Source organism: Schistocerca gregaria, chromosome 8 (genome assembly GCF_023897955.1).
Source record: "Schistocerca gregaria isolate iqSchGreg1 chromosome 8, iqSchGreg1.2, whole genome shotgun sequence".
Taxonomy (NCBI): domain Eukaryota; kingdom Metazoa; phylum Arthropoda; class Insecta; order Orthoptera; family Acrididae; genus Schistocerca; species Schistocerca gregaria.
The window spans coordinates 283,040,452-283,112,540 of record NC_064927.1 but is presented as its reverse complement, the minus strand read 5'-3'; the positions used below and the strand labels follow the sequence as shown (position 1 = coordinate 283,112,540).

General features: G+C 42.8%; 2 protein-coding genes across 2 annotated transcripts in view; one reads left to right on the top strand and one right to left on the bottom strand.

Annotated features, from left to right (window-relative positions):
• LOC126284780 (uncharacterized) overlaps positions 1 to 357 on the top strand; it is a 13,339-nt gene extending 12,982 nt beyond the window's left edge. The window contains exon 3 of the mRNA XM_049983940.1: positions 1 to 357. This exon is cut by the window's left edge and continues 750 nt beyond it. The gene's annotated coding sequence lies outside the window, so the exon portion shown is untranslated.
• A 16,583-nt stretch (positions 358 to 16,940) lies between these two features.
• On the bottom strand, positions 16,941 to 51,122 carry LOC126284779 (uncharacterized). Its single transcript, XM_049983939.1, has 5 exons — positions 51,098 to 51,122; positions 43,723 to 43,984; positions 30,127 to 30,349; positions 22,539 to 22,642; positions 16,941 to 18,780 (listed from the first exon to the last, which is right to left on the bottom strand). Exons 1-5 carry the CDS (start codon positions 51,104 to 51,106, stop codon positions 18,569 to 18,571), a joined length of 810 nt encoding a protein of 269 aa, XP_049839896.1. The 5' UTR covers positions 51,107 to 51,122; the 3' UTR covers positions 16,941 to 18,568.
• Positions 51,123 to 72,089: the final 20,967 nt, after the last annotated feature.

Below are 72,089 nucleotides of genomic sequence, written 5' to 3'. Positions count from 1 at the left end.
GTTTCCTGAATGTCTTTTATATCTGAAGACTGCATACTGAAAATTCGAAATGGTATGCTTTCTCCTCTCTTCATATATTTCAGCTGCTGAATTAATTATCTCCTTTCTGCGTTCCAGAAATGGGAATACAAAAGTTTTATGTATATAACATAGCCTATACTTGCGGCTGTAACAGCTTCCATCTGTTTACCTTATTGCTTTTGCCCTTCTATTTGTTTTATTGCTCTAAGCAATTCGTTATTACGTTGGAAAGTTGTATATTTAATGTTATTATTAAAACTTGATATGAGTTAATAAGTTTTATTTTGTGATGTGCTGATTTCGTTTGACTTATAAATATAATTTGATACATTAGAAGTATTTTTTTCTAACAAATCACCCCAAATTAAATCCTCTATCTTCTTTTCGTATACCACCCTACACTGTACATTATTCTCGCACAAACCATCAGCTGTCGACGGTTCACTGACTGACTGGTGAGCATTTTCCTAGTGTTTGAACTTGTTTACTGTCGACTACTGTAAGGATACGAGTTACGAGACCTCGGGCACTTGAACTGTGCCCTAGCACATGAGAGTCAAAGTTAGTTTTATGTTACATTCTTATGTGAATGATGCACTGCGATACGTTTCTGAACAGGTATTGAAGAGACGAAGTGGACTGTTGAAAAAAGATGGAACGTTGTTTAAAATATATATGATGCTGCTTGTACCTTCGTAACAAATAAATTTACAAGAAAGGTCACCGCGCGGGATTAGCCGAGCGGTCTTAGACGCAGCAGTCGTGGACTGTGCGGCTGGTCCCGGCGGAGGTTCGACTCCTCCCTCGGGCATGGGTGTGTGTGTTTGTCCTTAGGATAATTTAGGTTAAATAGTGTGTAAGCTTAGGGACTGACGATCTTAGCAGTTAAGTCCCATATGATTTCACACTTTTTTCTTTACAAGAAAGTCAATCATGATGGTTCATGGCCCTCTGGTACCTAACAAGATTTGTTTGGGGCGTTCTTTATTCTGCTTGTGGACAAAAAGTTATATGATGCGATCAAGATTAACGGGATACGGTGTATAGATTCTGTTTATCTTTTGTGTGTTAACTTTTTATTGTCCTCTTGCATTTTGTTTGTAGTACATGCGTGGATTAAGGTTCTTCAGTTACGTTTTCCATCCTTTGATGATACCATGGGTACTGGTCACTTTCGTCTGGAGTAATATACGCGTTCAAAATGTTCCAGTTCCTGGACATTCCTATACAGCTCATCGAAAAGTTCACACTGTAACGGGGGGAGATAGCACTGTGCTTAACACAGTGGATTCGCATTCGGGAGAACGATGGTTCAAATCCCAGTCCAACTATCCAGATTTAAGTTATCAGCGGTTTCCCTAAATCGCTTAAGGGAAATATCAGGGTGGTTCCATTGAAAAAGGCACTGTCGATTTCCTTCCCCTCTTTTCGAAATCCGAGCTTGTGCTCCGTCTGTAAAGACCTCGCTGTCGACAGAATGGTAAAGTCTAATCTTTATTCCTTTGTCCTTCGAACTGTGTCGTTTAAAGGATGTGGTAAAACCAACATCTAAATGCTTCACCATTCGTTAGTAACACTGGCAGAATTCTGCCAGTGTCTGATAAAATCTTACAATAATTACAAGTAGCAATATTTTCTATGTGCTACATCAGTTTTTATTAATGCACTAACCGTATCTACAACAACTGACTGTCCAAACTGGAAATAAAATATCGCGGAACAGTCAGAAGCTTTTACATTTAAAATTGTGACGTTGATCTTAACTACAGAATTCACACAATCAATAGTTACAAACACCTTCCGGAATGGCCTTGAACCATTGGACCAATGGTACCGACCGATGGCGGTGTCATCCTCAGCCCCAAGGCGTCACCGGACGTGGATGCGGGGAGACACGTGGTCAGCACACCGCTCTCCCAGCCGTTGTCAGTTTTCGGGACGGGTGCCGCTACTTCTCAATCAGGTAGCTCCTTAATTGGGCCCACAAGGGCTGGGTGCAGTCCAAGTGCTAGCCAAGCCCGACAGCGGGTAACTTCGGTGGTACCACAGCGGCAAGGCCGTTGGCAATCCATAATTACATTTTAAAAATGAATTCGAATTTACTGCTGTGATTTTCCAGTTTTCTTTCATATATTGGTAAATGGAACTTAATTCACCAGAGAACAAAATGATATCGTGGACGTTTACCTGTAAAATGGTGCTAATGTTTTGTATATTCTGCTAATAGATTTCGAGTATTGTCTTACTACCTTTCTTTTTTGCTTGTAGAATGTCATTGTTGCTCATGCTGCTGCTTTTCTACTACAACATGCCAAGAAAAGGTTGAAATTCTCTCTTGTGTAACCTCAGCTTAGCAGAGCATGAAACTCTCGATAGTGGTCTTTTACTGAAAGATTTCAGATGTAACAATTGCATGTTAAAACAGACTGGGTTTCCAACCCGGATGTTTGCCTTCTGCTGGCACATATCTACCAATTTCTCGATCCGAGCCTGCTTCCCTGACTGAGCCAAAGCTTTAATTTGTCATAGGATCCTCCTCAATCCTTCCAAACTGTGATAATGCTCTCCTGATAAGTGAGACTGACATCTCCGAGAGGAAGGGGCTACAGGGATTCCGTTTACCCATACTCTCCAAGTAGATGCCGCGAATTAATCACTTTACTATAATAAAGTGTCTGCTGCTTTGATTGTACGTGACAAATTACAACTCTGTGACAGGCTTGCAATGATCAGATAGCACATCTGCATGTTGATACACTGACTGCAGTTTCTTTTATACAGACGTCATTAAATAAAGACTTTGATAGAGCGGCTAATAATTTGTTGAGAAGTAGCTTGGTTAGCCAATAAAATTTTGCTATCCTTTTCACACATTTCAGCGCCTAGATAATAATCAGAAGAGGCCACTTCACATTCTAAGCTCTGACAACAATGTTAGCAGTTAAATTCAGCTCAACTGTGAAATTGGTGGTAAGTGATACTATGAGCCGAAGAGAATGGTACAGGGGAAAAATCGAATTTTTCAGCGCAAGCTTCTTACTATCGCAAGATGTGTGTGTGTGTGTGTGTGTGTGTGTGCGTGTGTGTGTGTGTGTGTGTGTGTGTCAGTAACGTACATATTTGCTTACTTTTTTACAATTAATCAACGTATATGGAACTGCTCTGTGCCAACAATCCGAGCCTTCATAGCCTGAATGAAATTCTTTTGAAAAAACAATAGTTGAGGGTCGCTGCATCGCAGTGGAAACGCTGAATGTGATCGAGGAAAATACCTTTAGAGGCAGAAACGACGGCTTGTTATCAACACTATTAAATTTCTTGCCGACGAGAAGGAGAATCAAATAAAAATAACAACGCTGAAGGAAAAGTGTCAAAAAAATATTAAAGTTGTGTAAGCCAATGATGTGCAAATACGGAAGGAGCGACACAATCCCAAGGACAGTGACTTGTCTCCAGGAAGAAGAAGAAGTAGCAAACTTCAATCTTGTGTTTACAATATTATAAACCTAAATCCATCCACTTACAAGACAGACGTTGAATAACAAGCAATACCTCGTGGTCACAGATTAACCAGTCTGAAGGGAACTATCACTGTCGTATATAAAGCTATACTTGCATGCTGTCACTTCATGTTACAATTTCAAAAGAAATTTGATCGATGTGAAACATCTGTAGTGTTAAACAAGCACTCAATATGTACTACTTAAGTAACTGATACATAATATATGTCAAAGAATTATAAGACGTTAATGAGGGTTTCCTAGGTTTATAAATTTAATTTTTTATGTAAGGAAAAAATCTTAATAAGCTTTTAAAAATTTACCTTTATTCCCTCCATTAGACGAAAGTAGACGGAGCTGCAGAGGTGCCAGACCGAGAGCAGCGCTATACAGAAGTTTTCTCCGTTGTGTCAAACTCGACTCTGAACTGGGCGGCTGGCTACCGCAGATTGGGCGTCCCATCCCAATGCGATGACCTGATACAGGTTACAACACGTCTTTAAAAATTCAAAATAATTACTACGCGCGAAATAACGCCATTCGTTCCATTCTTGGTACAAATGGCCCTAAGCACTATAGGACTTAACATCTGAGGTCATCAGTCCCCTAGACTTAGAACTACTTAAACCTAACTAAGTTAAGGACAGCAAACACATCCATGCCCGAGGCAGGATTCGAACCTCCGACCGAAGCAGCAGCGCGGTTCCGGACTGAAAAGCGTAGAACCGCTCGGCCACAGTGGCCGGCCGTTGCATTCTCCTGGGGTTTGTAGCCACCCAGCACAGTCAAGTAATGTTGGGGCCCTATGTAGTATCCCTACCTGTTCTCCTATCGTACGAAATTCATGCTTACTGTTTTCTACTTGCACCGTAAATGCTGTCCTCTTATTATGGCCGCAATGTTCTTTATGTTCGATCTAAAAGTTTCGCCACGTTTGGTTACTTCACTCCTCACATTTGACCACGTACACCCAGAATAATTATATTAGTTCTTTCCTGCCACGCCGGATGTCTGCCTTAATCTGTGCGCAGTCTACCGTTCATTCCGACGTGCTTCGGATATACACGGTGATTCTTACTGACGTTTAAAAACACCCGAAGCGAGGTAGATGACGCTAAGATAAATAAGACAAATGGAGTCGCAAAACTCGTGAAATATCTCAAAATTGGATGGCAAATGTTGAACATGTGGCGTCACCAGATGGTGTAACTCTCCGCACCCTTCTGCTGCTGAACATGTGACGTCACCAGATGGCGTAACTCTCCGCACATACTGCGGCTATGCTTGGGGTGAAGGGATGAGTGAGTGGTACAATACTTGCATTCAAGCAAGCGCTGTGAATTTCGAACACTTTTTGCAAATTTGATCCGTTGTAAACGTCGTAGTCAAAAAATTACTGTCCTCGCAGTAGTCAAGTAAAGGGTATTCTTATTTTATGTTTCTTTCTTTTGTCCTTTTTGTTTAGAGGCATTATTTAGAAAAGAAAATGTAGATCATTTACTGTTAACGACGCAATTCGGAAGTTCATATTCATGTATTTGTGACGCAATATGGCAGGTTTTTGTTGTACTGCATATTACAATAAGCCAGTGGAGACTGTGAGACCAGTAAAGAAAATTATAGATCCTGTCTCAATGTAAACACATAACTGTTTAACTCGGCGAAAGAAATACTGCCTACCAGACGCACGGATTGAACAGGGCCGCAAGAACTAAAGTCTCACACGTGGACCCTGAGCCACACCGACGTGGGTACTCGAGTATATGGCCGTAGGTCAGGAGGTGATATACAGATAGGCTCAACCGCTGCACATGCTGCGAGCTACGTCACATGGTGACGTCACATATTCAATATCTGCCACCCACTATGGGGGTATTTCCCGAGATCTGCAATCCTGTGCGTCTTATATAAAATCACTAGCCTCAGCGTCATTTACATCGCTTTGGAGGTTTTCAAACGTTTATAACAATCACCCTATATTGTCTGTAAAAAATCTCGACTTCTCTTTTGACACTCTTCCTTTATATGACAAAGTAAAATCGGTAAGTGGGTCAAAATCATCTACTCATTCTCTCAGCGACCACACCGGCACCGAAACGGAAAATAACAGATAGAAGACCGAAATACTGAATTCGATCTTCCGAAGTTGTTTCACCGCGGAAGATCGTAACACTGTCCCTCTTTTCAATCGACGTGCGAATGTCGAAATGGCAGATATTGAGATAACCAAGTGCGGAAATGAAAAGCAGTTACAATCGCTTAGTAGTGGAAAGGCTTCAGGACCAGATGAGATACCTTTAAGGTTCTATAAAGATTATGCGAAAGAAGTTGCTCCCCTTGTAGCACTTATTTATCGTATATCACTTGAGCAATGAAAGGCATCTAACAAGTATCTAACAACTAGAAGAAAGCGCAGGTCATTCCCGTTTTTAAGAAAGACCGTAAGACAGGTCCACACAATTATAGACCTATATCCTTGACTTCAGTCTGTTGTAGAATTGTGGAACATGTTTATGGTCAAGAATTGTTCTTGGAAAATGGACAGCTCCTCAATAAAAATCAACATGGATTCCGCAGAGATCCTGCAAAACTCAGCTCGCTCTGTTCCTCCATGAGATCCATAGCGCAATGAACAACGGCGCTCAGGTTGATGCCATGTTTTTTGATTTCAGTAAGGCATTTGACACCGTCCCGCACTGCCGTTTAATGAAAAAAATACGAGCTTAGGGAGTATCGGAGCAGACCTGCGATTGGATTCAAGACTTCCTTGCAGATAGAACTCAACACGTCTCTCTTAACGGAACTAAATCGATAGATTTAAAAGTAAGATCCGGAGTACCACAGGGAAGTGTGATAGGACCTTTGCTGTACACAGTATATAGAAAGGATCAAGTAGAAAGCGTCGGATGCTCTTTAAGCCTGTTCGCAGATGATGCAGTTCTTTACACCAAAGTAGCAACGCCAGAAGATAGTAAGAATTTGCAGAACGACCTGCAGAGAACTCATGAATGGTGCAGACCCTGAACGTAAATAAATGTAACATATAGCGAGCACATAGGGCAAGAAATCCACTACTGTATAGCTACACTATTGATGGCAAACAGCTGGAGACAGTGTCTGCCGTAAAATATCTAGGCGTAACTACCCAGAGCTACCTTAAGTGGAATGACGGTACAAAACAGAATGGGAAAAGCAGACAAAATTCATCGGTTGAATCTTCAGGAAGTGTAACTGATCCACGAAAGAAGTGGCTTATAAGGCGCTTGTTCGCCCGATTCTTGAGTATTGTTCATCCATCTGGGGTCCCTATCAAACAGGACTGAAAGAGGAGATAGTGTTCTCCACTTATAAAATGTTTTCCTGTACGAAGAGCGGCGCGTTTCGTCACGGAATCGTTTACCTGGCGAGAGAGCGTTACCAAGATGCTAAACGGACTCCACTATCAGACGTTACAAGAGTGTCTTTGTACATCACGGAGAGATTTATTATTGAAATTTCGGGACAGCGCTTTTCAGGAAGAGTCAGACAACATATTACTTCCCCCCACATAGATCTCGTGTATTGACCACGAAGATAAAATTCGAGAAATTAGAGCAATACAGAGGCTTACCGACAATCATTCTTCCCACACACTGTTCGGGAGTGGAACAGCGTTGGAGGGATCAGATAGTAGTATTGAAACTACCCTCCACCACACTCTATTAGGTGGCTTGTGGAGTATGACGTAGGTGACGTAGATTTAAAAGTGACAAATTTCATATTACTTTTTCTTACCTTTGACATTCGTGATAGTAACCTCGTTCTTGGTTAAAAAAAAAAAAAATACGTGTGGCATCTTGTGCCTCACTCATTTGTTACTATTGCTGTTTAACAACTCCTAACACTCCTTTCAGTTCACAATCCATCTTCCGTGAGTGGCAGTCTAAGGGCTCTGTTACACATGACATTAACGCATAAGCTCTTATGTTGTGCTGGGTGGCACATGGTGTCTCCTACAATGCTATCTGAAGACGCTGAAAGTATATTTTCTTCCTTCGTTTTGACGACAAGATCTCAAGAGTTGATTGCTTCGTTCTCTTTATTCGCAAACATGATTAATAAGAAATTACATTGAAAATTTTTAAGCGAGAAGACCGATTTGTGAGTGGAACAGACCTAAAATCTCATTCCCGATTGATGATGATTATACTTACATGAAATACTTTCGCTGCTATTTCGGCACCAAGCCTTCGGCGATTTCCTCCAACTCATACTGTCCAACATGTTCTGCAGTAACATACGGTCCTTGACAAAGATATATCTGGTTTTATCTCTTAAGCCTGGATTTCAACATCATCAGCACTTCACGAAGTATGGTATGAAATACACCTACGACGGGACGGCTCTGTGACTGAGAACTACGTTGAAGCCTACGTCACGGGGACACACCATCGCTCACTTAGGAATTAAAGCCGTTACGTGTATACCTCCATGATTTCTCTGTACCGAGCGACTGTAAAGAGAGCAGCCACTGTTCCAACAGCAGCAAATTTAATTTCGTCTCTCTGATTAACTATCGAGTACCACTAGTTACAAATACTTGGGAGAATTTCAGTGATGACAAACGTATTCCTATTTTTAAGTCTGCAGGATTCTGGAGGCTGTCATTGACAATAAAATCTTCCAAGCTGGTAGGTTCCACGGCCTTCCTATTCAGAATTCCGAAATATTCATCGTTTCGATTTCTGTATTGGAATCACCTTCAGGATTTTCTTCGTGTCCACACAGGGCGGCACTAGGTAAGACCTTCAGGCTGCCATTGATGGCCTATAGTCATTATCCTAATATTGAAAGATGTCAGTAACTCGACCGATTAGAGCGATAAGACAGCCTTTTATAGGAGTATCCGACATAGTTTTCCGACATTGCTCACCAGAATCCTGAAGAACATCTCAGCAGAAGGCTAGAAAGATGCAATATTTTGAAAATGATTCAAAGGACTCAGATCTTACCATAAAAAACTTTTCCTTTTTTATTCACCAGTGATTTTTCAAGATTCCCATATTCAGTGTAGCGCTGGCATTTGGCACAGCGTTCTGCAGGCCGGTGTATGGAACGTCGCGCGTAATTATTTGGGATTTTTATTGGACTCATTGATGACTAGACTTCTTTGACTTGAACGCAGTATCTCTTTCATATTTCCACGCAGGAAACGGATGAGATCCGTTTTCACCGAGCAGTCTTACGGTATTCATAAAACATTTGAGATGAAAGCAGCGACGATTCATTCAAAGAGACCTATTTCTTGTCCTCCTTTCTTCAATGGGAAATTCCACTCCGTCTCTGATGATCCTTATGTCGACGAAACGTTCTTCGTCGATAAAAAAAGACCTTGTGGATAATATCGGAAGTTCACTGACGCTTTTTGCGGATGATGCTGTGGTATATCGAGAGGTTGTAACAATGGAAAATTGTACTGACATGCAGAAGGATCTGGAGCGAGTTGACGCATGGTGAGGGGAATAGCAATTGAATTTCAATGTAGACAAGTGTAATGTGCTGCGAATACATAGAAAAAAAGATCCCTTATCATTTAACAACAATATAGCAGGTCAGCAACTGGAAGCAGTTAATTCCATAAATTATCTGGGAGTACGCATTAGGAGTGATTTAAAATGGAATGATCATATAAAGTTGATCATCGGTAAAGCAGATGCCAGACTGAGATTCATTGGAAGAATCCTAAGGAAATGCAATCCGACAACAAAGGAAGTAGGTTACAGTACACTTGTTCGCCCTCTGCTTGAATACTGCTCACCGGTGTGGGATGGGTACCAGATATGGTTGGTAGAAGAAATAGAGAAGATCCAATGTAGAGCAGCGCGCTTCGTTACAGGATCATTTAGTAATTACGATAGCGTTACCGAGATGATAGATAAACTCCAGTAGAAGACTCTGCAGGAGAGACGCTCAGTAGCTCGGTATGGGCTTTTGTTGAAGTTTCGAGAACATACCTTCACCGAGAAGTCAAGCAGTATATTGCTCCCTCCTACGTATATCTCGCGAAGAGACCATGAGGATAAAATCAGAGAGATTAGAGCCCACACAGTGGCATACCGACAATGCTTCTTTCCACGAACAATACGAGACTCGAATAGAAGGGAGAACCGATAGAGGTAGTCAAGGTACCCTCCGACACACAGTGTCAGGTAGCTTGCGGAATATGGATGTAGATTTAGATGTAGAAAGGTGTTAACATTTGTAGCTTTGTGCCGTGAATCAATTCCAAGCAGTTTCCTGCAGTCTCTGCTGTGGAGACAGAAAACCAACCAGGAAGTAATACGTATTAAGCGCCCTAATGATTTGTTTTTCTGATAGTTCCAGATAAAGCAGGGTGCTTTGAGAGATTGCTTCTTCGAAATCGGTAAGTCCTAACTGAAATGTAAGTGGACGAATCATTCCGTGCCATTTGTGTACAAATACCTATTATAACGGCAGGATCTTCCCAGAGAATGTTTCGCTAATTTTTGATGGAAAAATCGAGTTGCTCGCCAAAATAAGTATTACTAGTATCAAACAGCGCTACATCACTGGATGGAAGTAAATCATGGTCTATAGGACAGCCGCAAAAAAATGAAACTCGAAGCGTTTGAGATGAAGAAAGTACTCCGCATATTTGGCAATGACAGAAAAATGCCGAAAACAGTAATTAAAATAAGGGACAAGATTGTAGAACATGACAACCTGGAATTCCTTGCATGAGCAAATTTGTAGTTTGTGAGATTGGAATATATAGAAAAAGAACTGGGGACGTTGAACGCAAGTGTTACTCTGAGATGACATAATCAGACCAGTCAGAATACTGATGAATCAGAAACAGTGGAGCTCGTTCGTTGAAAGCCATTCTGGGCCAACCATTGGAATGTGTTAAAATGTATTAAAACGGCATTGACAGCAATAAAATATTCATTTGCAACGGTTACTGGTTTCGGTCAGCTATGACCATGATGTAGGCGGTGGCAGTGAACGGAGTGTGTGTTGTGACGCCACAAACGTCAACTGTATTCCGACCGAAACACGTAATGATTGCAAATAAATATTTCATTGCGGTCAAGACTGCTTTCAATCCGTTTTAAAGTATTTTAGACAGACAGCTATTTTTCTTCACGAGACACGTTCAAAAAATTGTTGGAATGTGTGCTATCGACAATCCAGTCTTTACTGGGAACGGAAACAATTTACAGACCTTGTTTGACAATTTATTCAACAATTGTGATTCATACATGCTGTCGAAAGGCAATAATGCTGTCAAAAGGCACGCTAAGCTTAATGGAGCCCTTTACATGTTCGAGGTAAATTGGATAGAAACAGCAATAGATTCTATTTTCACAACCTCCAACTGAGAAGCTCATATTTTCAGAGGAAAAAAAAAAATCCATAGAGCAATGAGCTTCTTCGATCGTGCATTTAGGCCTTTCTCGGTCTGTTGGTCCATCTTCCAATGCATCTTTTACATTGCGGATTACATTGCCAAAAGTGTGTTTATATGTTGACTCCTCCATTCGCAACAGATGGAATATCAAAATTTGCGCATTTTATTCAACATTTTCATTTACATCAGTTACTTTCTGTTTCTTCTTAATATCTATGTTCCGGACGAAATTCATTATGTTGGCTTGTAATTTGTTTAATTTTTATTTTTTAATTTTCTATATTTGTCCAAGTTCTCTCCCTTACAGCAATGTTGCTACAGGTATAGCTTACGGAATTTCTGTTCTTATTAGTGCTGCCAGACAAAGACACAAGTATTCTACTGTACCATCAATGCTCTACGAAGAGCGGTGATTAAACGCAATCTACTTGTCGTCTTGCGCATGCGCACGAGTCACTGGACGTGCATACGATTCTACAGTCATTTATTAAATGTTTCTGTTGTTCACGTAACGTGCGACAGACGACATAAAGCGTGGAGACAAATAAGCGAATAATAAGGACAGAGCTCCATAGGGATCTGAATCGATCAAATATGAGGGTCGTTGAGTGTGGAATGCTCCACCTATTTTTTCTCAGAATATATTTATTGTTAAGAATCTGAATTTGGTGACTACACTCCCGGAAATTGAAATAAGAACACCGTGAATTCATTGTCCCAGGAAGGGGAAACTTTATTGACACATTCCTGGGGTCAGATACATCACATGATCGCACTGACAGAACCACAGGCACATAGACACAGGCAACAGAGCATGCACAATGTCGGCACTAGTACAGTGTATATCCACCTTTCGCAGCAATGCAGGCTGCTATTCTCCCATGGGGACGATCGTAGAGATGCTGGATGTAGTCCTGTGGAACGGCTTGCCATGCCATTTCCACCTGGCGCCTCAGCTGGACCAGCGTTCGTGCTGGACGTGCAGACCGCGTGAGACGACGCTTCATCCAGTCCCAAACATGCTCAATGGGGGACAGATCCGGAGATCTTGCTGGCCAGGGTAGTTGACTTACACCTTCTAGAGCACGTTGGGTGGCACAGGATACATGCGGACGTGCATTGTCCTGTTGGAACAGCAAGTTCCCTTGCCGGTCTAGGAATGGTAGAACGATGGGTTCGATGACGGTTTGGATGTACCGTGCACTATTCAGTGTCCCCTCGACGATCACCAGAGGTGTACGGCCAGTGTACGAGATCGCTCCCCACACCATGATGCCGGATGTTGACCCTGTGTGCCTCGGTCGTATGCAGTTCTGATTGTGGCGCTCACCTGCACGGCGCCAAACACGCATACGACCATCATTGGCACCAAGGCAGAAGTGACTCTCATCGCTGAAGACGACACGTCTCCTTTCGTCCCTCCATTCACGCCTGTTGCGACACCACTGGAGGCGGGCTGCACGATGTTGAGGCGTGAGCGGAAGACGGCCTAACAGTGTGCGGGACCGTAGCCCAGCTTCATGGAGACGGTTGCGAATGGTCCTCGCCGATACCCCAGGAGCAACAGTGTCCCTAATTTGCTGGGAAGTGACGGTGCGGTCCCCTACGGCACTGCGTAGGATCCTACGGTCTTGGCGTGCATCCGTGCGTCGCTGCGGTCCGGTCCCAGGTCGACGGGCACGTGCACCTTCCGCCGACCACTGGCGACAACATCGATGTACTGTGGAGACCTCACGCCCCACGTGTTGAGCAATTCGGTGGTACGTCCACCCGGCCTCCCGCATGCCCACTATACACCCTCGCTCCAAGTCCGTCAACTGCACATACGGTTCACGTCCACGCTGTCGCGGCATGCTACCAGTGTTAAAGAGTGCGATGGAGCTCCGTAGGCCACGGCAAACTGGCTGACACTGACGGCGGCGGTGCACAAATTCTGCGCAGCTAGCGCCATTCGACGGCCAACACCGCGGTTCCTGGTGTGTCTGCTGTGCCGTGCGTGTGATCATTGCTTGTACAGCCCTCTCGCAGTGTCCGGAGCAAGTATGGTGGGTCTGACACACCGGTGTCAATGTGTTCTTTTTTCCATTTCCAGGAGTGTATATACATCAACATGTCAACGTAGCCTCCTTCACGCTCGAAAGCTGTACGCCAACGTTGTGGAAGAGTATGTATTCCCTGCTGGTAAAAGCTCTTGTCCAGTGGGCGTAACCATGTTGTCACTACATGACTGACACACTCGTCATCTTCAAAGTATGTTCCCCGTAGAGAATCTTTAAGCGACCCGAAATCTCAGGGTGCCAGGTCTGGACTGCAAGTTGGATGAGGCCGTGATGTCCAACCCAATTTGGCGATGTATTCCCGGTTCTTGGACTTGTGTGTGGGCGTGCATTATCGTGTTGGAGCAAGATTTCTGCTGGATTCTTGTCCGGTCGAACACGTCGGAAACGGTTCTTGACTTTATTCAGAGTCTACGCATATGCTCTGAATTGATGGTTGACCCTCTTGGCATCACATCCATGAGAATGACTCCATCACAAACCCAGAACACTGTCGCCATGCCTTTTCCGGCGGATGGCGTTGTCTTGAATTTCTTCTTTTGTGGTGAATGGGGATGACCATGGACTGTATTTTTGTTTCCGACTCAAAGTGGTGCACCCAGTCTTCGTCTGCCGTAACGATCCATGACAGAAAGGCCTCTCCGTCGGTCTCAAAAAGCTCCAAGAATTCAGATGAAATGGCCTCTCTTTAAATCTTGTGGTCCGCTGTGAGCATTCGTGGAATCCATCTTGATCACCTCTTTGAATATCCTAGAGTCTCGATCATTGCAGACGCACTTCCAATGCTGACTGGCAACTGTAGAGCCAATTGTCGACTTGTGATGCTCCAGTCGGCACGAATAATGGCATCTGCACGATTCGACATGTCTGGAGCAGTGGCTGTGACAGGACGTCCGGAGCGTGGCTGATAATGGAGCAATGTTTCTGCATTTCCTGAGGCTGTAACTTTCTTTACCCATCGTCCAACTGTACTCCTCTGCAGCATCGTCGTACACTGCATACAAACGTTTAGGGATGTTCACCACGGTTTCTTTTTCTGCACACAAGAATACAATAACAACACGCTGCTTGCAACGTGAGTCGCATGTAGACGCCATTTTGAGGCTGTACTACGGCTCTGTCATCTGCCAGAACCGTTCGAAACTTCATCGCCGTACGGAACAAAGACCAAATGTGAAGCACCAACAAGGACGTTTGTCTACGTATATTCATGGCTTTTTTTTAGATATGAGGCATTACTTATTGAACGACCTTGGTATTCCAAATAACCGTAGAATGAAAATACGGCGTTGTGGATCTGTGGCTATAAATGGCAGCAAGTCGGCAACGAGCGAATGTTAAATTTGTCGAATAAGGGCACGTTTTGTCTGCGACGGTAATTTTCAGCGTATCAAGATCATCCATGAGTATTCTTCGATATCTTCTTCGTCGATGCTAACTTCGTGGCGATGTTGTAAGTACAAATTTCTTCAATTTTCTGCAATTAATAGAATTTGACGAAAAATGCTTCTTTAAAGTTAAATTTATATTTTCCTTTTAACCATTCTGTTGCTTCACAATTATATATTATGGTTCTTAAAATAAACGACAGTCAATCTCCCTGCACATTAGGAAAAACGAATACAATTGACTTTTTGAATTCGTTAGTAACAACATTGAATCTTACAATATCACCTGTTTCCTATCTTCCTGTAGCGATTTTTGTGCAGAACATCTTATCGTAACAAATTAATCGAACTGTGGTACTTGTAGCGTAGCAGATTTGATACTCAAGTTTTGTTTCACGTAAAAAGCCTCTACATCCACTGCTACGTGATTACTCTGCTATTTACAATAAAGTGCTTGGCAGAGATTCAATGAACTACCTTCAAGCTGTCTCTCTACCGTTCCACTCTGGAACGGAGCGTGGGGAAAAACGAACACTTAAATTTTTCTCTGCGGGCCCTGATTTCTCTTATTTATCGTGATGATCATTTCTCCCTATGCAGGTGGGTGCCAGCAGAATGTTCTCACGACCGGAGGAGAAAACTGGTGATAAAATTTCATGAGAAGATCCCGCCGCAACGAAAAACGCCTTTGTTTTAATGATTGCCAGTCCAATTCGCGTTTCCCACGTCATGGGCAGGAATTTAAAGTGTGCCTTCGTTTCATTGTTCAACTAATTTGCAACTGCGCTCTTTAACACAGCTGGTATTAGCTGGAGCAAGTTATTTTAAATGGACACACTTTCGCTTATTGGCTCTCGTCTTATGGTCGGAGCTCCACAACGATGCGTTTTCGATCTATGATTAGCTAAATATTTTCCTCGATCTATGATTAGCTAAATATTGCTCTGATATCATTACCCAGGTGACACAGGGGTTGAACAGAAATATGGAGAAACAGAGATAAATGAATGCTTGAAGATAAAAATAGAAAAGGCTAGCCAATCCTGCAGGTTACGTTTTGTATTTGACCATATGTGTACTGTCCAGAATACGTTGCAAGTGTCAATCGATGTCAGAACAGTGTTCTGTGTAGATGTGAGTGCATTATGTCGCAGCTAAGGCAATTCGAACGTGGGCCAATAATTGGTGCTCGTATGGTTGGTGCCTCTGTAACCAAGGTATGCGAAGTGTTTGTTGTTTCAGAAGGCATCCTATCGAATATTTATACTATATATTTGCAGCGCAGAGAAACACCATCCGCTAAGTCATACGCGGACGAAAATGTGTGTTTGGGTATCGTGACAGACTGTTATTGAAGAAATTTGTGACGAAAAATATTATGACGAAAGCTGTAAAAGTGACTGCAGTGTTGAATGTCACACTCGTGAACCCTGTCGATATCAAAACAACACGCAGTGAGCGCCATAAGCAGGAAATTATACTCATCTGTGATGCAAATGGTGCCGAAGCCGTAAATCGTGGACTTAGGCGTAATGGTAGAAAGCCGTTTGGTTGGAAGAGCCGTGTTTCCAGCTTCTGTCCGAGTTTTCATCCCACAGTTCAGTGAACTGGGCATCCATATCGTGGAGTTCCAGGGGTCCATGGTCCACTCTGCACGGTCGCATTATTGCCATTATCGATGATCAGGTCCATCCCATGGTACAATGTTTGTTCTCCAATGACGATGCTGGGTTCCAAGTTGACAGGACCATTGTTCACACACTTCACACCGTCCAGGACTAGTTTTCTGAGCACGACGATGACATGTCACATCGCCCCTAGCCAACAGAATCAACAGATCTCAGTATTATTCAGCGAGAAGTTTGCGTGGTGTCTGTTCAACTCCATCGTCATTATGTGAACTTGCCAGTGTTTTAGGAAGGAATGGTATAAGATTACTTGAGAATCGCACAGGATCTGTCTTTATCCATTCCGAGACGACTGGAACCTGCTTTGAAAATGTTCAATAATGTGTGAATACCTAAGGGACCAAACTGCTGAGGTCATCGGTCCCTAGACTTACACACTACTTAAACTAACTTAACCTAACTTATACTAGGAACAACACACACACACACACACACATACACACACACACACACACACACACACACACACACACACACACACACACACACACACACATCCATGCCCGACGGTCCGGCGGGAGCGGCCGCGCAGTCCGTGACATGGCGCCTCAAACCCTACGGCCACTCCACGAGGCGGCTGTTTTGAATGCCACCATATTAGACATAATAATGTGTAGTGTTTTTCGTGTTTCTATATTTTTATCCGATCCTGTACGTGTGTTTGTGTTTGTGTGTGTGTGTGTGAGCGACGTCTTGTCGAATCGATAAATTGTAAAGACCGTCAAATGATACTACAAAAAAAAAAAAAAAAAATTAAACGACGAGTTCTAATTGCCAATAAATGTCGCATGTGACAACATTCAAGGAAGGCAGAAGATATTTTATTCACAATTTCTTTATTTCTTGAATAAATAAAATAAATACAACATGTTACATTAAATAAAAGACAAGTGATTATCTGAAGAGGCGCACAGCAAGTTAAGCAAACGTGTTCACCTGAAAATGCTGCTTTCCTTTTCGTTCGTGGACGTTAATAAATGATGCCGCGGCTGTCTCTGGTATGACGTATGCGTGTGTTAGCTCAACTCTATTGCTATTCAGTATTACATTAACAATTTATTACGAACTGCGGACTTGATTTTTAATTTCTCCCAAGCACGATTTAGGATACTGCTCTTCCATGTCTTTATAAGGGTGGTATTGCCCTGTACGATTATTGGATCGAAACTGAGAACACAAGGTGCTGTTACACCCGCAGCACTTCTGCCGGAAACTCATTATTAAACGTTCACATTCAACGAGCAGGAAAGTGTAGGTCACTTCAAAATTATATCGACTTATGCGACAACCTTTTGCATTTCCTTTATGTTTTCGTCTTCTTTAAAGGCAAAGAGAGAAGATGAAGCGGTAGCCCACCATAGAGCCCATGCCTATCGTCATTTATTTGTGACGTTCAGTTGTTAAAAAACAGAGGAGTTTTTGTTGTACCAGTATGAGGAAGGGAGGATTCGAGCTCAGCTAGTGAACGAGTGTGAAGAACGCCGTTTTAAGCGAGTAATTGTAGACCGCCATTTTGGAGTCGCTATGAATAAGTGAGGAGTATGTATTTCATATGTGCACCGTTTAGAAAATACAGTATTGTTTTATTAACAGAGAGGTCGTGTGAGTTGTTATTTCAAATAGTACGATAATTACAAGAACTGAAGCCGACCTGTGTACTTTGGAATATTGGGAAGATCCGATAAGCTTAACGGGAACACGCTCAAGACTTCAAAGGTGAACACGGCGACCAAACGTAGCATTATAAAGAGTGGTAAGCACACATCTACAGCGGCGAAAGAAACTACTTCCCCCTGCAAAATAATATGAACTAATACGAACTTATTTCCAGTCATAGCTCAGCTTATTGTGCTTTTCATTCATGCCAACAAATTAATCTCATTAATTCAATACATTTTAAAAAGCTTTGCATTCCAACATTTTAGTATCATCTATTCCATTATTTTATTATATTTAAAGTGGCGACTGTGACGGGACGTTGTTCCAGTTCTTGGTTTATTTAGGGAGACAGTATAGTTACCGACTGAAAAAAACTCGGCAGTGACTATATAATAAGAACTTTTAAAATATCCATGTGCCAGAAAGTGGAATGGACGATTCATTGGTACAGAATTCGCTGCTAGAAAAATTATTCGGTCACTTATGAAAACCTTCATCCTGAAAGAGGTAACTAACATGTGGTCGTATTTGCCATTATGTAACTTCAGTGACTGAGTAACAATTATGTCTTATGATGCGGGGAAAAAATCGAAAAGTGCAACAGCAGCCAATAAGAAGATCGTGTCGTCATTATGAGTGGGATGATGCGATGAGAAAAGGTGAAGCTCATTGAAATGCCCTCGATTACAGCAGTATAACACCACATACTACAATAGACGCAAAAAACAGCAAATGAAGAGGAAAATGTGTCTCGCTGTAATACGAACAGTGCATTTCTGCGCTTTCAGTGAACGTGAATGACGTGCCACTTGACGATCTGAGAGGTTCAGCACCCGACCGCAAGCTATCTCTGGTAGGCATCTCGCAGATCGTTGAGGCGGCTGGCAGCAGGTCTCGCACGAGCGGCCCCAGCCGGCTTCTTGAGTGGTGGCGCTGGTGCCTCGTGCTCGAGGTGGTGGTCGTGGTCGTGGAAGTCCTGCTGGTGAGGCGGCTGGAACGGCTTCAGCGACACAGGGCCCAGGGGCGTCGCCAGTGCTTGCTCACTGTAGTGACCACCTGTGAGAAAGGCACACGTGACTAAAGGGGCCTCACACACGACCGAAGCCAGCGCTGGCGATATCGCAGGCACAGTTTTGACCAATAATTCGAACGTCATTTTGTTGTGAAGTTTTGTTCTGGGAAATGATGTCCTATGTTTACTGCAGTGACAGCTCGTCTCAGCAAGTCCACTAATACCGGCTGATCAAAAAGTCAGTATAAATTTGAAAACTGAAAAAATCACGGAATAATGTAGATAGCCAGGTACAAATTGACACACATGCTTGGAATGACATGGGGTTTTATTAGAACCAAAAAAAATACAAAAATTCAAAAAATGTCCGACAGATGGCGCTTTGTTCGATCGGAATCGCAATAACTAGCATAACAAAGTAAGACAAAGTAAAGATTATGTTCTTTACAGGAAATGCTAAATATCTCCACCATCGTTCCTCAACAATAGCTGTAGTCCAGGAATAATGTTGTGAACAGCACTGTAAGGCATGTCCGGAGTTATGGTAAGGCATTGGCGTCGGATGTTGTCTTTCAGCATCCCTAGAGATGTCGGTCGATCACGATATACTTGCGACTTCAGGTAACCCCAAAGCCAATAATCGCACGTACTGAGGTCTGGGGACCTGGGAGGCCAAGCATGACGAAAGTGGCGGCTGAGCACACGATCATCACCAAACGACGCGCGCAAAAGATCTTTCACGCGTCTAGCAATATAGGGTGCATCGCCATCCTGCATAAACATCGTACGTTCCATCAGGAGTTTATCAGCCAGGCTGGGAATGTAACATATCGGCGTACCTCTCACCCGTCACGGTAGCAGTTACAAAACCAGAATCACGCATTTCCTCGAAGAAAAAAGGCCCGATAACGGTAGATGTGGTAAATCCAACCCATATCGTGACTTTCTCGTCGTGCAATGGAGTGTCCACGATAGTTCTAGGATTTTCGGTAGCCCAAATTCTGCAGTTGTGGACGCTGACAGACCCTCGGAGCGTCAAATGAGCTTCGTCGGTCCACAACACGTTACTCAACCAATCGTCATCTTCCGCCATCTTTTGAAGCGCCCACACCGCAAATGCCCTCTGTTTCACAAAATCGCCAGGTAACAGTTCATGATGCCGATGGATTTTGTACAGATATCATCGGAGGGTACGCCCAAGTGCCAACCAAACAGTAGTGTATGGAATGCCGATGCGACGTGCGACTGCACAAGCGCTGACTTCTCCGTGCATAGATGAACCCGCTAAAGTTTCCATTTCTTCCTGAACTGTCTCAGAAGCTTTATGCCTTGTGCTCGGTCGGCCACTACGAGGTCTATTGTCTAAACAAGCAGTGGCTTCGAACTTCGAAATCATTCTCGCCACAGCTGCATTTGTAAACGGACCATTACCCGTTCGAATCCCCTTCCTATGGTGATAAGATCGTAACACTCCCCATTCTGATAATATAGCTTCACTAAAAGCGCCTTTTCAGGTAACGTCAACATGCTGCGACTACTGGCGCATCTGATTCTCTCTCTCATTACAGCTCCTTTTTATACACGATTCTCATGCGCAGTCACTGACGTTTTGCTGTCCAGCGCCATCTGTCAGACATTTTGTGAACTTTGTATTTTTTTTGTTCTAATAAAACCCCATGTTATTCCAAGCATGTGTGTCACTTTTTACCTCTCCATCTACATTATTCGGTGGTTTATTAAGTTTTAAAATTTATACTGACTTTTTGGTCACCCGGCACTTGCAAAGAGAAACTGAAAGTCAAGAAACTTGCCTGGAAACTCTAGGTCTGGCTACAGAATACATAACTATTTACTAAAAGACAGTTCCGCTTTCCACCTTGCTTGTATTACGATCAAAGTCAGTTTTTTCGCACGATCAGCTGATTCCGGCAATATATTATTTTCAAGTATTTACCCATTACCTTGTAATTTTATACATTCAACCTGTGAGGTTATAAATCTCACCTGTCGGTTATAAATAAAGTGCAGTTACTCACAGATGTCGGGTATGGGCTGTAATTATTGTATGGTAGCAAAACGTGGTAGATATTCTAATAGTTTAGTGCGGAACCGATTAACGCTGGAAAACATTAGTTCCAGTATCTGCCTCCAGATGTAAATCTGGCACTGTGAATGCAAGAAAGACGCACAGAAGTGTTTCCATGTGTAATGGATTAGGAAAGGGACGCGAACAGAGTAGGTCACACGAGTGAGAAAGGCAAAAAAATTATTTTATTACTGACCATCGCTTTGACAATTTGTTCAATATGAGCGCAGAAGAGGTCACCGAAATACTGTAGGGCACCAGATCTGCACCTGGTTGCTAAAATTGGAATTAACTTTTAACGCGTTAGCGTGTCTATCAAGTATCGATGCCTTACGATAATTGCATCTCACTATGGACTCTGCACTTTAATTATAGCTGCCTGGTATATAATGTACGTCTCTCATTTAAATATACAGCTGCTGCCGTACTGGCCGGGACACGAGTTAATACCTAAAAGGGACACATTGCCGAAAGCAGCTGCTCGTGTGAAAGAAATTATTGAGAACGTAATGCAGTAAAAGCGGACAGTATTTTTGTTTTTGATTGATACATTTGTGGCTGTGGTACCTGATATGATTAAAAAAAACTTATTAGAATACATTTCATATTTCAATAGTTTGTTTATGATGTAACCTTCGCACTACCAGCCTCGATTGTCTTTTTATTATTCCCATTATTTCCCGAAAAGCGTCCTAGTGGAGAATGAATCGAAACAGGATTGTAGCCCAACCCAAATTTTGTTTGTTCTGTCCATTGAGCAAGAAATAAAAGAAACACAGAAGAAATTTGGAAAGGGAGTAAAATTTCAAAGAGAAGAAATAAAACTGTGGAATTTTGCCAACGATTTTGTTGTTACTGTCAAGAAGTCGAGATCAATTAAGCGGAATGGATGGTGTCTTGAAAATACTTTACAATGAGCAAAAATAAAAGTAAAATAAGGGTGGCAGAGTGTAGACAAATTAAATCAAGCGATATTGAGGAAATCAGATTATGAAAAAAGGATCTTCCATATGAGTTTTGCTATTTGGTCAGCAAAATAACTGACAAAGGCAGTACTACTGAGTATATAAAATGCAGACTGTGAAAAACAAGAAAAGCTTTTATGAAAAAGATAAATTTGCTAATATCTAATACTAATTTAAGCGTTAGGAAGTCATTTCCAGAAGTTTTTGGAATAGAACCTTACATGGAAGTCAAGTTTTAACTATAACTAGAAAAGGCAAGAAGAGAAAAAATTGTTGAATTGTGGTACAACTAGGAAATGTTAAGGATTAAATGAGCAGATTGGCTAGGTTGCTGTTGGGGTGAGTTTGGAAGGATAGAGATGTTTGGCAAAATTTGACAAAAATTGGGAACATGTTGATGGATCGCATCATGAGGAATCAAGAATAGTTATGGGGTAGGGGGGGGGGGGGTGGTTGGGGTGAGTTTGGAAGGATAGAGATTTTTGACAAAATTTGACAAAAATTGGGAATACGTTGATGGATCGATCATGAGGAATCAAGAATAGTTACGGGGTAGGGGGGGGGGGGGGGGGTTGGAGGGATGAGTTGTGTAAAATATGTAAAGGGAGACCAAGGCCGCAGTATTGCGTGCTGCACAAGATGGGCTAGCGTGGAGGGATGCACCAACCCTGTCTTCATACTTGTTACAACAACACAGTCTGTGAAACATAGGTAACTGGTAAGGGTGGTTAGTGTGGGCACAGCTACGCACCTGACGTCTGTTGCTGAGGAGCCAGGACAATGCAGGGTCCTAATCCTGGAACCTGTACCAGGTACGCCTCATAGTGTAGGGCGTGCTCTTGCTCATCCTCGTTCCTGCAACACCACGAAACACAAATCAAATTCCGCAACGCACTGCCAGGCACATAAATATCTATAACCGCATGAAAGTCTTCTTGCAACTCATTTATCTAGGTCCAACGCAAACAAGTGCGCCTATTGGTTACTTTTGTATGCCTGCTGAGGCTCGTTTTGAATCTCCATGTCAATTCTCGCTAGTTCTGAATTTGCTACGTTTCTTCGACCGGCCTACTGCTTTTGAGCCTGGAAGATTAATTGTTCTATCTAGTTCTGGGATAGGCTATACGCTGCAGTGGTTGCCGTTTATAACACAACATTTCTTGCCAGTGCCTGTGTCAGGTGGCTATTGGGCCCGTCAGAGCCAGAAGAGGGGACGGAGGTGTCCTGCAGCCTGGGAGGGATCCATAATTCTCCTAAACGGGCTGTGGCCGGAACCTATATGGATGCTTTACGGGTTAGTGATTTCCCATAACGGCCGGTATTTTCAGACAGTGGCTGCAGAGAAAGTTTAAAAGTTACTGCCAGAAAGCAGCACGTTACAAAAGCTCTATTAGAGAGAGCAGAAAATGGTCAGTCAAAATATCTACATTCTGCTACTGATTGCGAAATTCGTGGAGCGTTTTGGGAGCTCGAGGAGTCCCTCCTGGACCATCGAGGGATGTACAAGTCGTTTATTTCCAGGGCGGAACTGGTGTTGCTACATCTACATCGGCATCTACGTACAGACCCCGTAAGACACCGTACCGCGAGTGGCGGAGGTTACCTTCTACCCTTATTAATCATTCCCTTACTGCTTCAGCCGCAAATAGACCGTGGGAAAACCTTAATTACCTTTATCGTATCTTAAGTGAAATGTACGTTGGCTGCAACAGAATCTTCCGGTAGCCAACAGCAAATGCCGGTTCCACACATTTTCTCAATAGCGTGTCGCGACAAGAACGTCACCTTCACTCGAGGGATTCCCATTTGAGTTCACGAAGCCTCTCTATAATTGATCGAACCTACTGGTAACCCGCCTGCTTCGATATCTTTTTTTTAATCCGACCTGACGGGGATTGTCAACGCTCAAGCAGCACTCAATAATAGGTTCAAAAATGGTTCTGTGCACTATGGGACTTAACATCTGAGGTCATCAGCCCTCTAGAACTTAGAACTACTGAAACTTTACTAACCTAAGGACATCACACAGATCCATGCCCGAGGCAGGATTCGAACCTGCGACCGTAGCGGTCGTGCGATTCCAGACTAAAGGGCCTAGAACCACAAGGCCACACCGACCGGCCAACAATAGGTCGCACTACAGTTCTAAACACAGTCTCCTTTACATATGAACCACAGTTTCCTAAAGTTTTCACAATAAACCGAAGTCGACCATTCGCCTTCTCTACTACCGTCCTTAGGTGATCGTTCCATTTCATAAAGTTTTGCAGCGTTACGTCCAGATGTTTGATCGGTGTGACTGAGTTAAGCAGCACACTGCTAATGCTGAGTTAGAACGTTAAGGGATTGTTTTCCCAATTCAAATGCATTAATTTACGTTTTCTTACAATTTGAGGAAGCTGCCATTCCTCACACCAACGAGAAACTTTTTCTAAGTCCTTTTGTATCCACATAAAGTCATTCGAAGACGATACCTTCTCGTACACTTTAGCGTCATCAGAAAATAGCCACAGATTGCTGCTCACCCTGCCCCGTCAGATAATTTGTGTATACAGAGAATAACGGTGGTCTTGCTGTCACACTTCCCTGGGGCACTGCTGACGATACCCTTGTCCCTGCTGAAAACTCGCCGTTGAGGACAACATACTGGGTTCTGATACTTAAGAAGTCTTCAAGTGATATATCTCGGAACACAACCCGTATACCTGCTTGCAGTGGATCACTATGTCAAACTCTTTCCGGAAATCTAGGAAGTCTGCCTGTTGCCCTTCATCCGTGGTTAGCAGGATATCGATCGAGAATAGGAGGAGCGATGCTTTCCAAATCCGTGCTGACATGAGGGCAGAAGTTACCTGTTGAATTTCGGAAGCAGCGAGAAGGTGATCCTACCTTATCAAACGATTTATTTCAGTTGCTTCCATCCAGGCATGGGAGCGGTCTTTTTGTGCGACTTTTTCCATGTTAACTTTTAACTCTACCGTGTTCCCACTATACGCCAGAAATTTGCTAGTAGCCAGTTTGAGGCGGTGTCTTGGACACATTCGAATCCAGTAGTCGAATCCCGAAATCCTCTTCAAAGCAGTTAGTTAACTACACGGCATTTAATTACTGAATTTTGATTAGTGAGAAGTTTTAACCGTGTTTCGCGAGCGAAAGAGAGTCTGCCGACCCTTATTCAAATCAAATTTATCCAAGCACTATGGGACTTAACATCTGAGCTCATAAATCCCCTAGACTAAGAACTACTTCAACCTAACCAACCTAAGGACATCACACACATCCATGCTCGGGGCGGGATTTGAACCTGTGACCGTGGCAGCAGCGCAGTTCCGAATTGAAGCGCCTAGAACCGCTCTGTCACAACGGCCGGCGTTCCCTTATTCAGACTGGCATTACATGTGTAGCAGTGCAGAGAACTAGTCCGGGCCCGCCAGTATACGTTTCAAATTAAATCTGTGGAAGAGTACGTCACGTAATTTATTTCGCGCGTCACACATAGTGTGGAATGAGTGGATACTGAGAACGGCCGAGACTGAGAATTCGCGCGGCGCTACGGAAGTTGAGAGGTACGGACGAAGAGAAATCACAATATATTTTCAGTGCCCAATTAGCCTTAGTGTAGTTAGTGAGCTGTGAGTTGCCAGTCCGCTTCTGTTAATAAGAACAACAGTCTGTCAGTGGATTTGGCGAGAGAAACTGGATTTAGACATCATGAAGGATAATTACTATTCAATTAGGAAAGACGTAATTGTGACAAACATAACATGTAATGAACGTAAATAGAATTGGATACAGAAGACACGCATTTTTGAGAAAAAAGTACATTGTTCATTACACACAGAAGTAAATTAGTACCTCCCAGTGTCACACACTTCGGTATAAAACTACAGTGAAAGGAAGTGCTAAACATTACATTACAGGGCTGTGCTTTTGGAAGTGTAATGCGTGGATGTTACAGCCGCATATTTCATATGGCTCTATCGTGCAATAAATTTATTTCAAAAAATTGCTTTTTTTAGTGTCGCTTTCTAGTTTATTGCGGGATCGGCACTTGCTGATCGTGTCATTCTAGGTCATATTTCTTGACCGAAGGCCCTGCCGTTACAGCGTCCTTTTAGTTCTACAATTAGGTAAGAAATGGTGTCTGCCATCCATCAACAAAAGATGTAAATAGCGTTCCCTTTTGTTTGTCTAATCTGTTTGTCAAAACGGTTTCTTTTTTTATTTATTTCCTGACTTGTGGCAATTCCACACTGTTTCCCGCTGTAATTTTCACACACTATCCTTAGTTGCATAGCATATTTCAATAATCCCTCACACGCAGTTTTGATTATGTGTGGTAATTATCAGAGCCACGTGTGAGAAACACATTCCCTTGCGCAGGAGGCCGTCGAATCGATTCCTGGTCGTCGAGGAAGTACAGTACTTTACCGGCAAGAGGAGGAGAGTTGGGGGTGTAAGCTTCGTGGGCAGGTTACACACCCCGAGTTAACTTCTGTGCCAGGTCTCACAGAGGGAGGACATACGACTCCATTCACAAATTTCTCAAACCATGCGGCTAGTGCCGTGAGAGTATGGGCATTCTGTTACGTACCCGTTGTTCAGATTGCCAACAAACAACTTACTCCAGATGTCATGGTCGCGACAAAGAAGTTTACACAAGATCTGCTGAATTATCAGGATGTGGATATTTCAGTTTATTCTATACTTTGCAGTGAACACATGGTGTGTCGTGGAGTGATGACTCTGTTTTTAAATAATTGAAAAGTCACGTTCGCTTCAATATCGTTTGCTAGATGACCGGTTTCAGCACTCTGAAGATGCGATCATCGGATCTGAAACCTGAATTAACATTTATAAAACCATATGGACATCATGGCACATGAGGCAGACCATCTGATTCTGTATTTGAAAAGTGCACTTGACGTGCATGTGAGGGTGCCAAAATAAGAGAACAGTAACATTCAAGGCACTCAGCACCAGCTAAAAGAAATACGAGGGTAATTTTACGAAAGAAGTAAACGATACGTGTTAAACTCGAGACATGGCAAAGATGAGAGAATTCCCTGAAAACAGGTACGATTTCAACTTTAAAAAACGGGAGACTGTTTTAAACTATTTTTAGAAGTTTATTCGGCTATGTTTATAGGACGATGACTCTTCAAGCATCCTAGAAAACAGTTTTGACATCCATAAACTCACTGGTCTCTTAAGCTATATAAGAAACATGAGAGAATCTTGATTGCTAGGTTGCACCAAGACAGTACAGTCATTTATTTCCAGAATTTTCGGTCTTAATGCATTGCACAACAAATCCAAAACTTTATTGTAAACAAAGAACAGGAAGCTCGTTGTAACACTCACCAGAGATGCGTTCGCTCTCCTTTTGTCTAATGGTGCTATAGATATTGAACAGATAATTCAGCTCTTGTCACCATAACTATTGACGTTTAAACAAAGTCAGAAGACTCTACTCCACATAACACGCTTTCCCTTCATAAGTAAACATTGAATCTGCCTTGATGTGTAACCCAGTGGCAGAACAGCCGATACGCCATTACTGTCTTGAGTTCCATTTTTACATCTGTAAGACGTGACATTTGAGTTAGATATTAGACTTAACTTTATCGTTACTGGTTGTTCCTGACACCCTCATTTTATTTTTCAGTTATTAATGTGACCGAATCCGGATTACATTCAGTTCCTGTTCCATGAGCCACGTTGTTGCAGTAGGCGGCAGCAGAGCTACGCCTACTCTTATTTGTTTTACCGGCAGTTCAGTTTTCACTCGAATGACAGCAATGTCAACATAAACGTCGGCACTACCCGTACACGAAACCATTACTACTGTACTTGGAGACAACAGGGAATTCCAGGGAATCCTGGCTTATTTTCACACGGGAAGCTGGAACTCTATCTCTCCCCCCCCCCCCCCCCCCCACCAAATCTTCTACGACCCGTGTGTGTAGTATAAAGGGCAGTCAAAAAAAAGAGACGAATGAGAAAAAAGTAAATTAACTATTTATTATTTCAAAATAAGCGCTGTAACTGTTAATACATTAATCCCACTGTGAGACAAGTAGGCATTGTAACTTGGAAACTCTTCTGTTATTCGCGTTTGCATAAAAACAGTATGGAAGTATGAGCCCGCTTGATGAAAAACACTTTTGTTAAGGTTCTTTCAATAACGAGTTTCAGTAAAAATATCTGCATCATCATAGGGTTTTTCTTTATTGTGAAACATGCATAATTAGCACGGTTACAAAATATTATCAAATGTTATTACATGTGTACTATTTTTACGGGTTTAAGAGAACTAGCGCAGTTACAGGACAAAGAAAGAAAAATACATAGACACATATACAAACACACAGACACACGTAAAGAAACAGAAGTCTCAGAACTCCTGCTAGAGTTTTCGAAACTCCCACTACAGGTTTGAAAACCTTGCGCTAGGAGATACATCTCGCGACACACTCGAACAGCAAGATGGCGTAACTATCTGAATTACTGCCAAGGTGTAAAGTTAAGTTTTTGTGTGTGTTTTAAAGCAATTTCAAGCCGAGCAACGAACGTGAGTACATGATGGATTACTTGACAACCTAATGCCCACCAAAATTTTTATTCAATACGCTGCCGCATTTCCCAGTAGTATAACAGTGACGTGTGTAAGTCCAAGTTTTCATATTGGGTTATAACAGTCGCCTGTACTGTTGCGGATGACAAGCTCTACGCCGAAAAAAAGACAACAAAATTAAAAATATGCCGAAATATTGCTGCACATATAGAATAAATGGACTCAAAAGTAAAAAGATATTACAAAAGTATTCGCACAATACATTATCTGGAACCAAACGGTACACATGTAACAACGTTTTGTATTGTTTTGTAACAGTGCTAATTTTGCTTGTTTGAGAATAACCCACTGATGATGACGATATTGTTGCTGCAACTACTTTGGGAAGAAAGGAAACGAAAGTGTTTTGCACTGTTTTACATCAAAGTGGGACTCCAACCCCTTACTGTGAGACGAGTCAGAGAAAGCCTTCATGGGAAAATGTTTTCGTTCTCTTACGGGACGATGACTGTACCCAGGCTGAAGCTCCTCGTCCGAAGAAAATCTACGGCTCCGACTGTCTTCCTTCAGGGCTCCAAAAACTTGCAAATTGCAAGGTGAGAAATAGGGACTGTGTGGAGGACATATAAGGGCTGCCATGTGGAATTTCTGGACGTTGCCATGGTTGCTTCGAGTACGCTACAGGCATTTCCCTGGGAAGCCCTTACACATCCGCCATACAGTTCGGCCTTCACCCCATCCAGTTTCCATACAGAGTTCTGAAGAAAGAAATTCGTGGTTGTTGATTTTCTTCGGACGAAGAGGGTGCACGCCTGGGTACACTCCTCTTTCCGTGGGCAAATGCAAACATTTTTCCATGAAGGTACTGACCACCATGGCTAACACTGGGATAAGTAATTTCCAAGAATGATTGCCTCTCGAAGTCACTGGGTCCAAACGATACATATCGAACCTGCGATCGTAATTCGATCATGCAACTCCGGTGACGGCCGTTGTGATCAGTTATTTGTGATCGTCATTTTTATCTTTCTCCGGTTTTTCCCGTAGTTGCTCTAAATTACATACTTCCGCTAACTATTTGTGAGTTTCTTGGGAAACCCAGATGATTTATGCCGTTAGTGAGTGGGACGTCTGATGTTCCTGATGTTTCTATGGAGGATTCTCTCACATGAAAGGATCTAATTCCATGTTTATCCAGCATTTTTGTCGCAAATACGGAGTACTACCGGAGGAGGAAACAAGGAACTGTGTAGACTGTTGTGGTGCGAAGTGTGTAAAACTTCGTTATAACAGTTTCGATGGTGAAATACCGTTAGAATTTCATTGCGGACAGTATGGAAAACGAACGAGTAACAGGAAGAATAGAGGGTTCGACTCTTACATATTATCCAACCAGACAACCGTAATGGACTTTAACATGACGAAAGCACCGACGACGAGTAAGGTAAGTCGTCTCCTTTGCAGTTGCAAGTATTGTTGTAACGGTCTTCTTTTGTCGTTGCTGTAGCGACCACCGTTTACATACTCATAACGCCTTCCACCGGGGTTGCATGATCAATTTACGATCGCACGTTCGGTATGTATGGTTTGGCCCAGTGACTTCCATAGGCAATCATTCTAGGAAATTACCCTGGAATAAAAGTATTAGGAGATTCCTATCGAAATAATAATCATCTAACAAACTTTTTTTTCCTATCAGTCTCGTGTTCATTTGATTATTATATAAGGAACTGCTCTTACTGAGAATGATATGTGCACTCACCCCGGCAGATGGTGGTTTGCGGGGCGGCTCTGCGGCTTCTCGGCGAGCCTGGTGGCGATCACGGTGGAGAAGTCCTGCTGCAAGGGCGCAGGGCGTCGGCCGCCGGCCGCTCCGCCCAGGCCGAGGCTCGAAGCCAGGGCCCCCAGCCCGGAGCCCAGAGAAGATCCGAGCAGCCCGCCCACCGTCTGGCCCAGCAGCGGGGTCAGCAGGCCGCCCAGTCCAGCTGCAGAAGACAAACAACGCGGTTCTGGACGGCCGTCTGCTGGTCTCCATGGAAACTATCACTGAAGGAATAGGTGTTCGCCAGATGGCAACGTTAGTGGGACACGGTCTGTGGTGAACGTGCGTGTGCTATTCTGTCATTCTGCGCAACGGATTAATCTGAGATGTACCCTTTACCCTGTGGCTCCTGCAAGATGCAATTTCCACCCCCCACACTACTACAGAAGTCAGACTGACGCTCTTAACGTTCTAAAAAGAACTTTCAGCAATAAATATCTTCTGGAGTCGTCCGCTGTAAAGAAATGACACTAAAATTCACAAAATTTCTTACGTAACTAGTGGAAAACTTGGGTACTGGAGTAGTGCTAGTTAGTGTAAGAAAAACATGAAACTAACGAAATTATTATATATTTTGCAAAAATTCTGAGAAACCACAATGGCACTTTTAGTTATGAACTGAACAAGTTATTTCCGGGCTATTTTCGGAATGTGAAGTTACCTCTTAAGGATAGGATTCGCTAATGAAATTTCTATACAAAGTTTAAGATTGTTATTGACTTGGCAGAATGGCTGAGAGCCGTGCCTGCTCAACTTGAATAATTATCCGTTACAATGTTGCTAGGTACGGTCGAGGCTGTCGCGTGTGAAATGCAGAGGAAACAAGGGGCTAGCAAGAGCTGTAGCTCACAATACTGTAAGCTGCGATAACTGCTGTTTGCGCCTCTCGCTGCTGACAAATAACATAACTCTCGTTCTATCTGGATTGATCATCGCCAGTCAAACTCTCCCTACACCTTGATGAATTCAAGGACTCCTATTCGACCCTAATCTAACTATTGGGTTGGTACACCGGCAGATAACCAGTCCACTGCGATGCCACTCAAAAATTCGCTCACTGGCATCTAACTATAACTCTGTCCGTTCACATTGCACAATAAGTGTGGCGGCCAACACAGTGAACAATGCTTAATCTCAAGGGCTCAATATAGAGACGCTCTCCGATTCACTCTCAACAGAGGTGCTCTCTCAGTGAGGTACTGAGGAGAGACTTGTTCCTCGCTATTTGAGTACACGTACGAGTGCACACACTCTCGTTACGTGTTTTCGCTCCAAGAGCGACAACAGAATGGCCCCTCTCCACGCCAGACATGAAGGGGTATATCTTTCAGTCTCTTCCATTACTCCTTCAGCTCAAGGCGTCAGGAATATCGTCTGCCAATAAGCATTGCTCTTCTAAAACGGGAGAATGAAGACCAATCCGGAAATCTGTAGCATCGGCGTTTAGCGTTTGCTGTGTCCCTGTGAAAAACTCTGAAACTGTGTGCTATGTTTGTAAAGAATGCTTAGGGTCGGCGCTCCCACACAATGTAGCGGAATTTGCTTTTAAGCCGAACATGGGGTCGTTCTCCCTTTCACTCGGGCAAACGCTGTCTGTTCTACGGGCGGTCGCCAGCTGACATAGATAGGTTGATTCGTTCTCTGAATGGACCGGCCTCCTGGCGTGTGGTTTGCCTCTCCTGAACTAAAAGCTTTTGTGACCGTCATGTCTTGAATGTGTGTGTGTACGCCAGCCTCGAGTATTTCAACCACGGCGCGCACTTGCGATTTACTTGTTATTTGAAAATTATTAAATGAATTCATACAACATTGACTTTATCTTATCGAGTTTGGGTTTGAATGAAGCGCCTTAATGCGCAGAATATGATTGTGAGGGCAGAAATGTAAACAATGAAGGTCAGGAGACCACGACGTGTTACAACGGGAAACACAACATGAAGGCTGCAAGGGTTTCTCACAGGCATCTGTGAAAGACCTCACCTACGTTATATACACCTCTCCAAATGAATTCTTCAGGACATCACCTGCTTCTAGCACATTTATTAGTTTTTTTCATATCACATGCCACAGCCATAAATTTATTAAAAGGTATGTCCATTTTCCACTTTACCTATTACGCAATCACTGAAATATTACACAGTCAGCTAACTTCAGAAATGGGCCATTTTTAAAATACCGCTAATATTGTCGGAATTTTATACCGTCACCCCACATGGTTGCATTCAGCTGTGCGTCTGTAGTCTATACCACATGTAACGGGTATAAGTGGAAATATTTTTATTGGTGACTTAGCTATTAAGAGTTGCATGTTTCTAGGTTGGTCAGCACCTCCATGTACATCTGCCAAAAGCACACCATTAATGCTCATTTTCCCCTCGGCAGCAGGTCACGTGCTGAAGTGTGGACACTTGAACGCAAAACAGTGGAGATATATATCGTCTACGCAGCTAATTGAAGGGAGTTGTTTATTCCCATACCCGTTTGGCTTTTTATTTGGGAAGCATCATTAGTGGCCTGTAAAACATGTTTCCTTTTATAAATACAATAAACGTATTATGTGGCAGATATAATCTGCTGCTATATTATATTTTATTGCGTTTTTCTCCTGTTTTATAGGTTAGAATCAATTTTTGTAGCACAAATTTCGCAATGCGAACTTATCGTTCGGTGTTACTATTTACAGTGCTGTTAACACATGCGTGTCGTCCTGGAGAGTTAACAGCACTGTAAATAGTAACACCGAACGATAAGCCCGCATTACGAAATTTGTGGTGCAAAAATTGATTCTAACCTATAAAACAGGAGAAAAACAAAATAAAATGCAATATAGCAGCATATTATAAAATGGCTGTAAGCGCTATGGGACTTGACATCTGAGGTCATCAGTCCCCTAGACTTAGAACTACTTAACCTAACTAACTTAAGGAAATCACACACAATACATGCCCGAGGCACGATTCGAACCTGCGAGCGTAGCAGCAGAGCGATTCCTGACTGAAGCACGTAGAGCCTCTCGGCCACAGCTGCCGGCAGAATATTATATCTACCACATAATACTTTTATTGTATGTATAAAAGGAAACACCTATTACCGGCCACTGATGATGCCTCTCAAATAAAAGAAGCAAAACGCGTATGGCAATAAACAAACTCCCTTCAATTACTTGCATAGATGATACATACCCGACTAATTTAAAGCAACTAACGGAAAGACGGAAAACAGAAAAAAGTGCAAAACAGTGAGCCTATACCGAAGGCATAGTCGCATTAGTTGGACAGTTACCACTTTGCAGGAAACATCAGGTCATAAAGTCTTGTTCGTGGAGGGACTGTTCGACACCAAAAAAAAAACAACCAACACATTGATGTGTTTACGTTTTAAGGTACCACATATAAAAATATCTGAACTTATGCCCTCTACCTTTATTACTAAAATGGTGTTCCAGAACCTAGAAATAGGTGAAGTGTAGAGGCAACAAAAATTCGATTTTCAATATTTAGCGTAATTACTGACCTAATTTAAAAACTTAAAATGCTGTCATAATCTGGTCATTAAGTCAAATAATCTTTAACACAGTAAGACAACTACTACAGCTACAAACTGTGTTTTTGTTTTCAAGTAGTCTAACTGACAGCGTACAAACACCCGGACTTCATTCATCTAGTAAGTGAGAATGACAGCAGTTAAGATCTCCAAGAAACGTTGTATATAATTTCACACCATTATGAACCTTTTCCTCACTGACATCTCTCTCCCCACCCCTCACAAAATGATGAAAGGAAAAAAAGTTTATCACTTACTTCATTTTCGCTCTCCGCGCAGTCAAACTGCGTCTCAGGTGTGACAGGTCAATTTATTACTTCTTTACTACAAGCACTATCAGAAATGTAGTTTGCAGACAGTCTGCACATACACGGCTGAAAGGACATGCAAAATTGTATCATTGTACGAGTCTTAGGTCATGAGATTTGACGTCATAAACATTGAGACGCGTGAAAACTAGCTTTTGTTTAAAATGGAGCGAAAATTACCCCTTTCATATTCATCCAGTGTTTCATAAACGAAGCACTTTGCGACTCCAACAAATTTTTGAGGATAGCTTCAGATCTTTCGCGAACTTTTTCTCTCTTATATGCATAAAGGCAATATTTAACACATTAATTCATTTAAAATTAACTAGACCTTCGAGCTTGCTGTATACATGGGAATCCGATTGTTTAAAGAATCAATGGTTTACTGATTTAAATATAAGCGCTGTCGTAGTAGACTTGGACTAGAATAACGCTCCTTATTCTTCAGCAATGTAAAATATTATTATTGCCGTAGTGACGTGTGTACGCAAATATACTCTCATAATATACGGAACATAACGTTACTCTACACGCTTTGATTCGACACTATTCAGTTCACAGTAATCAGCATTTGAAATATATGCTGACAAACACTGACCACTTTTCAATTCTTCGCACCTACCGATATATACCGGAGACATGATGCCTAACTACTATATAATCTTCTGTCAGGACGGTTAACATTATTAGAAGCGTACCGGTTTATTACCTCGCATGTACAAATATGTTCATGCTTGTCTCATTTCGTATACTAAATCGTTCTGTGAAAATTAAATCGAACCTTTTCATTCAAGAATTGAAATTTAATACTTACACAAGCTTACGTAATTATAAGCTTATATACAACAGCACACACATGATAAGTTACAACTTCGTCAATCTTGTGAAAGTTTTGAAATTCAATGTATCAAAATAAAAGTTTTGACTCATTTTTTATAGACTGATTTATGATATGAAAAGATGTAAGCCCAAAAACGTTTGCGTATCCAAGGTAACATATATATTCATAATGTAAAATTCGCCAACAAAATATAGACATGCCCTATTTAGCCATTTTGCACCCTCTGTCAGCCTCACATTTTTGATGTCTGTATTCCCTTTCGCCTGTTGCATTTTATATTTCTTCCTTTCGGCAGATAAGATGCCTACTAGTATCAAATACTAGTATAGTCCTGAAGAAGATAGCGAAGTAATGAAGTAATGAAATATATCGATCAGAATCATCTCCTGCATGCCAACCAGCATGTATTCCCAAAGTACCGACCGTGCACTTTCTCAAATCACCTGAAAGCTAAGGATCAAGGCTTTCAAGTAGTTGCAAAATTTATTGACTTCCAAAAAGCATTTGATTCAATACCATACCCAAGTTTCTATCAAAAGTACGATAGTATGTGGTACCAACTGAAACTTTTAACTTGACTAATGATGATCTCTCCATTGGCAAAAGATTCCGGAATAGTCCCCCATTCGGATCTCCGGGAGGGGACTGCCAAGGGGGGGGGGGGGGGGGAGGTTACTATGAGAAAAAGATTGAATAATCAACGAAAGGATAATGTTCTAGGAGTCGGGGCGTGGAATGTCAGAAGCTTGAACGTGGTAGGGAAACTAGAAAATCTGAAAAGGCAAATGCAAAGGCTCAATCTAGATATAGTAGGGGTCAGTGAAGTGAAGTGGAAGGAAGACAAGGATTTCTGGTCAGATGAGTATCGGGTAATATCAACAGCACCAGAAAATGGTATAACAGGTGTAGGATTCGTTATGAATTGGAAGGTAGGGCAGAGGGTGTGTTACTGTGAAGTTCAGTGACCGGGTTGTTCTAATCAGAATCAACAGCAGACCAACACCAACAACGATAGTTCAGGTATACATGCAGACGTCGCAAGCTGAAGATGAACAGATAGAGAAAGTGTATGAGGATATTGAAAGGGTAATGCAGTATGCAAAGGGGGACGAAAATCTAATAGTCATGGGCGACTGGAATGCAGTTGTAGGGGAAGGAGTAGAAGAAAAGGTTACAGGAGAATATGGGCTTGGGACAAGGAATGAAAGAGGAGAGAGACTAATTGAGTTCTGTAACAAGTTTCAGCTAGTAATAGCGAATACCCTGTTCAAGAATCACAAGAGGAGGAGGTATACTTGGAAAAGGCCAGGAGATACGGAAAGATTTCAACTAGACTACATCATGGTCAGACAGAGATTCCGAAATCAGATACTGGATTGTAAGGCGTACCCAGGAGCAGATATAGACTCAGATCACAATACAGTAGTGATGAAGAGTAGGCTGAAGTTCAAGACATTAGTCAGGAAGAATCAATACGCAAAGAAGTGGGATACGGAAGTTCTAAGAAACGACGAGATACATTTGAAGTTCTCTAACGCTATAGATATAGGAATAAGGAATAGTGCAGTAGGCAACACAGTTGAAGAGGAATGGATGTCTCTAAAAAGGGCCATCACAGAAGTTGGGAAGGAAAACATAGGTACAAAGAAGGTAGCTGCGAAGAAACCATGGGTAACAGAGGAAATACTTCAGTTGATTGATGAAAGGAGGAAGTACAAACATATTCAGGGAAAATCAGGAATACAGAAATACAAGTAGCTGAGGAATGAAATAAACAGGAAGTGCAGGGAAGCTAAGACCAAATGGATGCAGGAAAAATGTGAAGACATCGAAAACGATATGATTGTCGGAAGGACAGACTCAGCGTACAGGAAAGCCAAAACAACCTTTGGTGACATTAAAAGCAACGGTGGCAACATTAAGAGTGCAACGGGAATTCCACTGTTAAATGCAGAGGAGAGAGCAGATGTGTGGAAAGAATACATTGAAAGCCTCTATGAGGGTGAAGATTTGTCTGATGTGATAGAAGAAGAAATAGGAGTCGATTTAGAAGAGATAGGGGATCCAGTATTAGAATCGGAATTTAAAAGAGCTTTGGAGGACTTACGGTCAAATAAGGCAGAAGGGATACATAACATTTCATCAGAATTTCTAAAATCATTAGGGGAAGTGGCAACAAAACGACTATTCACGTTGTTGTTGTTGTTGTGGTCTTCAGTCCTGGGACTGGTTTGATGCAGCTCTCCATGCTACTCTATCCTGTGCAAGCTTCTTCATCTCCCAGTACCTACTACAACCTACATCCTTCTGAATCTGCTTAGTGTACTCATCTCTCGGTCTCCCTCTACGATTTTTACCCTCCACACTGCCCTCCAATGCTAAATTTGTGATCCCTTGATGCCTCAAAACATGTCCTACCAACCGATCCCTTCTTCTAGTCAAGTTGTGCCACAAACTTCTCTTCTCCCCAATCCTATTCAATACCTCCTCATTAGTTACGTGATCTATCCACCTTATCTTCAGTATTCTTCTGTAGCACCACATTTCGAAAGCTTCTATTCTCTTCTTGTCCAAACTAGTTATCGTCCATGTTTCACTTCCATACATGGCTACACTCCAAACAAATATTTTCAGAAATGACTTCCTGACACTTAAATCTATATTCGATGTTAACAAATTTCTCTTCTTCAGAAACGCTTTCCTTGCCATTGCCAGTCTACATTTTATATCCTCTCTACTTCGACCATCATCAGTTATTTTACTTCCTAAATAGCAAAACTCCTTTACTACTTTAAGTGTCTCATTTCCTAATCTAATTCCCTCAGCATCACCCGATTTAATTTGACTACATTCCATTATCCTCGTTTTGCTTTTGTTGATGGTCATCTTATATCCTCCTTTCAAGACACTGTCCATTCCGTTCAACTGCTCTTCCAAGTCCTTTGCCGTCTCTGACAGAATTACAATGTCATCGGCGAACCTTAAAGTTTTTACTTCGTCTCCATGAATTTTAATACCTACTCCAAATTTTTCTTTTGTTTCCTTTACTGCTTGCTCAATATACAGATTGAATAACATCGGGGAGAGGCTACAACCCTGTCTCACTCCTTTCCCAACCACTGCTTCCCTTTCATGCCCCTCAACTCTTATGACTGCCATCTGGTTTCTGTACAAATTGTAAATAGCCTTTCGCTCCCTGTATTTTACCCCTGCCACCTTTAGAATTTGAAAAAGAGTATTCCAGTCAACATTGTCAAAAGCTTTCTCTAAGTCTACAAATGCTAGAAATGTAGGTTTGCCTTTTCTTAATCTTTCTTCTAAGATAAGTCGTAAGGTCAGTATTGCTTCACGTGTTCCAACATTTCGACGGAATCCAAACTGATCCTCCCCGAGGTCCGCATCTACCAGTTTTTCCATTCGTCTGTAAAGAATTCGCGTTAGTATTTTGCAGCTGTGACTTATTAAACTGATAGTTCGGTAATTTTCACATCTGTCAGCACCTGCTTTCTTTGGGATTGGAATTATTATATTCTTCTTGAAGTCTGAGGGTATTTGGCCTGTCTCATACATCTTGCTCACCAGCTGGTAGAGTTTTGTCATGACTGGCTCTCCCAAGGCCGTCAGTAGTTCTAATGGAATGTTGTCTACTCCGGGGGCCTTGTTCCGACTCAGGTCTTTCAGTGCTCTGTCAAACTCTTCACGCAATATCGTATCACCCATTTCGTCTTCATCTACATCCTCTTCCATTTCCATAATATTGTCCTCAAGTACATCACCCTTGTATAAACCTTCTATATACTCCTTCCACCTTTCTGCCTTCCCTTCTTTGCTTAGAACTGGGTTGCCATCTGAGCTCTTGATATTCATACACGTGGTTCTCTTCTCTCCAAAGGTCTCTTTAATTTTCCTGTAGGCAGTATCTATCTTACCCCTAGTGAGATAAGCCTCTACATCCTTACATTTATCCTCTAGCCATCCCTGTTTAGCCATTTTGCACTTCCTGTCGATCTCATTTTTGAGACGTTTGTATTCCTTTTTGCCTGCTTCATTTACTGCATTTTTATATTTTCTCCTTTCATCAATTAAATTCAATATTTCTTCTGTTACCCAAGGATTTCTAGCAGCCCTCGTCTTTGTACCTACTTTATCCTCTGCTGCCTTCACTACTTCGTCCCTCAGAGCTACCCATTCTTCTTCTACTGTATTTCTTTCCCCTATTCCTGTCAATTGTTCCCTTATGCTCTCCCTGAAACTCTGTACAACCTCTGGTTCTTTCAGTTTATCCAGGTCCCATCTCCTTAATTTCCCACATTTTTGCAGTTTCTTCAGTTTTAATCTACAGGTCATAACCAATAGATTGTGGTCAGAGTCCACATCTGCCCCTGGAAATGTCTTACAACTTAAAACCTGGTTCCTAAATCTCTGTCTTACCATTATATAATCTATCTGATACCTTTTAGTATCTCCAGGGTTCTTCCACGTATATAACCTTCTTTCATGATTCTTAAACCAAGTGTTACCTATGACTAAGTTGTGCTCTGTACAAAATTCTACTAGGCGGCTTCCTCTTTCATTTCTTAGCCCCAATCCATATTCACCTACTATGTTTCCTTCTCTCCCTTTTCCTACACTCGAATTCCAGTCACCCATTACTATTAAATTTTCGTCTCCCTTCACTATCTGAATAATTTCTTTTATTTCATCGTACATTTCTTCAATTTCTTCGTCATCTGCAGAGCTAGTTGGCATATAAACTTGTACTACTGTAGTAGGTGTGGGCTTCGTATCTATCTTGGCCACAATAATGCGTTCACTATGCTGTTTGTAGTAGCTTACCCGCATTCCTATTTTCCTATTCATTATTAAACCTACTCCTGCATTACCCCTATTTGATTTTGTGTTAATAACCCTGTAATCACCTGACCAGAAGTCTTGTTCCTCCTGCCACCGAACTTCACTAATTCCCACTATATCTAACTTTAACCTATCCATTTCCCTTTTTAAATTTTCTAACCTACCTGCCCGATTAAGGGATCTGACATTCCACGCTCCGATCCGTAGAACGCCAGTTTTCTTTCTCCTGATAACGACATCCTCCTGAGTAGTCCCCGCCCGGAGATCCGAATGGGGGACTATTTTACCTCCGGAATATTTTACCCAAGAGGATGCCATCATCATTTAATCATACAGTAAGGCTGCATGTCCTCGGGAAAAATTACGGCTGTAGTTTCCCCTTGCTTTCAGCCGTTCGCAGTACCAGCACAGCAACGCCGTTTTGGTTAATGTTGCAAGGCCAGATCAGTCAATCATCCAGACTGTTGCCCCTGCAACTACTGAAAAGGCTGCTGCCCCTCTTCAGGAACCACACGTTTGTCTGGCCTCTCAACAGATACCCCTCCGTTGTGGTTGCACCTACGGTACGGCCATATGTATCGCTGAGGCACGCAAGCCTCCCCACCAACGGCAAGGTCCATGGTTCATGGGGGGGGGGGGGGGGGGTGTAGAATATATGAGTCTGGCGACATACCATCTGACTTTCGGAAAAGCATCATCCACACAATTCCAAAGACGGCAAGAGCTGACAAGTGCGAGAATTATCGCACAATCAGCTTAACTGCTCATGCATCGAAGCTGCTTACAAGAATAAGATACAGAAGAATGGAAAAGAAAATTGAGAATGCGCTAGGTGACGACCAGTTTGGCTTTAGGAAAAGTAAAGGCACGAGAGAGGCAATTCTGACGTTACGGCTAATAATGGAAGCAAGGCTAATGAAAAATCAAGACACGTTCATAGGATTTGTCGACCTAGAAAAGGCGTTCGGCAATATAAAATGGTGCAAGCTCTTCAAGATTCTGAAAAAAGTTGGGGTAAGCTATAGGGAGAGACGGGTCATATACAATATGTACAACAACCAAGAGGGAATAATAAGAGTGGACGATCAAGAACGAAGTGCTCGTATTAAGTGGGGTGTAAGACAAGGCTGTAGCCTTTCGCCCCTACTCTTCAATCTGTACATCGAGGAAGCAATGATGGAAATAAAAGAAAGGTTCAGGAGTGGAATTAAAATACAAGGTGAATTGATATCAATGATACGATTCGCTGACGACATTGCTATCCTGAGTGAAAGTGAAGAAGAATTAAATGATCTGCTGAACGGAATGAACAGTCTAATGAGTACCCAGTATGGTTTGAGAGTACATCGGAGAAAGACGAAGGTAATGAGAAGTAGTAGAAATGAGAACAGCGAGAAACTTAACATCAGGATTGATGGTCACGAAGTCGATGAAGTTAAGGAATTCTGCTACCTAGGCACTAAAATAACCAATGACGGACGGAGCAAGGAGGACATCAAAAGCAGACTCGCTATGGCAGAAAAGGCATTTCTGGCCAAGAGAAGTCTACTAATATCAAATACCGGCCTTAATTTGAGGAAGAAATTTCTGAGGATGTACGTCTGGTGTACAGCATTGAATGGTAGTGAAACATGGACTGTGGGAAAACCGGAACAGAAGAGAATCGAAGCATTTGAGATGTGGTGCTATAGACGAATGCTGAAAATTAGGTGGACTGATAAGGTAAGGAATGAGGAGGTTCTACGCAGAATCGGAGAGGAAAGGAATATGTGGAAAACACTGATAAGGAGAAGGGACAGGATGATAGGACATCTGCTAAGACATGAGGGAATGACTTCCATGGTACTAGAGGGAGCTGTAAAGGGCAAAAACTGTAGAGGAAGACAGAGATTGGAATACGTCAAGCAAGTAATTGAGGACGTAGGTTGCAAGTGCTGCTCTGAGATGAAGAGGTTAGCACAGGAAAGGAATTCGTGGCGGGCCGCATCAAACCAGCCAGACTGAGATGTTTTTGGCACCCTAGATGTTCGTTGTATATTAACGACCTTGCAGACAATACTAGAGGATAATGCCTTTAAATGACAACATTTATCATGTGCTACATTTATCTGTATCTTGTAGATGTTGGCAGGTAAGCCTTTCAACCTGCATGTGTTCGTGAATACTAAGCTTTAAGGTTAACGGTTATAAATTAGCCGTGTCATCTGAAAATTTGGTTAGATATTTATTGTTTTGACAAAACTTAGACTCTACGTGTATAGACTGAACCATCTTGAGTTGCTGAAATCGGAACCTTTACTATTTCATGAATAAAGCCAGCCTGTATGTGTATACACTCTTATTCTCTTGGAATAATCTTGCGAATCCAATAGGATAGTGGAGAAGGTTCATCAAAAAAAGCTTAGTCTCGAAAATGACTGAAGCTATTGAAGCAGTCAAGAAAAAGAAGATGTATTGGAAGAAGGCTAATTAACAGTTTAATGATCGATAAACAAAACTTATAAGGTTTTCCAACATGAAGTACAGAATACCTGAGACAGCAGCATTAATAGAAAGAGGCAACCTACAATCCTGGGTAAATATATTGAGGAACAGGTGGTTTTGATATGGAAGCTTAATCGTAATGACTTGTGAAGAATGTCATAGAATTGGCAGAGTTGAGTAACGCTGAACATCCTTTCACAGACGAAATTGCTGGGCAAATGTGGCTTAGTCTTTCTCTTGAATGCCTCAAAGCGAAGAAAGAATGCCCACATGACTGTCCTTTAGCACTTTAGCAGCGCTCTTGGGTTTAGCAAAGAAAACACAGAGAAATTCTGTTACTTTTCGGAAGACTTTATGTTATACGTACTTTGAACCAATATTATGTTTCCTCTGATTTAATGCCTTTTACTGATTTTGTTTAGTGTTACTTTTATTATTTTTACAAGTGGTAAGATTTTGACAACTATTTTTCAAACTTGCTAAATGTAATGTTAGTTAAAATAATTTTTTATAATATCTCGTTATATGTTCTAAGAGTAAAATCTAAATAGTGCGTACCATTACAATTTAAATATTGTGTGCCTTTAAAACACAAGTTTTAGTGTCCTCTATTTTTAAAAAGGTCGAAAATAAAATCGGGAATTGGCTTTAGGCACTTTCCTCTGATACTAATCTTACAGTTTTTGTAGGTGATTCAGTTTTCTTCAGTGAACTACTGTCTAAAAAATACTGCACAAATATTAAACGTGATCTTCATAACGTTTCAATGTGTTGCCAAGATTCGCAGCCTGCTTCAAATTTTCGGAAATATAAAACTGTGCACTTCGATAAACATAAAACCTTGTATACTGCCACAACAATATCAGCGAGTCAGAATCAGAATCGGTCTACTTATAGAAATAACTCGGCGTAGCACTTTGTAGGGACATGAGTTGGAACCATTACATAGGCCCAATCGTGGATAAACCGTTTAGCACAGTTTGGTTTATTAGTAGAATACAAGAGAACTGCGTCCGGACTGTAGCAAAGAGTGCTTAATCGCTCGTGCATCCCATCCTAGAATACTGCTCAAGTGTGTGGAACATGTACCAGACAGGACTGACAGGCAATACAGAGAAGAGCAGCACAGATGGTCAAGACTTGGCTATCCCGAAAAAGTTCCCTTAAAAGATTCAAGAAGCACCTTAAATGGTGACTTTATGAATAGACTACAACCTCCTACGTACCACTCTGTAGAGATTACGAGCTCAAGATTTATAGACCAATTATAGTGTGCACTAAGGCGTTGAAACGATCATTCTTCCCATGCGTAAATGTAGCGGGAAGTAGCCCTCATAACTGGAAAGTGTCTTCTACTTCGCTTTTCAGATTGGTTTGCAGAGAATGGATGTACATGAAAATTCCTCTTGGTCATGGTGGGTACTCAGGTATTCTTTCCCCGGATTTTCTTGCGCTGCGTGCTAGAGGCGTACTAATTTTCTGGGCGTTCCCTGTTAGTGGACGGACCTGTTCCCAGTGCGGTGAGGATGCTGCCCAAGCTGGGCGCTGCGCCCGCCTGGCGACCATCAGGCTTGATCCTCAGCCCGGTCCCCACCAGGCCGTGCGTGGGGTCGGCTGCCAGCAGCTCCGGCAGCTCGTAGTTCTCGTCCCCGACGTCAGCAGCGCTGCCGTAGCCCTCGTCTGCACCGGCGTGCTGCCGCAAACGGTACAGGTCACGCGCTCCGACGGACGCCAACGCAACCAACAGCAGCAGCAGTGGTGACGCTACCTGTTCGGAAGTAGCACAGTTCTTATTCATGCTCCCGTTATTCAGGTCATGGACTTAATAAAAGGTTACACTTATGAGAGAGATAACTAGAATAAAGGGTCACGTATACACAGACTAGGTACAATAGTGTATCCAACAGAAAAAAATGTAGAAAGTTACTTACTTATTAGTTCAACCAGTGTAACCAGGGGACATTCTTCTGGATGGGGATAAATCACTCCATAAGACTCAATTTTAGGTCCAATATTGTTTCTCATATATGTAAACGACTTTTCGCCTAATATCCAGCAAGCAGAATTAGCTCTTTTTGCAAACAGCATTGTAATCAATCTAAACATACGTACGGCAACAAAAGAAGTGGAAAATAATGTTATGGAACTATGGGTTACTCTGGGCCTTTGGGGATAACTTTGGCCCACTGGCAGGAGAGAGCTTAATCTTTTTTTCCTGTGAAGTTTATGTCATCAGAGTGGAGTAAACAAGGCAGTATGAATTCATAGTGTTCAAAGAACGATCTAGCAGGATTTGAATTACACTACGTAATGTAGTGTTAGCAGCAGTGGACACGATGTTGATCGTGTAAATTTTAACATCTGTTATGTCCCAGTAACTTCTATCTGCAGGAGTCATGTCACTTAAGCTAAAGCAAGGTGAGTGTATTTCTGCGTTCTGTCAGTATTAGGTAATAAGATGAAAATGTTGTTTGTTTGAAATACACTACTGTCCATTAAAATTGCTACACCACGAAGATGACGTGCTACAGATGCGAAACTTAACTGACAGGAAGAAGATGCTGTGATGTGCAAATGATTAGCTTTTCAGAGCATTCACAAAAGCCTGGCGTCGGTGGCGACGCTTACAACGTGCTAACTTGAGGAAAGTTTCCAACCGATTTCTCATACACAAACAGCAGTTGACCGGCGTTGCCTGGTGAAACGTTGTTGTGATGCCTCGTGCAAGGAGGGGAAATGCGTACCATCGCGTTTCCGACTTCGATAAAGGTCGGATTGTTGCCTATCGCGATATTGCTGCTCGCGTTGGTCGAGATCCAATGACTGTTAGCAGAATATGGAATCGGTGGATTCAGGAGGGTAATACGGAACGCCCTGCTGGATCCCAACGGCCTCGTATCACTAGCAGTCGAGATGAAAGGCATCTTATCTGCATGGCTGTAACGGATCGTGCAGCCACGTCTCGATCCCTGAGTTAATAGATGGGGACCTTTGCAAGACAACAACCATCTGCACGAACAGTTCGACAACGTTTGCAGGAGCATGGACTATCAGCTCGGAGACCGTGGCTGCGATTACCCTTGACGCTGCATCACAGACAGGAGTGCCTGCGATGGTGTACTCAACGACGAACCTGGGTGCAAGAATGGCAAAACATCATTTTTTCGGATGAGTCCAGGTTTTGTTTGCAGCATCACGATGGTCGCGTCCGTGGTTGACGAAATCGCGCTGAACGCACATTGGAATCGTTTATTCGTCATCGCCATATTGGCGTATCACCCGGCGTGATGGTATGGGGTGCAATTGGTTACACGTCACGGTCACCTCTTGTTCGCATCGAAGGCACTTTGACCAGTGGATGTTACATTTCAGATGTGTTACGACCCGCGGCTCTAGCCTTCATTCGATCCCTGCGAAACCCTACATTTCAGCAGGATAATGCACCACCGCATGTTGCAGGTCCTGTACGGGCCTTTCTGGATACAGAAAATGCTCGACTATTTCCCTGGCCAGCACATTCTCCAGATCTCTCACCAATTGAAAGTGTCTGGTCAATGGTGGCCCGAGCAACTGGTTCGTCACAATACGCGAGTCACTACTCTTGATGAAATGTGATATCGTGTTGAAGCTGCATGGGCAGCTGTACCTGTAGACGCCATCCAAACTCTGTTTGACTCAATGCCCAGGTGTGTCAAGGCCGTTATTAGGGTTATTGTTCTGGGTATTGATTTCTCAGGATCTATGCACCCAAACTGCGTGAAAATGTAGTCACATGTCAGTTCTAGTATAATACATTTTTGTCCAATGAATACCCGTTTGTCATCTGCATTTCTTCTTGGCGTAGTAATTTCAATGATCAGTAGTGTATAATGTAGATAATATATTTAAATCGTCCGTAAAATGGTCCACATTTGACTTACGAGACTTCTTATTGCTGCAACACTGATCTAAAGCTGAGTGGAGATCGCCGATGAAGCCAGTCATGATAAAACTAAACCCAGTCACTGTCGTCATGTAAAGAAGAAGAAGACAAATAATCATTTTTCAATCATGGTCTCCTCTAAATAGTTATGGCGTATTACACTTCCAAATTTCGTAAGTCACTGCTGGGGTACGTAGTGCAGTACATGTTTCACTTGTGGTTAATTTCAGTATTGGACTCTCCATTTGTCCATACCTTGGGTGAAAAATCTACAACATTTTAATGGAGGATATATCAAGGACTTACACACTAAATTACAATAACTGTTACACTGATTCATTCTAACGAATTTATACGCTTTTCTTAAACTCAGAGCCAAATTTTTCAGAAGAAAATCCTCATGACACCCACGTAAATTTGATAGAAAGAAAAATGAGCGCATCACTGTCGACTAGTTCGAAATAATTTAACTTACACACGTGCAGAATGTACGCTCTATGTAACAGTATCTGCAAGACAGAGGTATTCGAAACTTTCAGTCTTTATCGTTTGGAATTTACGACCCCTCCAATAGCGTATTTGCAGCTTCACTTTTGCATCCGAATGTGAATATATCGTACGCAATTGAATCTAATTGTCAACCGAGCTGTGGAACAGGTGAAGATTTTGAAATCGTATTCAAGAGGAATAAGTTTCAAATTCTCGCTTATTTATGCTGATTTGAATTTTCAATATGTTTCCACTGAACAAGGCCGTGGCCGATTTTCTTCTTTATCCTTTTCCTCTCACAGTTTGTACTGTCAGCTCCACATAGAATGGATTTTGATGACCGATGCAATGACCATTTCCTATGAAAACTTTTTTTGACCTCTTCGCCGCGCGGGATAGCCGCGCGGTGATGGGCGCCTTCTCACGGTTCGCGCGGCTTCCCCAGTCGGAGATTCGAGTCCTCCATCGGGCATGGGTGTGTGTGTTATCCTTAGTGTAAGTTATTTTAAGTTAGAGCAAGTAGTGTGTAAGCCTAGGGACCGATGACCTCAGCAGTTTGGTCCCATAGGTACTTACCACAAATTTCCACATTTTGACCTCTTCATACGGATATAAACTCTAGTGTTAGTGAAGCTAAATTTCTCTGCCCTATGTAATTCACCTTTATTCATGTGCCTGTTCTGCGTGTTTGGTGCTAGGTGTGCTAGTGAGAATGATCATGCTGGATACGCATTCCGTCCATTTGTCATTATCTAGAATTTACATTCACTTACTATAAACGATCACACAATAATTGGAAATTTTGAATTTCATCCTTTCGTTAACTCCGTTATCCCACCACAATTGTCTGCATGGTACACCAGTCGACTGACGCTATATTTCTCTTTATAAATGGCGATACACATCTGAATCACTTGTGTTACTGAGCCAGAATATTTATTTGAATTCAGTGCAATACTGTTGAGCGCCTCATCAAACTTTTAGCGTCTTCTTATTTCCTGCGTTGGGAAGGCACCCACGGTTAAATCCCGTTACTGCCCCTAGCAGCCTACCACGATATTTTTCTTCATTTGGAACTGATTATACCCCTTTCTGAATATTCTGTGCATTTTAAGCATTATTGTACTACCATTACTGATTATATGTAATTTACTATGAAGCTTGTTTCCCGTAGTCCCACAGTAATTAATGTACTAGCAGAATCCTTTAGCGGAAAAAGCCGACCGTTGTGGCGCAGTGGTTGGTACTACACTAGATTCGCATTCGGCAGGACGACTGTTCTAATCACCATACGGTTTTCCATGTTAAGGTTTACTGTGACTTGCCGCGCGGGGCAGCCGAGCGGTATGAGGCACCCGGTCATGATCCGCGCTGCTCCCCCCGTAGGAGTTTCGAGTCCTCCCTCGGTCATGAGTGTTTGTGTTGTTCTTAGTGTAAGTTAGTGAAAGTTAGATTAAGTGGTGCGTAAGCTTAGGGACAGATGACCTCAGCAGTTTGGTCCCATAAGACCTTACGACAAATTGCCAAATTTTTTTACTCTGACTTCTCTAAATCGATTAAGACGCATGCCGGAATGATTTCTTTGAAAGTGCGCGGTCAATTTAACTCTCCAACCTTTCCCAGACCCAGCTTGTTTTCCATCTCTGATGATCTTGCCGTCGATAGGTTGTTACACCCTAACCTTCCTTTACTCTAAAAGACACTTAAAGGATACCCTACTTCAGGTAATTCCGCTTATGGGTCGCTAATGAATGTTTAAATAATGATTTTATCAAAATTAGTATTCCTCTTCAAGGAGTTACGGACCATATTACTTGTAAAAGAGTGTCCAAGTTCAGTCTCCAGATCTCGTTAGTTTTATTCCGTATGACCAGTTTCTGTCCAGCTGCCCATCTTCAGGTCTTTTGTTACAGTAACAGAGTAACCTGTAAAATATGGAACTGAAACTTCACTGTTGCATCTGTCATAACTAGTTATGACTGAGAACTTTCAGTTCCATATTCGACAGGTTACTCTGTTATTGCAACAAATGATCTAAAGATCGCCAACTGACCTGGAACCCGCCGTTCGGAAATAAAGGTAAGCGTTCTGGAGATTGAACTTGGGCACTTCACTTCTTTTTAATAATTATCTGATATATTTCTGAGAAATTCATGCTACCAAGTCAAATAACAGCAGGCGAGCTTCCTACTTCGTGGAATGGAATTTCCTGGTACCGGTTCCCTTGCACACGAGTCTCTCGATTACAGAGATGTTTCTAAACAAGACTGCTATAATGATCTCTTTAAGAGGCTATCGTCGCATCAGATGTAGTGCAAATGGTCTTGCAACCCCAGCGAATCTCAACACTGTTGTCTGCTTGAAAACGAAGTATCAGTCTACGATATTTGTCCAAGTAACAGACAATCGCCCTTATATATGATAAAATTATTTTACATATGCACAGTAGGCTGTCAAATTCTTTATACAAGATAAGCTTTATTTCATCGTGTATTACATCACACTCGGGCCAGTTTTGCCACGAGGCGGCTTTCAGATGCTGTTGGCCGGTGATACTTGTGTATTTTTTTTATTTTTAAAAAAATGTTACACTTACATCTACCACTGAAGTAAGTACATTTGCAAACAGCAAGGTTCGCACCATGGTGTGTTTGAGAAGGTCGTGCGAAGAACAGTGGTTTCGGGGAATGGCGGTGGCGCGGGGGGGGGGGGGGGGGGGGAGGGGGGAGGAACTTGGTGCTCGGTTTCTGTTTAAGCCAGAACATGGAGTAAAAAGATTTTGGTTTAGCTCGAACCAGCGGCCATTTCTATAGCCATTCGAAAATCATCTTTTCTGTAGCTATGTTACAGTACATTAAACAAGATTTGAATGACGAACCGGATCTGGCGCTTTGGAAATTTGCAAAGGTCGATTAATTCCGTTTACAAAAAAAATTAATTGGGCTGAAATTAATACTTGTATACGCAGGGTTCAAATTATACGTGCAAAAACTTGCGAAAAAACTATTTTTTGGAAGGATTTTTAAACGGGCCGCTTCTTTACATTAGATTTTTACGAATCGGTTGAACCTTCGCAAGGAGCAAGATAAATAGATAAAATCAAAAATATTTCTTAATCCAGTAATCTTCATCCATTGTTGAGATGCGCTGGTTTCAAGTTGAGTTAAATATTGTGCGTAAAATTCGTTCTTAAATGAATTGAGTGCGCCGGAACGATTTAAAGTGAATCAAATGAATGAAAAATGTATCATTACGAAAAAATTGAAAACTTGCTTTTAAAAATCGTGCAACAAACACGTTTTGATGTCAACAAAAATGTACGTTGGTTCTAAGCTATGACGGTGTAATATCACAATTATGGTAGAGTTAAAGTTGGGAAACAGAATGAAAAATGCACCTATCATAGAACAAGAAATGAGAAATACTCGGTAGACTCAGGGACGTAAAAAAGTAAAAATAAGCTTTTCGACATATTTGGCAACTCCAAAAACTTTTAAATAAATACATCCTGACATACTCTTTCTTTTTACGAGTTAAACCAACTTTTCCAGCGCAGAGAGCTCTCTTAAGTAGTAACATACTGGCACACCTGCATCTTGCAATTTATACGCTAAAGTCCCTGATTCTGTACCCAAATTCAGAGCATCCGTGAGCCATAGTAAACACTACATAATATCATATGGCTGAAGAGTATATATGTAGTAGCTAAAAATGTTTTTCTGGGATGAAAAATTTCTGGTAGTGAATTTTTTTTATTTCAGGACTGCGGGGGTTGATTTTTCCCCCCGAAGGGACCATTTCTCCCCCAAAACCACCCTCTCCTACATCTATGATGTCGGGTCTAAGAACAAATAACACACAAATTTTTGTGCTTCTAGAGAGTGGGATGCATCTGCTATAGGAATTATCCGAGAGTGGTGGTGCATTTATAATAGGAAATATCCCAGAGTGGGGATGCATGCATCCTAAACTTTAATGACATGTTGTGCCATATTGTACGACGTGACAAAAGTCATGTTTGATGTCATAATGGCCTGTGTCACGTTATACGGAATGACATAGTGTATCGCTGATACATTAAATAACACGACGGGGGTACTAACACTATCAAGTAAAAAAGCGTGAATATGTCAAGATGTGAACATGTCCCTAACTCTGCCAAGGACATATTCGCCTTTTTTGTGCACCGATTGGAGCATTTTTCATTCTGGTATAATACATGGCGCAACTGAAGTCATGTTATATAAGGAATTCGACAGTCTGCGCGGACATTTAAAATGGCATTATCATTCAGAAACTACGCCGAGGCTATGAACCCAAACATTAAGAAACTAATAGTCATCTGCGAATTATCTGCTTACAGACAACTTCTCCCAACCACAAGCGACAGAGAGCTGACGCCGAACCCCTTCAGGTAGCAGAAATATCATTTTGGAGGGCACATGTAACTGCGCTGAAGATTCTACTTACCGAAACCATTGTAGTACTGTGTACACAAGAGCTGCGAATTTTGACTAGTATCTCCTCCCGCGGTTGGAACTTATATAGGAACAGGGTGGCTTCATCCCTAACTGGAAATGTAATTAGACGACCAGTTACGTCTGGGACCCCGACCCCTCCTCGTTAAGCATAAAGTAGGACTCGCAAAGGAGGACGCACAATTTAGTACAGACACCATGGACATTTGGGAACAGTAAATCTGTATCGATGACCTCTTAACGCTAATACTGCTACAACGAAATCGTTTGGTAGCCCGTTTGATGGACGGGAATCATTTACATAAATGTCTTTACCTGAATGTACAAATTAATTCCATAGCTGTTTTCTTAAGTGAATACTGTTCGAAAGTAAACCTACATCACGTCAGTGGTTTGTCTATTTGTGTATCGAAAATATTGCAGAACGCAGGAAGAGCGGCAACTAGGTCACATATTGGCTTGAAATGAACGCTGCAAATCTGTAAATCTGCGGACAAGTGTACAGTGCGCGATTGACAGAAAAGTCAAAAATGTACGCATATTTCATTGTTATAAGACGTTTACGTATCGATGATCCACGGCCCAGTTCCAGTACTCACAGTCGACTATCTCGGATTTTGTAGTTTAGAAAGTACATTGCATGCATCAATTAAACTGAAATAATTAAATTTTATTAAAGTTTAAAGGATCGAGTAGCTCTTCCCTGTGTTAAACGGTGCAACAAACATTAAAACATTCAGAACCCTTCCCAACAAACAGTGTGATATTTGAAGGTGACGTTCAGAAGTTAACATGGGAACATTTACGAGATAATTGTATACCTTTACGGAAAAAAGCTGTCGTGCAACTTTCAGACGTTGTAGAGAAAAGATTGCTCTTTCAAAAAGGTCAGGGATCAGGCGTCCCTTTAGAGACACAAGTGTTTATTTAAGTGTCACTTTTCTAGCACACGTTTTTCGGTCAGCTTTAGCCCCATATATCTCAGAAACTATACATTCAATATTAAATGAAGCAATAAAGATAAACTGGGGAGAAATTTTGTAGCGACAAGATTATTTTAAGTGCCGTTAAGTGCAAAATTAGTTAATCAGATGTTATAAAACTAACAGAATGTGTACAATCCAAACTGTTCAATAACAGTAACACACTTATTCACTCAGAAACAGCTCTTCAAACTTAGCCAAGATTGTTAAAAAAGTCGTCGAGAGACTATCGCTTGGCGGGCTCCTGTTCACAAAGCATTTAAATCTGTGAGTTGTCAGTTTGTTCTGTCTTAGTCTGATAGTTTTGCATAGATTCACAAAAACTTTAAACAAATTCATTGCTGCATGGAGAGCCCTAGACCACTTGACATGGAATCTCCCTTACAAAGTTTTTCTACTTTATTGATCCTCAGTTACGGAACCTAAATCCTGTACGCCTCTGTGTATTACAACACTCAGGTGCGTTGTTGAGCCGGCCTCGGCGGCCGAGCGGTTCTAGGCGCTTCAGTCCGGAACCATGCGGCTGCTACGGTCGCAGGTTTGAATCCTACCACGGGCATGAATGTGTGTGATGTCCTTAGTTTAGTTAGGTTTAAGTAGTTCTAAGTCTAGGGGACTGGTGACCTCAGATGTTAAGTCCAATAGTGCTTAGAGCCATTTGAACCATTTGTTGCGTTGTTCAGTCATTAATGTGTCACTTCCACAACACGCATAATATTGTGTTCGAAGATTATGAATTACCTCGAAGAGAACGGCCTACTTACACTTAGTCAACATGGATTTATAAAACACCGTTGTAAAACACAACCAGCTCTTTGCTCACACTTAGTGTTGAGTGCCATTGACAAGGGATTTCAAATCGATCACGTAGTTCTAGATTTCCAGAAAGCTTTTGACACTGCACCTCTCAAGCGGCTTGTAGTCAAATTCCAAGCTTATGGAATATCGTCCCAGTTATGCGACTGGATTTGTGCTCTCAGACAGGTCACAATTCGTAGTAAATGACGGGAAGTCATCGAGTAAAACAGAAGTGATTTCTGGCGTTACCCAAAGTAAGTTTACATATCCTCTGTTGTTCCTTATCTATATAAATGATTTTGAAACAATCTCAGCAGTTGTCTTAGACTGTCTGCAGATGATGCTGCGAATTATCGTCTAGTAAAGTCATCAGAAGATCAAAGTCAATCGGAAAACGATTTAGGAAAGATATGTGCACAGTTCGAAAATTGGCAATTGACCCTAAGTAACGAACAGTGTGAGGTCATCCACATGAGTGCTGAAAGGAAATTTAAAATCTAAAGGCCGTAAATTCAACTAAATACCTAGGAATTACAATTACGAAACTTAACTTGGAAAGAACACAGAAAATATTATGGGGAAGGCGAATCAAAGACTGCGTTCTATTGGCAGAACACTGAGGGGATGCAACAGTACGAGTGAGTGTCCTCTTTTGGAGTACTGCTTCGCGGGGTTGGATCCAGACAGGATTAACGGAGTACATCGAGAAAGTTCAAGGAAGGTAGACGTTTTGTATTATCGCGATATAGTGGAGAGAGTGTCACAGAAATGATACAGGATTTGGGGTGGACATCATTAGAACAAATCCGTTTCTCGGTGCTGCTGGATCTTCTCACAGAATTTCAATCACAAATTTATTCTCCGAATCCGAAAATATTTTTTTGGCGCAGACCTACATTGGAAGAAACTGTCATCATAATAAAATAACATAAATTAGAGTTCGTACAGAAAGATATAGGTGTTCGTTTTTTAATGCAAGCTGTTCGAGAGTGGAGTAATAGAGAATTAGTGTGAAGGTGGTTCGATGAACCCTCTGCCAGGGACTTAGGTGTCATTTGCACAGTAAGCGGGTAGATTTAACTGAAGACCGATCTCCAATAAATCACAGATACTGGTACAATAAGACACTACGGTACATAACACACTTCCTCCAGATGACTTGTGCGTTCTGGGTAGGGACCGATGACCGTAGCAGTCTGGTCCCTTCAATCCCACAAACCAACCAACCAACCATTCTGGATAGGTATAAACAGTGCCTGGTAATTTGAAGTACTTCTGCGTGCAGCTGATCAAGAACAGATTACTATTTTTCACTTGTCATCTCTGGCAGCAACAATAACCCTAACCCATTTAGACATCAAGTCAAAACGAGCTTGGATGACGCTTGGTGTGCTTCATTCCGTGCTGTTTCAAATCTACACAACGGGGTCATCAATCGGAGTGCTTGACGAGTGGTGGCACGCCACTCCCTCTGCTATCTACGAGAGAGTTCTGGAGAACGTGCTGTCTGGTGCAACAATCGAACACCCTCTGTATGCGAACCGGAGGTAAACGTGCTGTCTAGCCAGTGGCATCCCACACCATCATGCTATGGTATTCCCGTAAGTAATCTGGCCACTTTCTTTCTTCTCAGAGATCCCACACACGGATATTTCCATCATGATAATATAAGCAGAGCCGGGACTCGTCCAGAAAAGATAACGTGGTGTCACCGCAATGTTCAGTGCAGGCATCGAATACGGTCCTTCTGAAACCAACGATATCCGCCGATATCTGTCATAGGATCCCGGCTGACACAAAATCCATGATTTTCTCAAGAACACAAAACGTTCCAATGCTATTTCTGAGTGACAAATTGACTATGTGAGTTTACATTAGGTGTGCATGGGGTGGATGGAAGTATGGAAATATCTTAAAGTCATCACATTGGCTTGTCTTCGAGAGCGTAAGAAAAACGTTGGTATTCAAAACAGTTTTCCGTCATACCAGTATGTATGGTTTTCAAGCAGAATCTGCAAAATAGCTGCCAGCTCAAGGTAAGACGATGAAGGCGGATAGCAATCACACACACTTCTCTCCAAAGTAGATCACTAAAGCTCAATAATACTGAGAGCTGCTTGCTGTGATAGCCAGGGGAGATGCAACAGTTCATCCTCCCGTTCATAAAATCGGCCCTTGTCGTCGCTAGCTGTGCGCACGGGGTTCCTCTCGTCTTGGAACATACCACCACCATTGGGGAGGAAACATTGTATCATGGAACGGACTTGATCAGCGCCGGCCGGGGTGGCCGAGCGGTTCTAGGCGTTACAGTCTGTAACCGCGCCACCGCTACGGTCACAGGTTCAAATCCTGCCTCGGGCATGGATGTGTGTGATATCCTTATGTTAGTTAGGTTTAACTAGTTCTAAGTTCTAGGGGACTGATGACCTCAGAAGTTAAGTCCCATAGTGCTCAGAGCCATTTGAATCATTTTGAACTTGATCAGCCAAAATGGTCACATAAGCCATGGCAGTAGTGTGACCTTGAAGAGTAGCTGTGGGGTCTATGGAATGCCCAAAAGATCACCGAAACCTCGACATGTTTCATTCTTAGGACGTAGCCATAAGTTGGAGGCAATGTGAAAGAAGACACATCCTACCAAAAGATGTTCTTCCATTGGTCCATAGTCCAGGTTTTATCGCTTCGGCACCATGTTCCCCTGTTTCGGGCAATTGCATCTGTGATGAGTGGTTTTGGAATTCTAGCTCGCCCTGCAATTTTCTGCAGCTTGAAGGGGGAACCAGATGGCGCTATGGCTGGCCCATTATATGGCGCTTCTATAGGCCAAACGGATATCACCTGCGTTCTATTTTTTTTAAAATAGGAACCCCCATTTTTATTCCATATTCGTGCAGTACGTAAAGAAATATGAATGTTTTAGTTGGACCACCTCGCTTTGTGATAGATGGCACTGTAATAGTCACAAACGTATAAGTACGTGGTATCACGTAACATTCTGCCAGTGCGGAAGGTATTTGCTTCGTGATACATTACCCGTGTTAAAAATGGACCGTTTACCAATTGTAGAAAAGGTCGATATCGTGTTGATATATGGCTATTGTGATCAAAATGCCGAATGGGCGTGTGCTATGTATGCTGCTCCGTATCGTGCACGACATCATCCAAGTTCCGGACAGTTCGCCGGATAGTTGCGTTATTTAATGAAACAAGAAGCGTTTAGCCACGTGTGAGACGTCAACCACGACCTGCAACAAATGAAGATGCCCAATTAGGTGTTTTAGCTGCTGTCGCGGCTAATCTGCACATCAGTAGCAGACAAATTGCGCGAGAATCGGGAATTTAAAATACGTCGGTCTTGAGAATGCTACATCAACATCGGTTGCACCCGCATCATATTTCTATGCACCAGGAATTGCATGGCGACGACTTTGAACGTCGTGTACAATTCTGCCACTGGGCACAAGAGAAATTATGGGACAATGATACATTTTTTGCACGAGTTCTATTTAGCGATGAAGCGTCATTCACCAACAGCGGTAACGTAAACCAACATATTATGCACTATTGGGCAACGGAAAATCCACTATGGCTGCGACAAGTGGAACATCAGCGACCTTGGCGGGGTAATATATGGTGCGGCATTGTGGGAGGAAGGATAATTGGCCCCCCTTTTTATCGATGGCAATCTAAATGGTGCAATGTATGCTGATCTCCTACGTAACGTTCTACCGATGTTACTACAAGATGTTTCGCTGTATGACAGAATGGCGATGTACTTCCAACATGATGGATGTCCGGCACATAGCTCGCGTGCGGTTGAAGAGGTATTGAATAGCATATTTCATGACAGGTGGACTGGTCGTCGAAGCATCATATCATGGCCCGCACGTTCACCGGATCTGACGTCCCCGGATTTCTTTCTGTGGGGAAAGTTGAAGGATATTTGCTATCGTGATCCACCAACACTTCCCGACAACATGCGTCAGCGCATTGTCAATGCATGTGCGAACATCATGGAAGGCGAACTACTCGCTGTTGAGAGGAATGTCGTTAAACGTATTTCCAAATGCATTGAGGTTGACGGACATCATTTTGAGCATTTATTCCGTTAATGAGGTATTTACATGTAATCACGCTGTAACAGCATGCGTTCTCAGAAATGATAAGTTCCCAGGGGTACATATGTCACATTGGAACAACTGAAATAAAATGTTCAAACGTCCGTACGTTCTGTATTTTAATTTAAAAAAAAACCTACCTGTTACAACTGTTTGGCTAAAATTGTGAGCTATATGTTTGTGTCTATTACAGCGCCATCTATCACAAAGTGAAGTGTTCCAACTTCTTTACCTACTACACGAATATGTAATAAAAATGGTGGTTCCTGTTTAAAAAAAACATAGTTGACCTATGGCAGCGCCATCTAGCGGGCCAACCCTAGCGCATCTGGTTTCCCTTTTCAAGCTAGACAAGTTTCGTTCTTTGTAGTTTTTTCGTTTGACGCTAAGTTCGTGAGATATTTGGCCCGGTCACGACCAATGGACCATCCTGTATACTCCGATAGCCACCAAGCGGTGGTCAGAACAACGACTGACAGTTACAACCTGCTGAGGACATTGCAGAGGATACTTTCGCGGTCAAATACAACAGCGCAAGCTGCAGACTTGGCTAGTATCTGCATTTACGTTCAAGCACGCATTTTCAAGTATGCACTTCTCGCGATGTCCAACACCTCTAGATGGCGTAACTCCTATCTACTTCATGCGGTTGCTCTGACGATTGTAGCATCTCTTCTTGATGATGTGGCAGTTTTAATGTGTATGTTTGTGAATATTCGTGGATTTGTATGTGCATTTGCCATTTATGGGCGCTCAACAGCGTGGTGGTCAACCCCCTTACAAATATTAATAGGCACGAATGTGGTTAAAATATGAGAATACCAGATTGTATCATAATACTGGGTTGTACGATGTACCCAGGAGCAGTCAGTACCAAGATATTTCAAATTTCTAAAAGTCAGGTACCAAGAAATGCACAGAATATAGAACAATAGCTATAATCTCTCATGGTTCTAAAATTCTGTTGAGGGTGTTGAATTGTATATTTGTGCATAGAATGGAAGAGAACGTAAGGGAAGATCAACTCAGGTTTTATAAAAGGGCGAAGTGCAACTGAACGGTTATATTTATTGGTGCAAATTCTAAAATTACGAAAGGAGAACAGAAAGGACAGAAGACTAACTAATGAGTTATACACCAGGCAGAAAGTAACCAGGAAACTAATAAATGGTATGACAGATTGGTCTGAAACAGGAAGAAGAGTAGACAAGGCTCTTGTCTTTCGCCTACTCTCTTAAGCAAATGAATCTGGGAGTTGTTTATGAAGACGGTAGAAACAGGCAGGGAAGGATTAATCACATAAGGCCGGAAGATAAACTGCATCATACTTGCTGTTGTTGTGGTACTGCCTTGAGACAAAGCAATATCTTTTCAAAGAATATATAGACTTGAAGAAGTATTACGAGAGTACAGAATGAAAATCAACAAACAGAATATTAGGGTGTCGAGAGTACATGACAACAAGACATACAAGTGAACATAAAAAATGTCAAATTCAACAGGTTGCACATGCGGCATGCTAACTGGATGAGTGAAAAAGATATATGATTAAGAATATCAACAGCAAAGCAATCTTTCCTGACAAATAAGCGCTTATTATTCAGCAATTTGAGGCTGGAGTAAAGGAAAAGATTGGTTAAATGCTTCTTCAGCAGTGTTTTTCTGTACGGCTGTGAAAGATTGACGTAGATAAAGAGAGAAAGAAACGGAATTGAAGCATTCGAGAGGTGGTTTTGGAGGAGAAAGGAGGAAATAAAATGGGTGGATGTTGTGAAGAAAAATGGACGTACGAAAAGGATAAAAGAACAAAAAATTCTCCTAAAGCTGGTGAAGAAAAGAAAAGCAAATTGAACATAAGCCGTGAGGAAAATGAACTGGAACAGCAGTTATCCAAGGTATGGTGGAAGGATGGAAGAAAATAGGAAGAAGAAAAATAAAAATACTGCGATGAAACGAAAGAAGAAGATAACAGACTACGAATCAATGGTTTGGAGCAGGATCGGACGAAGACAATGATGGTAGCAACGTGATGATGACGATTATAATATCTTTCTTGTAAATTTTTGAAAATGATTTAGCTCATATCTAAAAATTTAAAATTACGAAGAGTATGCTTATTGTTTGTTTCAGTGGCATGCTGTTAATGCTAACAACATTGGAGAGGATCAATATCACTCTGTAAGATAACCGACCATCAGAATATTCGCTCGCGTAAAAGAAGAATATGTATATTTAACATTTCATTCAAATCATTATGTTTACGTAACAGCGTGTGAATCGTAAAGTTACAAGAACATCGCAGGACTATGAATAACCACACAAAGATATTCATTAAGCTTACGTGTTTCTTTAAAGGACAAGGCCATTGGCTGTAGGAAATCTGTATCAGAAACACTGCTAGCAAAATTCCAAATGAAGCCACTCCACAAAATTCTCACATTCTCGGACAACACTAAGAACACCCCCTCTAGCCTCTATAGGCTTTGGAAAGCAAATGGCAGAACTCGGTAGACCAAAAGTGTCTCTCATTGGACCGCAGAAAGGCACTTAAAATTGGCCAGTCTGCCGTCAGTTTCTTTTCTTATATTTCTTTCGCATAACAACTGCAATTTATTGAACTGTTTTCTATCGAAATTTACCCAACTAACTTATACTGGTGATCAAGAAAACCTGTTTTCATTATGGATGAGCGGTATTTAACATAACCCTGTTCCTGAGTCGCACATATGAAACAAATAACACGTGACTCTATCAAAATTTATATTGGGAAAAATTCACTAACACAAAAACGAGTTTTCACCATTCATATCTTTTTGGATTGCAATGAAAAAATTATTGTCTTTATAAGAATGCTTCTCTGCTCACTGTTAAATTCTCAGTTCTCCACAGTTTTAAACAGATGAGCACCATTCGTGTATTCCCCCGGCAAAATTCAGAGTTCCGACTTGTAACCTATTTCGCACAGGTGTATCCGTTGCGCCTGCGGAACGTCTCGTCTTGGACCAACAGTCTAACTATAATAAACATAGTCGTGACGCATAGTGATGAGAAATCACCACTTCACATCATATATCCCGTAATGATAATTTACATGTTGTTGGTCTGACCATGAGTCATGCACGGATAGTCAATGCAGTTGAGGCGCCCGCTGACATGAAAGCCAGAAATCCGGGTTCGAGTCCCGCTCCGGCACAAACTCTCGTTGTAATTTCATTGTACAGCTGATAGTTGTTCGTATTAACAACTGCGAATACATTTCACACATTTCTTATCGGCTGTAGCCGTTACAGTGCCTGTTCCTTCGGACCTCTCTGTCCATCTCCTCCTCACCCTCTTTCCACCTCATCCATCCCCTTTCTGTGTCCATCTCCTCCCTTTACCTTCTTCTGTCCACTTCTCCCTCGTCTTCTCTCTCTCCTTGTCCTCCTCCTCATTTCCTCCTTCCCCCTCTCTGTCCATCTCCTCTTCCTCCTCCTCTCTCCACATTATCACCCCCACCCCAATGGGAAGTTGCTGGCCCTTATTCTCACATTTTTCGTTCCCGATCTAAGTGATGTGTATAACGAGTGTATTTCAAATCTATCCAGGGGCTTAGGAGGAGATTTTTTATCCATGTCTTTGCCCATATACGAACATATCACTTATATCTCATACGTTTGTACATATATTTCACCTGTATCTGTAGCGAATTCTACCCTGCAGTTTTGCTTTCACGCAGCCCAATGTTTAAAACGTCATATCTCTTGAACTATATGTCGTACAATAACATAGTCTTGTGGGCACATTTAGAGGTATAAGTTGATAACTGTCTGCAAAATCTGTTGCGAATAGCGTTAATAGCAATAATAAATTTAAACTTTCTACACGATGTGGCATTTTTTCACTCTAACCACTGATTTATGACGACATACAATGAAGTGCCAAAGAAACTGGTATAGGCACGCGTATTCACATACAGAGATTTGTAAACAGGCAGGATGCAGCGCTGCGGTCGGCAACGCCTGTATGAGACAACAAGTGTCTGGCGCAGTTGTTAGATCTGTTACTGCTGATAAAGTGACAGGTTATCAAGATTTAAGTGAGTTTCAACATGGTGTTGTAGTCGACGCACGAGCTATGGGACATAGCATCTCCGAAGTAGCGATGAAGTGGGTATTTTCCCGTACGACCATTTCACGAGTATATCGTGAATATCAGGAATCTGGTAAAACATCAAATCTCCAACATCGCTGCGATCAGAAAGAGATCCTACAAGAATGGGACCAACATCGACTGAGGAGAATCGTTCAACGTGGCAAAAGTGCAGCCCTTACACAAACTGTGCAGATCTCAATGCTCAGCCATCAACAAGTGTCAGCATGCGAACATCATCGATGTGGGCTACCAGAGCCGAAGGCCCACTCGTGTACCCTTAATGACAGCACGACACGAAGCTTTATGCCTCGCCTGGGCCCGTCAACACCGACATTCGGCTGTTGATTACTGGAAACATGTTGCCTGGTCGGACGAGTCTCGTTTCAAGTTGTATGGAGCGGATGGACGTATACGGGTATGGAGACAACCTCATGAGTCCATGGACCCTGCGTGTCAGCAGGGGGCTATTCAAGCTGGTAGAGGTTCTGTAATGATGTGAGGCGTGTGCAGTTGGAGTGATATGGATATCTCGAGATATTATTCTAAGAGGTGACACGTACATAAGCATCTTGCCTGATCACCTGCATCCATTCGTATCAATTGTACATTCCTACAGACTTGTGCAATTACATCAGGACAATGCGACACCCTACACGTCCAAAACTTGTGGAGAGTGGCTGCAGGAACACTCTTCTGAATTTAAACATTTCCGCTGGCCACCAAACTCCCTAGACATGAACATTATTCATCATATCTGGGATGCCTTCCAACTTACTTTTCAGAAGAGATCTCAACCGCCTTGTACTCTTACGTATTTATGGACAGCCCTGCAGGATTCATAGTGAAAGTTCCCTCCAGCCCTACCTCAGACATAAGGTCGAGTCCACGCCACGTCGTGCTGTGGCACCTGTGCATGCTCGCGGGGGCCCTACACGATATTAGGCAGGTGTACCAGTCTCCGTGGCTCTTCAGTGAATCTCCTGAACAATGTGTCGTACAATGATATAATTTCGCAGGTAGATTCATTGGTATAGTTGAATACTGTGTGCAATTTGTGTCACGAATAAAGTTAGTATTAATTATATGATAAATTGAAATGTCATGCCTGATGCGGCAGTTTTACTGCACAAACAGCGAAAATATAGTAAGAGATAAATATTCTTCCTTTCATAACTTTATGGGGGCTGTCAGCGGGAGAAACTTCTTACAGGTTTGAAATGATGTGTAAAGTTTGTTGACAGTCACTAAGTACTCTCATTTTCAAATAAGGAATAAGATTTGGGTATTCGCTCATTGTGGAGCGCACTTCTTTCTTATTCCCGTGCCCTCTCCTCCCCCCGCCCCCCCCCCCCAACCCGTACTCCTTTGATAGACAGCTAGGTGGTTCTTAACTTCACTTCTATTCTCTCTCGACCTTCAGTTATTTGTATACCAATTTTGGTTGAAATTGGTGCAGTGGTTCCTGAGGATATGTTGAACGTACATACCTACATTATTATAATATGTGTGGATACCTTTTTTCCTGTAATCTGGTTGTGATGAAATAAAGCCTAAACGCTGCACCAAGCTACGCTTAAGTTACCTTTGAAAACCTCCATCGCAATTCGTGTAACAGCTTTGGAGATTAGTGTGTTCAAAGAGACAAACAGTCTGACACAGCTGTTTTACAGTTTTTTTTATTAGTTTAGATACTTGACTGAAAATAATAAATAATTAAATTATTTACTGATTTCTGTTCGGATATTAGAATAGGGAAATGTATTTAAATAGCAACATGGAATGTGTAATATAGTTTCATTTTCATGTTCCATTCATTTTTTGGATAGATAGTCAACACGAACACAAACCACCCAACACATATGTACCATAATTCCTATTTCTCCACACATAAAATATATCTCAGTAAGTTCTCTATGCTTGTAGGTAGCGACTTCAATGCGTCAGTAAATTGGTTATGTCAATCACCGTCTTGGCCAATATCATGACTACAACCCCCTACGCATCGTTCCCGTAGGAAGGCAAGTAAAAAGTCATTCTTCCCACACCTCATACGTGAAAAACCCTAATAACGGGTACCTTGAGACGTAACCTCTGCAGACATTGGTTCTCAGAGTAGAGATCTTGTTGTAGTTCAGAAATTCTGGAAACGTCCGATATCGCTTTATTTCAGCTTCTTCAGATTTCTTTTTCACGAGGGAGCGCACCTCTTGTCTTCCAGCGTACTATTACCCCGACTGCCACTCTACTAACTCGATCAGATTCGTAAGTAAAACTGCTACATGTGGAAATCACATCCATGCAATGATGAAATGAATTACAGCTTTTAACAATATATTGAGATAAGTGTATTATCAGTAATAACAGTAAGCTTCTTATTTTCTGTCTGAGGAATATTACAAGAAACTGGCCTCTATTCTTCTCCCTCATTCACGCATTCCATAGCTCAAATGGCTCCTGTATTCTTATTCCTGGTTGTTACGTACAGGAATCAGATCAGGTCAACAACAGTCGGAAGCCGTCATGCTTACGTCAAGATCCAGCTACTGTATGCGTACGATTATCGACTACACACTATTACCCAACACTCTTCTAACAGGAAGGAAACTGTGATAGTAAATCACTAAAAAGATTAACAAATTAAGTTAGGAAGTAAAGGACAAAAGTAAAAACAAAAAATTCATAAAGCAGATGTAACATAAGCGACTACAATAAGCAGAATGCAGCACGAAAATAAAACACCTGACATAAAAACCTAACTTTATGTTAGAAAAACTTTGCACCCTTGTCGTAAACGTCTTTCCTTTATCTCCCGTAAAATATCTAAAAACATGTACCTCAGTCTTATTTAGAGATGAGTGTCGCTCAAGATAGACTAGCATGGAGACCTACATTGAACCAGCCTTCAAACTGAAGAGAACGCTAAGATAAACGAGTGACTGTCAGCAAAGCTTGCAGTGTCATACCTCGAATACCTGCCCTACAGCTTGTTTCTGTGGCTATTTTTCGATGGAATGTTAGCAGCAGAAAGAGATTCTCCACGTGAAAATGCTCCAGCATTCCCACTTTTCAGGTAACGGTAGTAAAAAAAAAAAAGTGTTATAAATGAGAGTACACAGATGACGAATTGGTGACACTTCATCTCTCTCTCTCTCCGTCTCTCTCTCTCTCTGTATGTGTCTCATCGTGTATGAGCGCGTTAATCTAGAGAAGGAAGCGCCATTTCAATTAGAAATTTTGGTTTTTATTTTGGTACTGTTTGCGTTGGTCCACGCTAATTCCTCCGATTTCAGATGCGTCTTCCTACTCCATGAGAAATAATAAGCCATAGTCTCTGTTTCTCCCTGTACGAACCAGGAACTATGCACAAAAGGTGTTCGCGTAACTAAACTGATCTTAGATATTATTGATTGCAAGCGTCAAAACATCATCACTTAGCACTCGCCTAGCGCTGTACATCCATAAAGAATCAAACATAATTTTTAGGCAGCTCATATTATTGTAGAACTCAATAACCTTTTAAAACAACGTAGAGGCAACTTTCTAAGTTTTTGGCACTGGTTCACATATAGAACTGTGACTGATAATGCTCCCTATCTGTATTTACGCTGATTAGCCAAAATATTTTTACTGCTGCCGTCGGTGAGACTGAATCCTAGTTGGTGGCATTGCGGTGAGAAAAGCGTGTAACCGAAGCAGAAACCAATGAGGAATCATTCTAGCCACCACATGATCAGCAAACGGGAAACTACATTCCCATAAGCGACTCTGACAAACGGCAGAGAACTAACAGCTAGGAGAGGCTGGTCAGTTGTCCGCGTTGTGCAACCGTGAGAACCTATGTGAAGTGGCTGAAGCACAGAGAAACCAAGAGTAGGCGAAAAGGTGGACGTCCACTTATCATCACAAAAAGTGGTGGTCCAAGGCTTGTCCGCTCAGTAAAGCAGAATAGGTGGCGATGTGTAGTCCTTGGCAGTAACGAGACCTTGTAGAATAACCGTGGAGCCCTTGGAATACCACAATATGGCTACCCAGTTCATCACCGAATCCCCGGCATCTATCACTCTTCGGTCTTAATATCAGCCATAAATTGGTAACAGCGTGAACCAAGACTCATCCGACCAAATGGCCTTCTTCCATAACTCCACAGTGCAGGTTTTATGACTTCGTTACCATCATTTACTATTGCGGGCATTTGAATCACTGATGAGTGGTTTTGCAATTCCACCTCGCCTTGCAATTTCCTTCTAATGGAGCTCCCTTTGTGTTGTTTTGTAGCTGACAGGGTTCGCGAGAGTGACATTCAGTTCCGTAGCTGTCGTCTTCTTATTCGAGGACCTGCTTTTCAGCCTACGAATTTTTTATACACTGAAGAGCCACAAATACTGATATACCTGTCTAATACCGTGTAGGGCAGCCGTGAGCTCCTAGAAAGTGTCCCACACCACGTGACATGGACTCGACTAATGTCTGAAGTAGTGCTAGAGGAAACTGACGCCTTGAATCCTTCAGCGTTGTCCCCTAGTCCGTAAGAGTGCGGCGGTGTCGATACCTCTTCTGCAAAGCTCGTTGCAAGGTACCCCAGATATGTACAGGCCAAGGGAAGTGTTTAAACTCAGAAGAGTGTTCCTGGAGGCAGTCTGTAGCAATTCTGGACGTTTGGGGTGTTGCATAGCCCGGCTGGAAATGCACAAGTCCGTCAGAATGCACAATGGACACGAATGGATGCAGGTGATAAGGCAGAATGCTTATGTACGTGTCACCTGTGAGAGTCGTATCTCGACGTAAGAGTTGTCCCATATCACTCCAACTACACACGCCTCACACCATTACAGAGCCTTCATCAGCTTGAACAGTCCCCTGATGTCATGCTGGGTCCATGGATCCTTGAGGATGTCTCCATACCCGTACACGTCCATCCGCGCGTTACAATTTGAAACGAGACTCGACTGACCAAGCAACAGCGCAATTTCGGTGTTGAAGGGCCCAGCGTAAAGCTTTGTGTCGTGCAGTCATCAAGGGTACACAAGTGGGCTTTCGGCTCCGATAGCCCATGATGTGTTCTTGAATGTTTCGAAAGCTGACACTTGTTGATCGCCAAGCATCGAAATCTGCAGCAATTTTGCGGAACGGTTGCATCTCTGTCACGTTGAACGATTCTCTTTAGTCGTCGTTGGTCTCGTTCTTGCAGGATCTTATTCTAGCCGCAACGATGTTTTACTGTATTCCTGATATTCTCGGTACACTCGTGAAATGGTCGTGCTGGAAAATTCCCACTTCATCGCCACCTCTGAGACGCTGTGTCCCATCGATCTTGTGCCGACTACAACACCACAACACTTAAATCTTGATAACCTACCACTGCGACAGCAGTAACCGATCAGACAACTGGGGCCAGTCATTTGTTGTCTTATAAAGGCGTTGCTGACCGCAGTGTCGGATTCTGCCTGTTGACATATCTCTGTATTTGAATACGCTTACCTTTAGCTGTTTCGGTGGCGCTTCAGTGTATGACAGCTCTTAAAGCTTGTTCAGTAAAATGAACTTTACTAACATTCTACGTCGTTATTCTTCGTCTCTACATTGTATTGTATTGTATTGTACTGAACTAGGGACCTAGGAACGACAGAGAGGTTTCGTCCCCGCCGTAGCCCTCAGTGGTACGCAACACCACAACAGGCTACAGCAGTCCACTCACCCCACCGCCGCCCCACACCGAACCCAGGGTTTTTGTGCTGTTCGGCCCCCAGTAGAATGCCTCATTCAAGACGAGTATGTTTGCGTGGTAGGGTAATTATGGCGTACGCGTACGTGGAGACAGTGTTTGCGCAGCTATCGCCGACATAGTGTAACTGAGGCGAAATAAGGGGAACCAGTCCGCATTGCCGAGGCAGACGGAAAACCGCCTTAAAAATCTACCACCGGTTGGCCGGCACACCGGACCTTGACACTAATCCGCCGGGTGGATTCGAACCGGGGACCGGCACGCCTTCCAGTTCGGGATGCAGTGCGTTAGACCGTATGGCTAGTCGGGCGGGCTCGTCTCTATAGACATACACTCCTGGAAATGGAAAAAAGAACACATTGACACCGGTGTGTCAGACCCACCATACTTGCTCCGGACACTGCGAGAAGGCTGTACAAGCAATGATCACACGCACGGCACAGCGGACACACCAGGAACCGCGGTGTTGGCCGTCGAATGGCGCTAGCTGCGCAGCATTTGTGCACCGCCGCCGTCAGTGTCAGCCAGTTTGCCGTGGCATACGGAGCTCCATCGCAGTCTTTAACACTGGTAGCATGCCGCGACAGCGTGGACGTGAACCGTATGTGCAGTTGACGGACTTTGAGCGAGGGCGTATAGTAGGCATGCGGGAGGCCGGATGGACGTACCACCGAATTGCTCAACACGTGGGGCGTGAGGTCTCCACAGTACATCGATGTTGTCGCCAGTGGTCGGCGGAAGGTGCACGTGCCCGTCGGCCTGGGACCGGACCGCAGCGACGCACGGATGCACGCCAAGACCGTAGGATCCTACGCAGTGCCGTAGGGGACCGCACCGCCACTTCCCAGCAAATTAGGGACACTGTTGCTCCTGGGGTATCGGCGAGGACCATTCGCAACCGTCTCCATGAAGCTGGGCTACGGTCCCGCACACCGTTACGCCGTCTTCCGCTCACGCCCCAACATTGTGCAGCCCGCCTCCAGTGGTGTCGCGACAGGCGTGAATGGAGGGACGAATGGAGACGTGTCGTCTTCAGCGATGAGAGTCGCTTCTGCCTTGGTGCCAATGATGGTCGTATGCGTGTTTGGCGCCTTGCAGGTGAGCGCCACAATCAGGACTGCATACGACCGAGGCACACAGGGCCAACACCCGGCATCATGGTGTGGGGAGCGATCTCCTACACTGGCCGTACACCTCTGGTGATCGTCGAGGGGACACTGAATAGTGCACGGTACATCCAAACCGTCATCGAACCCATCGTTCTACCATTCCTAGACCGGCAAGGGAACTTGCTGTTCCAACAGGACAATGCACGTCCGCATGTATCCCGTGCCACCCAACGTGCTCTAGAAGGTGTAAGTCAACTATCCTGGCCAGCAAGATCTCCGGATCTGCCCTCCATTGAGCATGTTTGGGACTGGATGAAGCGTCGTGTCACGCGGTCTGCACGTCCAGCACGAACGCTGGTCCAACTGAGGTGCCAGGTGGAAATGGCATGGCAAGCCGTTCCACAGGACTACATCCGGCATCTCTACGATCGTCTCCATGGGAGAATAGCAGCCTGCATTGCTGCGAAAGGTGGATATACACTGTACTGGTGCCGACATTGTGCATGCTCTGTTGCCTGTGTCTATGTGCCTGTGGTTCTGTCAGTGTGATCATGTGATGTATCTGACCCCAGGAATGTGTCAATAAAGTTTCCCCTTCCTGGGACAATGAATTCACAGTGTTCTTATTTCAATTTCCAGGAATGTATTTACCCCGGCGACGAACACATTTCTCCCCGTGAGAGATCAATTATGGAGGCACAATCTCACGTTTTCCTGCACCACTTCATCACTGTCAAATTGAAGCACTCAAAGGTGCTCTTTAAGTTATGGAATCAAATTAAAAACGATTGGGACCAAGTCGGGACTATATAAAGGATGATCCATTACAGTGAACCCAAAGATTGTTGTGGATGTCGCAGCACTCGGGTGTGACCTGGCACTGTTAGACTGAGGGAGAGAATGCTCCATATGCAAAACAACTGTTCGAATACGAAACTTAACTACAGAAAGCTTTTCTCACGGACCGACATTGTTACGTTACACTTTGCCATGTTACACGGTGCAATTCGGACCCTCTTGCTGCATGCGGCTCCAAATACATTGACATGAAGAATAAATGTTAATAACCTTTATTTTGTTCAAAATGCTTTAAGAGTTTTCTCATAAAATATTCGAAGGCGTACTTTTCAGAACGAGCTTGTACGATGCTAGTGCAGCCGAAAGTTTTTCAGGGTACACCGTTTTGCGCACATCGTTGAATATGCGGCTCCGCAAAGGACGACACAAACGTGTTAGACATCGTCAGTTACACGGGCTGGACGAAAATATGGAAACTCACAGGGAAAGGCATGTTTAAACAAAAATGTAGATGCTACCCAAGCTCGTAGGTGGCGCTACCGTATCTGAGTACGAACAGCACTTGTGCTACGCCATCAGTGTGTTACAAGAGCCACTCATAGTCAGAGCAGAGTTCCGTATAGCTGTGAGTGACACTATGCCGGAGCTAAGTGAATTAGAAAGAGGTCAAATTGTTAGAGCTCGTATGGCGGGTGTTGGCGCAACCAGGGGAGCCGAAGTGCTTGGTGTTTCAAGAGCAACCTTATCAAAGATTTATGCTCCATTCACGGAAATCAGGAAAACGTCATCCGCTAAATCACAACACGGACGACAACGCGTGTTTAGTGGCTGTGAAAGGTGGTCGTTTTAGAGGAAGGTCACGAAAAATATGACAGCTGCAGAAGTCATTGCAGAAGTGAACTTCGCGAATCCTGTCAGCACTGAAACAACAAGAAGGGAGCTCAATAAGCAAAAAATTGCAGAACAAGCTGGAATTCCAGTGCCTCTCGTCAGTGATGCAAATGCCCGTAACAGAAGAAACGTGATGCCGAAGCCATAAAACTGGATTATGGAGCAATGGCGGAAGGAAGTAATTTGGTCCGATGATTCTTGTTTCACACTGTTTCCTATTTACAGTTGAGTTTACGTATGGTGTACGCAGTCCCAAGCGTAAGATGCAGATTGCTTCCAACAGTGAGACATGTCGGGCATTGGCGATGTTATACACAACTGGCCATTAAAACTGTTACACCAAGAAGAAATGCAGATGATACACGCGTATTCATTGGACAAAGATATTATACTAGAACTGACATGTGATTACATATTCACGCAAATTGGTTGCATAGATCCTGAGAAAACAGTACCCAGAAAAACCAACTCTGGCCGTAATAACGGCCTTGATACGCTTGGGCATTGAATGAAACAGAGCTTGGATGGCGTGCACAGGTACAGCTGTCCATGCAGCTTCAACACGATACCACAGTTCATCAAGAGTAGTGACTGGTGTATTGTGACAAGCCAGTTCCTCGCCCACCATTGATCAGACGTTTTCAATTGGTGAGAGGTCTGGAGAATGTGCTGGCCAGGGCAGCAGTCGAACATTTTCTGTATCTATAAAGGCCCGTATAGGACCTACAACATGCGGTCGTGCATTATCCTGCGGAAATGAACAGTTTCGCAGGGGTCGAATGAAGGGTAGAACCACATTTGAAATGTAAAGTCCACTGTTCAAAGTGCCGTCAATGCGAACAAGAAGTGACCGAGACGTGTAACCAATGGCACGCCATACCATCACGCCGGGTGATACACCAGTATGGCGATGACAGATACACGCTTCCAATGTGCGTTCTCCGGGATGTCTCCAAACACGGCTGCGGTCATCATGATTCTGTAAACAGAACCTGGATTCATCCGAAAAAAATGACGTTTAGCCATTCGTGCACCCAGGTTCGTCGTTGAGTACACCATCGCAGTTGCTCCTGTCAGTGATGCAGCGTCAAGGGTAACCGCAGCCATGGTCTCCGAGCTGATAGTCCGTGCTGGTGCAAACGTCGTCGAACTGTTCGTGCAGACAGTTGATGTCTTGCAAACGTCCCCAGCTGTTGACTCAGGGATCGAGACGTGGCTGCACGATCCGTTGCAGCCATGCACATAAGATGCTTGTTATCTTGTCATCTAGACTACTAGTGATACGAGGCCGTTCCGTATTACCCTCCTGAACCCACTGATTCTATATTCTGCTAACAGTCATTGGATTTCGACCAACGCGAGCAGCAATGTCGCGATACGATAAACCGTAATCGCGGCAGGGTACAATCCGACCTTTATCAAAGTCGGAAACGTGATGGTACGCATTTCTCCTCCTTGTACGAGGCATCACAACAATGTTTCACCAGGCAACACCGGTGAACTGCTGTTTGTGTATGAGGATTCGGTTGGAAACTTTCCTCATGTCAGCACGTTGCAGGTGTCGCCACCGGCGCCAACCTTGTGTGAATGCTCTGAAAAGCTAATCATTTGAATATCACAGCGTCTTGTTCCTGTCGGTTAAATTTTGCATCTGGAGCACTTCATATTCGTGGTGTAGCAATTTTAATGGCCAGTAGTGTGATAGTATTACGGGGGCCCCACAGTTTCTCTGCACAGTCTCTTCACTGCCAAGAATTATGTGACTATTTCGCTGATCGGATCCATCCCAATGTCCAAACGTTTGTTCCGTAACGGTTCTGCTGCATTCCAAGACGACAAGCCCTTGTCACTGAGCTAGCGCTGTCCAGTAGTGGCTTTGTGAAAACGAGGACCAACTTTGGTATCTCGCTTGGCCACCACAGTCACCAGATCTCGTTATTATTGATCCTTTGTGGTCCACTTTGGAAAAAGTGTTGCTATTCACCTCCATCGTTGTAGCTGAACTCACCACAGTTTTGCAGGAGTAATTGTTGAACACTGCATTGAAAATCATACAAGACCTTGGATCCATTGTGAGGACTGGAAGCTGTTTTGAGTGCCAACAGTTTTCCTAATCCGCCTTATTTTTGGCCATACGAATCTAGTGACCCGGGGAACATTGAATGTGGACCGTAGATCAATGGACACCTGTTGCCTGGTTGGATGAATCACATGTCCTGATACACGGAATGGTCGTGTCTACATACGCCGTCATTCAGCCCAACCGCTGCTCGAAACTTACATAGCGTCACGGACACAGGCCGGTGGACCCAGCATTATGCTGTATGGAACATTCACCTGGGCATCCATAGAACCTATGCTGGCAATCGAGGATACCTTGACATCTATGAGCTACATGAACTTCGTTGCGGACTACGTGCATTCCTTCATG

Excerpts from the sequence above, each read along its gene's own strand:
- LOC126284779 (XM_049983939.1), bottom strand. Across the intron at positions 22,643-30,126 it reads GCAAACCACCATCTGCCGGG|GAACGAGGATGAGCAAGAGC; the intron begins GTGAGTGCACAT and ends GTGGTGTTGCAG. Across the intron at positions 18,781-22,538 it reads TCCTCAGCAACAGACGTCAG|GTGGTCACTACAGTGAGCAA; the intron begins GTGCGTAGCTGT and ends CCTTTCTCACAG.